This window comes from Dendropsophus ebraccatus, chromosome 14 (assembly GCF_027789765.1).
Source record: "Dendropsophus ebraccatus isolate aDenEbr1 chromosome 14, aDenEbr1.pat, whole genome shotgun sequence".
In the NCBI taxonomy this organism is placed as follows: domain Eukaryota; kingdom Metazoa; phylum Chordata; class Amphibia; order Anura; family Hylidae; genus Dendropsophus; species Dendropsophus ebraccatus.
In genome coordinates, this window is record NC_091467.1 from 30,102,550 (window position 1) to 30,167,949 (window position 65,400).

The window sequence follows — 65,400 nt, forward strand, 5'->3', positions numbered from 1 at the left end:
CGGCCATATATATAGCTCTACAAAGACAAAATTCTGTCATTAGTCTGATCCGGAACATATTAACAAGTCACAATTAGTAGATAGACTATCGTAACACCAACACAATACTTTGGATTGTTAACACTGGAGTAGGCCAGCTGGCTGCGCAATTTTCACTCATTGCTAAGCTTGGTCGGGGAAAATGTATATTATGGCGAAGGGGGGGGGGGTTGCTCTAATCCAACATTTCCCAACCTATGGCTGCTGTAAAACTACAATTCCCTACATGCTCTACATGGTTTCAGGAAGCCACCGATCGGCCACGACCACACAATGTCTCCCTTTGGCCGTTATTTAAATTATTTACCCACAAAATGACAGCCTACAAAAAAAACAGCCAAAGAAAGAGGTTGTGTGGTTGTGCCCATATACAGATGAGGGTTCTAGACGAGGGTATGCTCTAATCCTCATAGAGAAGAGGTGTTTGTTATAACTTCACTGACTTACACTGTTAGCTTTTCTTTCACGTTTTATTAGTAATGTTTGTAGGAAACGGCAGTAATAGTTCAACATGACAAATACACTTTTCTTGTGCTGTTCTCCTTGGGAAACTTCAAGGGATTGGCTTGTTGTAATACAAATCACTTCCCTGTGAAGGAACGTAACCACATGTGCCGGAATGCATCATGAGATAAATCTAAATACCCTTAAAAACATCTGGTTCCAAAGACCATAATGCATTGCAAAAAGGGAGGAACATGGTATTCCTATAATATATTAATACTATGTTGACCGGGATGCATTACACATTATTGGCGGATATTGAGATGTAGTGGGGGAAGGGCAGGGTCACAATGAGTACAATGCATTGCCAGGCATGTTATAGGACTGAGAGTTACAAGGATTTTAATGCATTATGGCAGGTAGCCTTGGTCTCCATGGTAAGGGGTGGATGGAGCCACAATGCAGTGAAGAGTGGAGCCATTTAGGTAGAAAAGAGAAAAAAAAAAAAAAAGTGGAGTTGCATGGCTCCCTACATGAGAACTTGAAGGACCAAAATGCATTGCAAGCTATGATGTTTCACACACCTTACACAAACAAAACACTAGGACCACAATGTTCAAGCTACTGAGAGATGTCATGTGTCTACTGGGCTTTGCATACCCTGCTGCACGGGTGCCAAGACCATCTCCGCAGCAATGATGATGATGACCGAGCCAACGTCGATTCAGAGCCGACCGAACCTGCACCTGTTGTCCTTGTATCACTAGGTTAACAGGAATGGAAAGAAGAATCAAGGGTACATATCCAATCCAAAAATCTTGTCTCGCCCAACAGGAGGAGACTGGTCCCACTGAGAGTCTCACTGTGCAGTGTCATAGACTCTCAGGTCACAGGGGGACCACTAAGCTCTGGTGTTTTGCTATGTAAATATTACATCTGAGTGTGTAGTGTATACATGTATGTATGTATGTGATGTGTAGGTGCATGTGTGTACATGGTGTCTGTAGATATCTATTATCACGGTGCCTCTGGCCTTACACGCAGGAATCTCTCCAATGCTGGGGCTGTGCCTCGAAGATAGGGGAGAGTTGGGGGCAGGGTGTTGTCACTCTCCAAGCCCCAGGCTTCGGATTCAAGGGATATCCCTGCGTTTTCTCCCCGAAGTCCTTTGAGGGGTATATCCTATACACAGAATGAGAATTGAGAAATCCCTCATTATTTTACATTAAACACCATCAGTGGTCTCTCCTCTCTCTTTTGCCAGGGGCTCTTCTTATCTTGGTCATCCCCACCTTCAGATTGGTCATTAAGGTCCTCATCCGGGCTGGTCATAGAATCCCTTCTTAGTTCACTGGTGCTGCTGCGGGAACTATCGCCTCTGCTGCGCCCTCTCCTGTTTGAGACTGGGCAGGTCTCAGAGGCCTCATCGAGAAGTGGGGTGAGCGAGCTGTCTTCTGGGGAGCAGCCACCAGCAGTCCGACTCTCACTCAGGCTCTGTTCACCTTCTTCAGCAAAGACCAATTTGGAGTAGGTCAAGCTAGAAGGCTGATGTTGTGACCTCCCACCTCTACCTTCCTCTAGCCCGGGTTTCACTTTAATCTCATTGACATCGACACCAGAGTCCAGACTGGCATCATTACTACGTGTCTTGTCTCCAGCCTGCAGGTCAATATAGGAATGACGCACCTGTGCATTAGAACGTCCATCTAGTGACACAAACCAGGCCCTTGGGTGAGGCTTGACTCCAAGTTCTAAAAGTTTCTTCTCAGTCAAAGCTTGAAGTTCTCCATTCAGTTGTGCCATTGTGGACTCATTGAAAACTACAGGAATGGTGACCGAACCACTCATTTGTGAAGAGTGATTGCTCCAGCCTTTCCCGTCTTGGTCCTGTGAGGAGCCAGTAGATGCCCCTTGTGGGTAGTTGTGACCTTGCTGAAGCAATTGCTGGCGTTGGACATGATCTTGAGGAGCAAAGTGATGCGCGTGTAATACTTGGCTGGATTCACTTTCTGACTGCTCGTCGCCTTGGCCGCCGGGATTTTCTTCTGATGATAATCTTACATAATGAGCTGGAATGACCAAGGTGGGCATTGCATGTCTGTACCCTCCTTCCTTCATATGATCAATGGATCCACAAAATATTAGTTGCCCAGGTTGCGTCAGAGATGTTGGGCGGGATAATGGGTCTGCCGACTGTGTCATCAAATAGTCAGGTGGCTTTGAGTCCCCAATCACATGCTTAAAGGGTGGAGGAAGTGGAGGAGGGGATGGAGGAGGATCTCTGCCTCCCCCCCTTCCTCGCCTTCTTTGTTGCCCTTTCCCACCAGTGCCATAACCTCTTTTCATATCTTCTGAATCCAGCAAGTCCCCAGAGCGAGCAGATTTTAATGGGTATTCGTCTCTAGAGCCTGGTCTTAGTGGGAGAGTATCTGTAGAATGTTGGATGGAGGAACGTCCACCAGACTTACAAAAGTCCTCTCGAGAAGAAAAGGCAGAGCGCAGAACTGGAGTTCGGAGGTCACTGTCTGCTGTGGAGGTGGAGTCCAAGTGGCTGGTACTGATAAGGTTAAGGTGGGAGGTCGAGGTGGCCTGGTCCCGTTTGGGTTCATTTAGGCCTGACAGCTGCAGCTTGTGATGCTGTTGTCTTGGTTTCAGGCATCGCCTCCTGTACAAAAAATAAAAATAGACAGTGAGAAAAGGGCTGATGTGTATGCCACAAGATAATGAAAGGAAGCATACAAGTGGAAAATGCTCAGGAGCAGAGAAACTGCAATACACTGGGAATCAGTAAATGGTGTAAAGCAGACGGGTGAGATTTTACCTGCAGTAATATATTAATAGGCAGAGGAGTATGAGGACCAGGAGTGCAAGAGCACCCAGAATGGAGAGCAGGAAGATAGTATGGTACCCAGCAATGTCCACGCTGCTCATAAGCGACAGCATACCTGAGAAAAGATCACAGGGTAAGAGACCTCATGAGACTGATATCCAACCACATCCAGGCCCAATAACTGATAAGAGCATAAGAATAAAGGAAGATTCGAAAATAACACTAATTCACCTAGAAGGAGAAAGAAGGACTTACCACGTCCAGTAGATGGGATTGCTGCTGCCCAGTAACCCAGTTTTGGGTAGGAAAATGACCAGTACAGCTGCTGTCCATCTCTTCGCACTACACCCATACCAGCACGCAGCCACAAACCTTAAAGGGACAGTAAATATGTAGCTTAAGCAGTAAGGACAACAATAAAATAGATATACTGTATATTGGATTTTCACCTACCGGTCTTTGGCTCAAATTTCCAGGCAGGGATACTGCTGGAAGGTGTGAGACCGCTGTCCGCGGGGATGGGAAGAGACAGCTGGGCGGGGCCAGTTAGATGAACTTCAGACCCATTCCCGGTAAAGAGATGGACGCTCACTGCAGCAACAGGAAGCAGCTCTACCCAGCTGGAGTTACCTGGTTATAAGCACAAAGAAAGAAGACAACAATAGTGAGGAAGGAACCTAAGAAATAGTTATCAAGTGAACTGTATTAATACTGTAATGCAAAGATGGCGGCTGACAAACAGGACTCACTTCCTCAAGTCCTTTCCAGCTGGATAGCAGGCTCAGTATACAGCATTCACAACTATACATTATAGTCCCCACTACTCTTGTTTGTCCCACTGTAGTGAATGAGATGAACTACAATACCAGGTAGAGCCACTACCCAGTGTATGGAGCTGTGCCTGGTAGGAGGTGATGGTAATCAGCAGCTGACCAGTAAGGGTGTCAGGAGTTAGACCCCCCAAAAATCATTTTTTATGACCTATCTTAAGGCTAGATTATAAAAAAAAAAAAAGAAAAATCCTCAAAGAACCACCTTTAAACAGCTGGTCAGAAGGATGCCAGGGGTTGGGACCCCACTGATTGGACATTAATGGCTCATATTTAAGATATGCCAGCAATAAGAAAAATCTTGAAGAGACCCTTTTAGGGTGCCTTCACACACACCGGATCCCCAGCGGATTTCACGAAATCCACTGCGGATCCAGTGCCGGTTCATCCCTATGAGAATACATACAGCGGGATTGACATCCTGCTTCGAGTATGTAAGTTAATCCCCCCCGCCGGCCAGAGCAAACATTACCTGCTCCGGCTTGCTCAGGGGGTCCTCGGCTGGGCTTCCCGCTCAGCCAATCAGTGGCTGCGGTGGGGGAAGCGCACTGATTGGCTGAGAGGGACGGGCAGACACCGGGAACCCCCGAAGCAAGCCGGAATGCGGAGCAGGCGATGTATGCTCCGGCAGGGGGTTAACTTACATACTTGCAGCGGGATGTCAATCCTGCTGTATGTATTCTCATAGGGATGAACTGGCACTGGATCCACAGAAATCCGGTGCCGATCCGGTGTGTGTGAAGGCACCATTAAGGAAACCTTGAGTATAGAGGATGGAAGTGTTTAAGAGGTTATCCAGAATTAGAAAAACATAGCCTCTTTCCTCCAGAAAGCGTATTATACCGTTCCCAAGTTATGTGTGGTATTACAACTCATGTCCATTCACTTTAATGGACCTGAGCTGTAATACCACACACAAACTGAGGACAAAAGTGGCGCTCTTGCTATTTAAATTTTTTTTTTTCAAAAAAGCAGCTATGTTTTTCTAATCCTGAATAACCCCTTTAAGTAAAAAGCCCAGTCAATAATATTTTATGTCAATGTAATAGAAATATCTATGTGGCTGAATATCTGTTTCCAACAACCACAAAATATGTTATGAGACAGCAGAGAGCGATCTTTTCTGCTGTGCGCTGCTTACAAGACTCCCCGCAGACTGGAAGGTTTCAGCATCTGGGCCCTGAATGAGATTATGCTGCAATTATTCCTTATAAACTGCAAAGTGCTGCAAATATGAAGACACTATAAATTATTAATTCTGTGAACATTAAACCATCTCCCTGGGCTCACAACAGGCTTCTCATGAGCAGCACTGTGAATGACATTCCCGGGCACTGCTACAGAGGAGAAGACTATATATATATATATATACATAGACTAAACTGGACAAGGACATTCAGACTGGGATATTGGTTCTTATATGGAATGTATAATCTAGGATTATGAGGGCGCCTCCATCATCACAGTGGGGGAGAAGAAAATGATATCTTATTAACCATAGGCGTCATGTAAAATTTAGCTCATATCTTTCATTTATAATTTAACACATATCCAAGGGAAGTATATATTATTAAGAACATAATATTCAACATTCTTGCAGTAAAGGGCAACCTAATAGGGTTTTAGTGACCTGTGTACTGTGAAAGGATATGTGCTGCAGCTCTCTACCACCACCTTTTGGAAGTAGCTTTCCCTGCACGTTACAAAAACATGGCCGCTTTTCCCCCTACTGTTGTCTCTAGTTCAGGTGTGGTTTGCAATTAAGCTCCATTTACTTCAATGGAACTGAGTTTCAAAACCACACCCAAACTGGAGACAACAGTAGGGGGAAAGTGGGCATGTTTTTGTAGTGCTGGATAACCCCTTTAAAGGAGTACTCTATTGATTTTTATTTTTTATTTTATTTTTTTTCAAATCAACAGTGTCAGAAAGTTATATAGATTTGAAATGTACTTCTATTTAAAAATCTCAAGTTTTCCTGCAGGACATACAGCACATGATAAGTACTAGAAGTGGTGTGTGTTCTTTTGAGTGCTCTTTGCTGCCACCTTTGTCCGTGACAGGAACTGTCCAGAGGAGGAGTGAATTCCCATAGAAAACCTCTCCTGCACTAGACAGTTCCTAACATGGACAGAGGTGGCAGTAGAGAGCACTGTGTCAGACTGGAAAGAATACACCACTTCCTGCAGGACATACAGCAGCTGATAAGTACTGGATTTGAGATTTTAAATCAGACACCAGGTGATTTAAAAAAGAAAAAAAACTTTGCCGGAGTTCCCCTTTAAAAGCCTTGGCCAAAAACTCCATCTTTAGGCAGCTTTTCCAGGGTTCTTGCCCCTCACCAGTACAGAGCAGGGGGCTATCTGGCTGCAGAGAGGCTTATCACTGTGGAACCAAAGGAGAGTGTCATAAAGGCACAGTTCTGGGAAGGATATGCAAAGCAGCTGTCCAAAGCCACCTTTCAAGGGTAGTTTAAAGGTGGCATCAGGGAGCTGCTTTGTACATCCTTCTACCCAGAATTTCTAGTAAAGCATAAACAGCCTATAAGTAACAGGTTTTAAATAAATAGGTAAAGTGATAGAAAAACTAACATTTTAGCATTGCAGCAGTCCTGTAACCTCCCCTCCCCCCCATTCCTACCCCCATTGCTGGCATCAGGATCAGCTCCAATAAAGGCTGGGAATCCTCTCATCTGGTGGAGGTTGTTAGCGGTAGTGAGGGAAGAGGATAGCTGGTTATAGGTGGAGGACCGGGGCAAGCGGGCAGACTTCCTCTGGAACTGGACCAAGGGCTGACTGCGGACGCCTGCAAAGACAGACAAGGGAATAGCTCGATCAATTAAAACAACATTTTTATTCTATCAGGTGAGGTGCCGGGTGCACAGCTTTCTATCTACTTAGCAGTGTCTCCATGTTCTCTAAATGCCGTCACACCAGCAGTAACATACAGTAATTTAGCGTGCACTTGGCGCATGGCTTTTCTGCATACCCTACACTGTATGTTCTACATATAAAACAATAATCACATGTGCTTTGAGAAATTGTACAATGTGAACAAAGTCTTGTAAAGAAGGGCAGAGGTTACTTGAGATCAGCTACTTCTGCCGCTCCCGTGTCTGCTCTCTGCTCTCTAACAGTTATATAAACAAGTGAAGGCATTACCAGCAGGGCAGCTGCCAATCCACTTAGCCTGAGCCGGCCACCAGTTCTATAGATAACAATACACAAAGCCGCCAAATTAAAGGGATAACATCCATTTATTACACTGTCTTTATAAACATGTGACCAGTCAGAGATTGTTCAGGTGGATCATTACTTTAATAGTGGAAAAGTCATTGTAGGTTTACAAGGGGGTATTCCCATCTCATAGAGTGATTGCAGGCCACTGGTATATACAACCACTTTATGACTGGTAGGGGTCTGATCTCTGTGACCCCCAAACAACCATGAGAATGTAGAGAGCACAGTGCTGGTGTAACGCCGCCTCCCCTTTATTCCCTGTACAGCAGCCCCCGGAGTCATCATTCGGCTGCTGCAGTTCCCTGTACAGTAATAGGGGCCAGGAACGCTGATGTGCAGGGAAGACATCTGCCACCACTTCCCCCTTTATTCTCACAACTGGTGGAAGTTCCAGAGGTCAGACCCTCACCAATAGGAGGGAATTTTTTTGTAATAGCTGTTTTGCTTTAAAAAACAGCGCCACCCTTGTTCAATTGTGGTATTGCAACTCAATTCCATTGAAGTGAATAATGGTGCGTTTACACAGGCAGATTTATCTGACAGATTTTTTAAGCCAAAGCCTGGAACAGACCATGAACAGGGAACGGGTCATAAAGGAAAGACTGAGATTTATCCTCTTTTCAAATCCATTCCTGGTTTTGGCTTCCAAAATCTGTCAGATTTAAAGATTCTATTACGACAGGGATTCTTCCACAGGACTGGCGCATAGCTAATGTGGTACCAATATTCAAGAAGGGGTCAAGGAGTGATCCTGGAAACTACAGGCCTGTAAGTCTAACATCTATAGTAGGTAAAGTATTTGAGGGGATTGTAAGAGATGCTATACTGGAGTATCTTAATGAAAATAATCTTATGACGCAGCACCAGCATGGATTTATGAGGGATCGATCCTGTCAGACTAATCTGATCGGCTTCTATGAAGAGGTAAGTTATAGACTGGACCTGGGGGAGGCTGTGGATGTTGTGTATCTGGACTTTTCAAAGGCATTTGATACTGTGCCGCATGAAAGGTTGGTCTACAAAATGAGGATACTGGGACTCGGGGAAAACATATGCAAATGGGTAAGTAACTGGTTGTGTGATAGAAAACAGAGGGTGGTCATTGATGGAACATATTCAGATTGGGTTTTAGTTACTAGTGGGGTACCACAGGGGTCAGTGTTGGGTCCACTTCTTTTTAATATTTTTATTAATGATCTTGTAGAGGGGCTACAGAGTAGAATCTCCATTTTTGCAGATGATACTAAACTGGGTAAAGTAATCAGTACAGAGGAGGATAATATCATATTACAGAGGGATTTGGAGAAGCTAGAGGCTTGGGTGGAGAAATGGCAAATGAAGTTTAATGTGGATAAATGTAAGGTTATGCATTTGGGCCATAGAAATAATAAGTACAGTTATGTGCTAAATAATAAAACACTGGGTAAAACTACTTCCGAAAAGGACCTGGGGGTATTGGTGGACAGTAAACTCAACTTTAGTGATCAGTGCCAGGCAGCAGCTGCCAAGGCTAATAAAATAATGGGGTGCATCAAAAGAGGTATAGATGCTAAAGATGAGAACATAGTTTTGCCTCTTTATAAATCACTGGTCAGACCACACATGGAATACTGTGTACAGTTTTGGGCACCGGTATATAAGAAGGACATAGGTGAACTAGAGCGGGTGCAGAGGAGGGCAACAAAGGCCATTAAGGGAATGGGTGGGTTACAGAACCAGGACAGGTTATCACGCTTGGGGTTATTTACGCTAGAAAAAAGACGTCTTAGGGGCGATCTGATCACAATGTACAAATATATGAATGGACAGTACAGAGATCTTTGTAGTGGTCTTTTTACTCCTAGGACTGTAACCATAACAAGGGGGCATCCTCTACGTCTAGAGGAAAGAAGATTTCATCATCAGCATAGACGCGGGTTCTTTACTGTACGAGCGGTAAGACTGTGGAACTCTCTGCCACATGATGTTGTCATGGCCGATTCATTAAATAAGTTCAAGGGAGGCCTGGATGATTTTCTTGAAAAATATAATATTACAAGTTATGGGCATTAGATTTCTGGTGATACGTTGATCCGGGGATTGTTCTGGTTGCCATTGCAGTCGGGGGAGGGGGGGGGGAGTTTCTCCCTGTGGTGGGGCGTTTGTCTTCTGCCCCATAGGGGTTTTTCGCCTTCCTGGATCAACACAGTAGGATTTTCCTAGGTTGAACCTGATGGACTCTTGTCTTCTTTCAACCTTATTTACTATGTTACTATGTTACTATGTAGATAAATCTGCCTGTGTAAACGCACCATTAGGTGAAGTTGTAACATCACACATAACGTAAAGGACAGGTGTGGTGCTGTTTTTAGAAGAAAGCAGCTGTTTTTTTTTTTTCTCTCTAATCCTGGATTACTTCTGTGACTAGCAGACACACATTTGACAGCAATTGGTCAAACAATGCAGCACTGCCTTGCTCTCTGGCGCTGAAAAATTTTCACTCCACCCCCTCTTCTGAGACATGGCGGGTGGGTCTCAGTTCTAATCATCACATGCAGGCGAAACTACACTTGCACAGTGTCTTTGCAACATCACATGCTTTCTTCCAACATGTGGAATGATCGCAACTAATTTTGCAGAGGAAGCGCCGATCTACCTGACTGTTGTGGCCGAGGACGGCAAAAGATCTCATTGTCTAAAAGGACCCTTAACAAATACAATAATAAGAAAGGTGTAAAGGGGTTATCTGGCAAAAGTCTTTTTCTTTCAAATCGACTGATTTCAGAAAGTTATACAGATTTGTAATTTACTTCTATTTAAAAATCACAAGTCTTCCCATGTTTATAAGTTGCTGTATGCCCTGCAGGAAATGGTGTATTCCAGGGATCCTCAACTGGAGGCCAGCTGTCTGGACCCCGGCTGCAGCTCAGTATACCTGTATACTGAGCTGCGCTGCTCTCCTTTACACAGTAACTATGAGCGCTCGTAACAAGGCTATCTCCTCCCTCCCTGTCTGTCACTCTTGTGGCTGCAGCGGTCACAAGAGGCCGCTCTCTGTCTCTAGTGTCAGCGCTCGAGTGACATCACTGCGTCGGCGCCAGGACAAGGGGAGAGCGGCCTCTTGTGACTTCTGCAGTGTGGCGACAAGAGTGAAGAGAAGAGGAGATGCCTGGACCCAGGTGAGTATAAGTGTTTGTTTTTTTATGTTATATGCTAAAAGGGAAAAGGAGCACAGGGGGGCTATATATTACTGGGGAGCAAACAGCAGGGGTCTTTATAAATGGGGGGAGCACACAGGGGGTCTCAATACAAACAGGGGGAGCACACAGGGGGTCTCTATACAAATGGGGAGAGCACATAGGGGGTCTCTATACAAACAGGGGGAAGCTCAAAGGGGGTCTTATATACTACTGGGGGAACGTACGGGGGGGGCTATATGGTAGGGGGGGCACACAGGGGGTCTATATACTACTGGGGAGCAGAAAATGGGCAGCTATATACTACTGTGGGAGGGCACATGGGAGTTATATACTACTGAGTGAGCGCACAGGGGGGCTATATACAACTGGGGGAGCGCACAGGGGGGCTATATACAGCTGGGGGTGTTCACAGGGGGACTATATAAGGGCTGGTGTTAGAGAAAACAATGCCAGTTTTCCCACTAATAAGCATCAATTCTGTATGTAAATAGTTTAACGACGTTTGTGAAACTACTTTCACTACTGATGTTCAGCTCGGACCTTCACCTAACAATAGACCCCGGTAAGTGGACCTTTACTAAAAGTTGTTGAGTATCCCTGGTGTATTCTTTTCAGTCTGACACAGCGCTCTCTGCTGCCACCTCTGTCCATGTCAGGAACTGTCCAGGAGCAGTAACTAATCCCCATAGAAAACCTCTCCTGCTCTGGACAGTTCCTAACATGGACAGAGGTGGCAGCAGAGAGCAGTGTGTCAGACTGGAAAGAATACACCACTTCATGCAGGACATACAGCAGCTAATAAGTATGGGAAGACTGGAAATTTTTAAATAGAAGCAAATTACAAATATATATAACTTTTTGAAAACATTTGATTTGAAAGAAAAATATTTTCGCTGGATAACCCCTTTAAAGAGAAGATACTTTAAGGCTGTTTGTAGTGTTGAGGCACCTCTTCCCATTCACCCTGCACTACATAGGTAGACAAGGCTGGTAAACCACAACTTAGGCTGTGTGTTCACATCACGTCTTTGCCATCCTAGGCATGTATATGTTGGCAATCTCTCAAAATGGAAAGCCAATGCATATGCGCATGAACAGGCGTTAGCCCCCCTGACCTGTATATAGTTAGCTATGTTCTGATCATTTTCTGAAGGTTTTAGACTCCAACTCAAAATACATATATAAATATAATGTGTGTGTGTATATATATATATATATATATATATATATTTTATTTTTTTCCCCGGGAAATTACTACAATATAGTCACTAGCTGACCACACTCGGGTCACTGAAGTCAATGGACATATGCATTGGCATCACAGTATACATGCCAGAATATAGTCACTAGCTGACCACACTTGGGTCACTGAAGTCAATGGACATACACATTGGCATCACAGTGTACGTGCCACAGAGGACACAATCGTAATGGCCATACAAAGTGACGTTAAAGTTGTGCTGCTGATTTGGGCTTTTCGTGTCTCATCTGAACAGACAGGTCACTTATGTATAGAAGTCTGAACTGGATCACGGTACATAAGCTGCTTCTGCTTTTTTAGTCATTACAGAAAAACAAAATAATGTTGTAGTACCTGGTGATCCCAGGAGAATCTGCACAACGTCTTCATAGAGGATGAGTGTGGCCGGCCGCTCAGGAACCAGGTACAGGCTAACAGAGGCGTACACTGCAAAAGAAATGCATCATGTGAGCAACAGACGGAAATAAATGGTGGACGGGTCTAGATGGCTCCTGGTAAGATCTAACAGGAAACCCTTCTCTTAATCTTATCGCTTCGGGATGCTCATTTTCTATGCTTTTTGGGGTTTATCTACATCAGTGGTCTCTCACTGTAGCCCTCAAGCTGGTGAGAAACTACCATCCTCAGCATGCGCTGACAGCTGCAGAATGATGGGAGTTGTAGTTTCCCACCCATTGGGTTGGAGAATTACAGGCTGGAGACCACTGATCTACATGGACATTTCTTACTGATCTCTGCTTCTGGTGATTCAGGAGGGTAAAAGCTTTAGCCAAGGCTGTCCAGGCATGATGGGAGTTGTAGTTTTGCAACAGCTGGAGGGCCAAGCTTCCCTACCCCTGCAATAGTGATATGGTTGATACCATGCCAGCTTATGCCCATGGTGAACCTGTGTGCGGTTTAGTTGACTATGCGAAACCCAATTTGTGTAGCTCCTAAAGGAATGTGTTGTACTTTTTGAACACAGTTTGGAACTTCATGGTCCCTTTACACGGAGCGATAATCGTTCAAATTTTCACGATAATCGTTCATCGTGATCTTTTAACATGTTCTAAAGTCATCGTTGGTCGTTCGCTGAAAATTAGCAGATTGCTTCATGTAAACAGTCTTTCACCGATTCACCCTATGTGTGAGATGGGCTTAAAAGATCTTAAAACGATCGCAATAGCAACTTTTTCAATCAATTTATCGTTAAGTCTAAATGCTGATCGTTACATCGTTACTTCAAAATCGTTAAATGTTCGATTGGGCAAATTATCGATCTGTGTAAAGGGACCATTAGAGGCAATTCTTGGGGGTTTGCTCTGTTTCAACAGCGCTGCAGTTCCAGACATGAACATTGGTGGCAGCAGAGGTGCCTGTGTCGCCCCTTACTGAAGACACTCAACAGGAACGTGGCATATAAAGCAAAAAGTATACATTTATTTGAATGAAGTTATACTATTATTAAGTGATATAAGCCACTCATACAGGCCATGCAGGGTATTCTATTTGTTGAGATGTTATGGAAGATGGGAAGCACAGGAAAAGTAATACAACTTGGAGGAGCGTCTGCTTTCAGGAAGAAAAGACCAGGAGATGGATAAAGGAAATTTTTGACAACATTTTTTTCCCCTTTTTGTGTTTTTGTGACCTTGGATAAGAGACAGGAAACAAGATACATCCTGCCAGAATGGGGGAAGGGAGATAAAACAGCTAAGTAACAATGGTAAAGAGACAGAGCTTAACATAAAAGACATTTAAAAAAGCTGTATTATATAGCAGCATGAATATAAATGGGGAACTAGGCAAGACTCCTATGGATTTAGCATCTACTCTCCTCTGATATCATGACCGTGAGAAAAATAGGATATGGACTATGCAGAGTGGATGCAGTCATGTGACTAAAAGTGTGTGAGGTATGAGACACAATATGCCTCAATGAACTGAGACGCTAAAGATGATTTCCGCCCACACCACTTGGCAGGTCACGGCGACCACTCCCCAGCACAGCTGTGACCAGGCCTGCCAGGAATTTCCCTATATGTGACCAGTGAGGACAGGTGGCAAAATAAGCTTTCCAATATTAAACTAACAGCAGATGCCGGCATGTAGCCCCCCAGTCCACCCAGGATGCTGGAGAAAGTATGTGAGAACTAGGAGGGTCACAGAGGTCAGCCTTATGAGCAGAGAGAAGACTCATATAGAGTCTGAGCACAGAGAGCTCTAAACTTATAGTATCAAGTATACTGTTGTTTTCCCAAAAATGGCTCCTCACTTTGGTTTTGATGTCCTTTCACACAGTCCGATATGGGGCCGTGGACACTAAGAAGTGCCGATCAGCGCTTACTTGCAGGACCTTTACAAGACAAGAGAAACTGCAAGGCCAGGCCGCACAAACGATCACTGTATGGTTTGTATAGCTATTAATTCTCATTGTTATAGGCCGCACATTCCCTGTTTGAAATATGCGGCTGGTAACAACTGGACTTTTTGACCGGCGATAAAATCCATCAGCTGACGAGCAGGCATTTTCCACTCAGCTGATCGCTGGCACGAACACGGCTTGATGATCGTGTAGCAAGGGCTGTATATATATCATTAGCGATGTCCGTGCAGCCCTTGCTTTCACGTAGAAAATAATAAAATTGATACTTACCCATGCTCCCCCAGTGTCCTGCAGCCTTTACCCCATGTTTCCTGCTCCCCTCGGCCACCTCTGGCACTTTTGGCCCCGTCTCTTCGGTGACAAGCTGCTCAACCAATCACTAGCTGAGACTGGACAGCCCCGCTGACACTGATTGGCTGAGCAGCCTGTTAGTACAGGGACGGGGCCAAAAGTGTCATGGGCAGCTGAGGGGAGCAGGAAACACAGGGTAAAGGCTGCAGGACACCAGGGAGCCTGGACATGTAAGTATAAACTTTATTAATCTCCTTCTAGTGTCATCAGCTGTCGCTGTGTACATTACATGTGCTGTTACATGTATTGATGCACGGTCAGCGGCTGACGATTTTTTGACTCTTCGGCTTATCATTGTCTTCATTACGCAGAGTGATAATCTGCCGAATCGGCCTGATTCTGCAGATTATCGCTCCGTGTAATAGAGCCCTAACACACAGACAACTGAAACGTTGATGTCTTTCATTGAGCACACCGAGTAAACATCCACAGTGCAGCGCAATCTCTGCGTTAATTATGTCTCCGAGAGATAATTGGCAAAAAGGTGTTTCAATTAAGGAGATGAGATTGGAAGTGTGGGTTTCACAGGTACTTTTCCCATTAAATATTGACATACAAAGCCTGGTTCCTGACAAATCTGTTATTTTCCATACAGACTGCTTCATGTGAACTGAAACACATGTGCAGGGAGCAAGGTCCAAAATTCATCCTCAATGTTTTATTCATTTTATTTTTGGCTACAGGAAACATTTGGTGGAGATGATTGCTGCAAAGGGGGGATCCACAGGTTACTATAGCCAAGGGTTCACCCTGCATTTCTTTTCTCCCTGCATGTTGGATGTTTACAAAATATGCTGTACAAAAGAGGCTGCATTCACATGTCCATTATATAAGGTTCAAGCACTATGCTACTGTACTGACAAAGCCATGTCGGTTCAGTTGCATAGTACTTTAGCTGTTTGGAGCTCATTGCATCATAATGAATTATGATGCAGGGAGTCCCGTAAGAGGTGACGAGTTCAGTCCGTGATATACATCCGGAACATGGACCATATATCACAAACATTTGAAGCAGCCTAAGTGTCTATATGTTATTATAGGGTTTATCTATTACATAACAATCGGACCGTGTGCTAGTAGATGTAGAATGCCAGGTTCACTTACTTTGTCGTGCTACTGTAGTTCTGGAACCATTATAGCACTAGAGAGCTCACTGTGCCGCATACAGATTTAGCAGCTATACAATGACTACAATGCCAGCAAATCTGAACAGAATCAGCATAATCCTGTGTACAGATGGGAATAATTCACCATGCTAGAACCCAGGCAGGTGTACCTGCTTATAGTAGTTTGCTTCTTCAGCACTATATACCCAGTGATATATTACCCAACGATTTCCACCAGAGCACATAACACTAAACTCGACATCACACACACATATACACATACATATGGTATGTCTCACAATCCTTACGTGGAAGTCTATCCACACGCCAGGGCACAGAGTTGGTCACGTAGCCTCTCTTGCTAGCAGTAACAAGAACCCAGGTCCCCAGTCTGTAGCTGATGCCCAGCACGGCCATTCCATCCTGATCGGTGACTCCAGAAGCCAGACCACTCTGATTCCCAAATATCTCCACCACAGCCGATGCCAGGGGCGACAGGTCTCCATTCTCGTACACCTGGACTTTTATGTTGACTTCTGCCAAGGATACAGATATAAGCTTAGATGGGTGCACCAAGGAAAACACAATGACATATAGTAGATCATTACAGTATACTGATAGATAGATATTTTAACCCCACTTTTATGTACAATACACATACTCATGACATGGAGAGCATAGTGCCCTGTACTATAATATTAACAAAACACATTCTTAAAGGGAAACTTCTAGTATAGTCAACACTAATTCATTCTGAAGAATCTTTACTTGTTTAAAGTTTTCCTATACAATAAGCAGATCTTAAAGGGAACCTGTCACAAAGACAATGCTATCTATGCTACCACTATCATGTTATAAAGCAGGAAGATTGATATATCTCTTTGTGGGAAAAGATTCAGTATAACTTGTAACATGTTAATTGAAATCCCTGATCATTTTGTGATAAGGAGTCCAGTGGGCGGTGTCACTCAATGAACTGGACTCGTCATCATGGAAACCTCAGAGATTTCAATCAATAAATTACAAGTTACATAGAATCTTTTCTCATAAAGATATAAATATCAGAGAGCTCCTTCTGCTCCATAATGATGTTAATAGCATGGGTAGGACTTTCAAGGTAATGGGTTCCTTTTAAAGTGTTCCCCCACTGGGAATCTTAGCAATCAGCATTAAAGGGGTATTCTGGGAAAAATGGACTTTCCCCTATCTACAGGATAGGGGAAAATAAGGAAAAATCGGGGGGGGGGGGGGGGGGGATGTGTCTACCCTCTGAACACCCCGGTGACCTCCGTATCGGACCCCGCTGGCTCTGTTATGAAGAGAGCCCTGGGTCGGCATGTGACTCACGGCTCTATTAATTTCTATGCAGTGTCGGAAAGAGCCGAGTATGCCAGAAGAGCGCTGTGCTTGGCACTTTCCATTGCTCTATAGGAATGAATAGAGCTGCAGGTCGCATGCCGACCCTGGGGTTCAATTCATAACAGAGCTGGTAAAGTCTGATACGGAGATCACCGGGGGTTTAGGGGTAGGACCCCCTCTGAAATCTCCTACTTTTGCCCTATCCTGTAGATAGGGGAACAAGTTCATTTTTCCCGGAATCCTCCTTTAACTACCGTCTTATATCCCTGTGCTATCAGGTGCCTGGTGGAAGGAATGATGGGGAACAATGGCTTTATGCCCAAGTACTACATATAAGCCAGGGGTGGACAAAGACAATAGAGGACCCATGTGCAAGAACAGTATATTCATCCCTTGCGCCATGTTACCTGAGCATAAAGCAACCTCTCAATTCCTCAGTAATATAGAGCCATATAATTCATTAGCTTAGTCCCTTTGACTCTTATACAGCCAATAAAGCATTGTAAACAGGGAAAGTGTGGCAATTAATGATGGATTTAAAGGGTCACATAATTGATCGATCATCAGGATCAATACTTGTTATCTGTAGCCCTAAAAAGGACCCTAACTCTCTCCCTACAGTCTTATAACACGGCCTATGTGTCTGCCGTTTCATTGCTGCCTTAACAACTTCTTATTGTTTTCCTTATAGACTGTAAGCTCCTATGATCAGTGTCTACTTGTCACCACATCTGAATTTCTCCTATACTTCCAATTTTACACTGGATTTATTATCTACCGGCTTGTTAGAAAAGTATTAGGTATGAGCAGAGTTATAGAAGATTATGGCATGGCAGAAACAAGATGGTAAAAGAGGTACTCAGGTGAAAAAGAAAAGTTTTCAAATCAACTGGTGTTGATTTGATTGAGCGTTATTCAAATTTGTAATTTACTTTTTAAAATCGAAAGTCTTCCAGTACTTATAAGCTGCTGTATGCCCTGCAGGAAGTGATGTATTCTTTCCAGTCTGACAAGGTGCTCCCTGCTGCCATCTCTGTCCATGTCAGGAACAGTCCAGAGCAGGAGCAAATCCTCATAGAAAACCTCTCTAGTGCACATTATTTTCTACTTATCTATTTTACCTTCCAAACTTGGAATTTTGTTACTGTTAATTGCTAAATTCCCATAACACTGTGTACAGTTACTCAGTGAATGACATTTCCTCTCAAGGAATGGCCTTAACCCCTTAAGGTCAAAGCCAATTTTCGTTTTTGCACTTTATGTTTAAAAGTCCATAGCACTTGCATTTTTTCACCTAGAGACCCACATGAGCCCATATTTTTTGCGACACCAATTGTACTTTGCAATGACAGGCTGAATTTTCCCATAAAATATGCTGCGAAACCGGAAAAAAATAATTTGCGCTGTCGAATTGAAAAAAAAAAAGGAATTTGTTTTTATTTCAGGGAGTTTCATGTTTACGCTATTCACCCTGGGGTAAAACTGACTTGTTATATATGTTCCTCAAGTCGTTACGATTACAACGATATGTAACATGTATAACTTTAATTTTATGTGATGGCTTGGAAAAAATTCAAACCATTGTTAACAAATATACGTTCCTTAAAATGGCTCCATTCCCAGGCTTATAGCGCTTTTATCCTTTGTCCTATGGGGCTGTGTGAGGTGTCATTTCTTGCGCCATGATGTGTTCTTTCTATCGGTACCTTGGTTGCGCATATAAGACTTTTTGATCGCTTTTTATTACATTTTTTTCTGGATTTGATGCAACCAAAAATGCGCAATTTTGCATTTTAGAATTTTTTTGCACTGACGCAATTTACCGTGCCAGATCAGGAATGGGATTAATTAATAGTTTGGGCGATTACGCGTAGGGTGATACTAAATATGTTTATTTATTTATATTTATAAAAAGGGGGAACTTGTATATACACAGCACTGATCTCTCCTAGAGATCAATGCTGTGTATATACACAGCAAAGATCCATTAGATCGGTCATACATTGCACTGGCCTGCTGCAGGCCAGTGAAATGTATTGCCGAGCCAGGTTCGGCATCATTGCGACGCTGAGTCCCGGCCAGATAAATGGATACCCACCCCCACCCCCCAATAGCATCGCGGGGGAAGATCCGTTCCACTAGACACCAGGGACGTGCTAGAAAAGCCTCTAAATGCAGCTGTCAGGTTTGATATCAGCCGGGAGCAGCGCCATTGAGAGCAGGGTCCCGGCGGCACCCCCTCTTTGAACTCCCCCCGCGGCACCATGACGTACCAGGTACATCATGGGTCGCTAAGGGGTTAAAGACTAAACCAAAGTCCTGCATTACTCCATTGCTGAAAGTTTTACTTTACTTGCCAATCTATGGGCAGAACTAAACATCTCTCTACATAGTGAGTGATACAGACAGCACATAAAAGTATGACCGCATAAAAATAAGTTGATTAACATCTCATTCTGACCGCAGCCGTTAAGAGAATATCACTCCCTATATAACGCAGCATTGGTCAGTGTGAGGCCAGCTAAAGAACTTTATTGGCAAACACAATTCCACAAGGGTGGCCTATAATCCCCATCTGAAGCTGAATGCGTGTGCTCTCCTTCAAAGGGCCTAAAGAATTACTCAGAGCAGTCACATGGAAAGCTGAGACACTACAGAAGCAGCAGCAAATATTAACCCTAGAAACGTTATTCTACAGTATTATTTGTCCATAATAACAAATACCCCCCTCATTGTAATAAATTTAATAATTTCATATAACCCACCATATCTCCTCCTATTACTCCATATACCCTCCCCTATATCTCCTCCTATTACTCCATATACCCTCCCCTATATCTCCTCCTATTACTCCATATACCCTCCCCTATATTTCCTCCTATTACTCCATATACCCTCCCCTATATCTCCTCCTATTACTCCATATAAACTCCCCTATATCTCCTCCTATTTCTCCATATAACCTCCCCTATATCTCCCTCTATTACTCCATATAACCTCCCCTATATCTCCTCCTATTACTCCATATACCCTCCCCTATATTTCCTCCTATTACTCCATATACCCTCCCCTATATCTCCTCCTATTACTCCATATAACCTCCCCTATATCTCCTCCTATTACTCCATATACCCTCCCCTATATCTCCTCCTATTACTCCATATAACCTCCCCTATATCTCCCTCTATTACTCCATATAACCTCCCCTATATCTCCTCCTATTACTCCATATAACCTCCCCTATATCTCCTCCTATTACTCCATATAACCCCCTATATATTCTCCTTTAACTCCATATAACTTACCTATATTTCCTCCTATTACTCCATATACCCTCCCCTATATCTCCTCCTATTACTCCATATAACCTCCCCTATATCTCCCTCTATTACTCCATATATCCTCCCCTATATCTCCTCCTATTACTCCATATAACCTCCCCTATATCTCCCTCTATTACTCCATATAACCCCCCCTATATCTCCTCCTATTACTCCATATAACCTCCCCTATATCTCCTTTTATTACTCCATATAACCTCCCCTATATCTCCCTCTATTACTCCATATAACCTCCCCTATATCTCCTCCTATTACTCCATATACCCTCCCCTATATTTCCTTCTATTACTCCATATATCCTCCCCTATATCTCCTATTACTCCATATATCCTCCCTATATCTCCTCCTATTACTCCATATACCCCCTATATCTCCTCCTATTACTCCATATACCCTCCCCTATATCTCCTCCTATTACTCCATATAACCTCCCCTATATCTCCTCCTATTACTCCATATAACCTCCCTATATCTCCTATTACTCCATGTAACCTCCCCTATATCTCCTCCTATTACTCCATATAACCTCGCCCTATATCTCCTTCTATTACTCCATATACCCTCCCCTATATCTCCTCCTATTACTCCATATACCCTCCACTATATCTCCTCCTATTACTCCATATACCCTCCACTATATCTCCTCCTATTACTCCATGTAACCTCCCCTATATCTCCTCCTATTACTCCATATAACCTCGCCCTATATCTCCTTCTATTACTCCATATACCCTCCCCTATATCTCCTCCTATTACTCCATATACCCTCCACTATATCTCCTCCTATTACTCCATATACCCTCCACTATATCTCCTCCTATTACTCCATATAACCTCCCCTATATCTCCTCCTATTACTCCATATACCCTCCCCTATATCTCCTCCTATTACTCCATATAACCTCCCTATATCTCCTATTACTCCATGTAACCTCCCCCATATCTCCTCCTATTAATCCATATAACCTCCCTATATCTCCTCCTATTACTCCATATAACCTCCCCCTATATCTCCTTCTATTACTCCATATAACCTCCCCTATATCTTCTCCTATTACTCCATATACTCTCCCCTATATCTCCTCCTATTACTCCATATACCCTCCTATATCTCCTCCTATTACTCCATATAACCTCCCTATATCTCCTCCTATTACTCCATATAACCTCCCCCTATATCTCCTCCTATTACTCCATATACCCTCCCCTATATCTCCTCCTATTACTCCATATACCCTCCCCTATATCTCCTCCTATTACTCCATATACCCTCCCCTATATCTCCTCCTATTATTCCATATAACCTCCCCTATATCTCCTCTTATTACTCCATATATTCTCCTATATCTCCTCCTATTTCTCCATATACCCTCCCCTATATCTCCTCCTATTACTCCATATAACCTCCCCTATATCACCTCCTATTACTCCATATACTCTCCCCTATATCTCCTCCTATTACTCCATATAACCTCCTATATCTCCTCCTATTACTCCATATAACCCCCCTATATCTTCTCCTTTAACTCCATATAACTTCCCTATATTTCCTCCTATTACTCCATATACCCTCCCTATATCTCCTCCTATTACTCCATATATCCTCCCCTATATCTCCTCCTATTACTCCATATAACCTCCCTATATCTCCTCCTATTACTCCATATAACCTCCCTATATCTCCTCCTATTACTCCATATATCCTCCCCTATATCTCCTCCTATTACTCCATATAACCTCCCCTATATCACCTCCTATTACTCCATATATACTCTCCTATATCTCCTCCTATTACTCCATATACCCTCCCCTATATCTCCTCCTATTACTCCATATAACCTCCCCTATATCTCCTCCTATTACTCCATATAACCCCCCTATATCTTCTCCTTTAACTCCATATAACTTCCCTATATTTCCTCCTATTACTCCATATAACCTCCCCTATATCTCCCTCTATTACTCCATATAACCTCCCCTATATCTCCTCCTATTACTCCATATACCCTCCCCTATATTTCCTCCTATTACTCCATATAACCTCCCTATATCTCCTCATATTACTCCATATAACCCCCCTATATCTTCTCCTTTAACTCCATATAACTTCCCTATATTTCCTCCTATTACTCCATATACCCTCCCTATATCTCCTCCTATTACTCCATATAACCCCCTATATCTCCTCCTATTACTCCATATAACGCCCCCTATATCTCCTCCTATTACTCCATATACCCTCTCATATATCTCCTCCTATTACTCCATATACCCTCCCCTATATCTCCTCCTATTACTCCATATAACCCCCTATATCTCCTCCTATTACTCCATATACCCTCCCCTATATCTCCTCCTATTACTCCATATACCTCCCCTATATCTCCTCCTATTACTCCATATAACCCCCTATATCTCCTCCTATTACTCCATATACCCTCCCCTATATCTCCTCCTATTACTCCATATAACCTCCCTATATCTCCTCCTATTACTCCATATATCCTCCCCTATATCTCCTCCTATTACTCCATATACCCTCCCCTATATCTCCTCCTATTACTCCATATACCCTCCCTATATCTCCTCCTATTACTCCATATACCCTCCCCTATATCTCCTTCTATTACTCCATATATCCTCCCCTATATCTCCTCCTATTACTCCATATACCCTCCCCTATATTTCCTCCTATTACTCCATATAACCTCCCTATATCTCCTCCTATTACTCCATATAACCTCCCCTATATCTCCTCCTATTACTCCATATACCCTCCCTATATCACCTCCTATTACTCCATATACCCTCCCTATATCTCCTCCTATTACTCCATATAACCCCCTATATCTCCTCCTATTACTCCATATACCCTCCCCTATATCTCCTCCTATTACTTTATATAACCTCCCCTATATCTCCTCCTATTACTCCATATAACCCCCTATATCTCCTCCTATTACTCCATATACCCTCCCCTATATCTCCTCCTATTACTCCATATACCTCCCCTATATCTCCTCCTATTACTCCATATAACCCCCTATATCTCCTCCTATTACTCCATATAACGCCCCCTATATCTTGCAGGACGTTCCTTTTATCCTGTATTTGGGTACACGCAGTGTGACAGATCTTGGGACAGTCTCCCGGTATTCAGCACTTGTGAATGGGATGTCGGACGGCTCCCGTTGTCCTGGTAACGACCTCATTCACATCCGCTAGACTCACAATTAGGTAAAGAAATGGCGGAGGGGGGCCGGGTAGACAAGGAGACACAACATTATAGAAGGAGGACCGAGGGAGCCATGCTGAAGGAGATCAGCTCTGACACTGCAGGGACAAGGCAGGTCTGGGCTAGGACTGGGGAACGGACAAGGATCTACCGGACTAATATCATTCACTATTAGGATTATATGTGATCACTCTCATTTCAGCAGAGGGTAAATCTTAGTATATTAATGAAAATAAGTTATGTTGCGTTTACAGCGACACAGGACAAACTCAGCTCTGCTGCATCCGTACATCATGCAGCAGCACTTAATGTACATAAATATTCAGAACCAAAAGATTAAGGGGGAGATTTATCAAACATGGTGTAAAGTGAAACTGGCTCAGTTGCCCCTAGCAACCAATCAGATTCCACTTTTCATTTTTCACAGACTCTTTGGAAAATGAAAGGTGGAATCTGATTGGTTGCTAGGGGCAACTGAGCCAGTTTCACTTTACACTTTCTATGGCAATATACACCAGTCAGACCACTGCTTATAAAGCAGAGTGACGGTCAGTAACCTAGACAATGAGCTGTGTAAATGAATGTATTTGCAAAAATATTTAAAGGGGTACTCCGGGGGGAAAGGCCTTTTTTCCACTATGGCCGGAGCGGGTAGATAAAAGCAACAACATCCACTTCCCCAGTTCCAGCGCAGGGGTCTGCATCACACTGCTTCAGTCTACGGTCGCTTCCTAGTCCTAGAGACTGAGCTTGAGACGTGATGTTTTAAGCCCACTCAGCCATTTATTGGCAGAGGTAGGACCCCACTACAGCCACTGAATGGCTGAGCAGGCAGTAGTGATGGGGGCCCCAGTGGACATTGTTGCTTTCATACACTTCCCCCCTTCCAGGCCATAGTGAAAACAAAAAGACTCCTGCCCAAAGTACCCCTTTAACTTGACGGGTCCTAACACTATAACTATATTAGCTGAGATGGGAATATCCCTTTAAGTAAGCCGCATTTCCCACTGTTGCAAAACCTCAAATCCCATCAAGTTTCGGTTGTCCGGGCAGCATGGGTGTTGAAGTTTTATGACAGTGGGAGAGCCACAGGTTGGAAAGCAATGCTTTAATTGTAGAAATATTTCCTATGGACAGCCATAGATATAACAGTAAAGCCTGTCGAGCCACAGATATAGTAACTGTGGATACATCCAAAAGGAAGACACAATAAAAAGGGAAAGAACATAAAAGGAGTAAGGAAATGAGATGGCCGGAGATAATTCTGATGAGTAACTTGTGGCCTGGGAGCCGGCCAGAGTCGCTGCACACAATATACTTTGTGTTAGAAGAGGAAATCTTACAGAAATAACGCAGAAGAGCCAAGGCGTCTCATACTCACAAAGCATCTCTGTTTATCAATGTAAGGAGATCCCCAGCTACCAAGTAACACAAAGCACATGCCCCGGGGGACTTCCTGCAATGTACATACACATAGGAAAAGCAATATGTCACTTCCTACCTGCGTTCACTTGAATGTGTCAGGACTGTCTACAGGCCAAAGATAGCCACATACAGCAGAAGCCTGGTCCCTACACCACCAACATATCCATACAAGACTGGCTGCAGTCCAACATAGCCACATACAGCAGAAGCCTGGTCCCTACACCACCAACATATCCATACAAGACTGGCTGCAGTCCAAACATAGCCACATACAGCAGAAGCCTGGTCCCTACACCACCAACATATCCATACAAGACTGGCTGCAGTCCAAACATAGCCACATACAGCAGAAGACTGTTCTCTACACCACCAACATATCCATACAAGACTGGCTGCAGTCCAAACATAGCCACATACAGCAGAAGCCTAGTCCCTACACCACTAACATATCCATACGAGACTGTCTACAGGCCAAACATAGCCACATACAGCAGAAGCCTGGTCCCTACACCACCAACATATCCATACAAGACTGGCTGCAGGCCAAACATAGCCACATACAGCAGAAGCCTAGTCCCTACACCACTAACATATCCATACGAGACTGTCTACAGGCCAAACATAGCCACATACAGCAGAAGCCTGGTCCCTACACCACCAACATATCCATACAAAACTGGCTGCAGGCCAAACATAGCCACATACAGCAGAAGCCTGGTCCCTACACCACCAACATATCCATACAAGACTGTCTGCAGGCCAAACATAGCCACATACAGCAGAAGCCTGGTCCCTACACCACCAACATATCCATACAAGACTGGCTGCAGGCCAAAGGTAGCCACATAAAGCAGGACCCTGGTCCCTACACCACCAACATATCCATACAAGACTGTCTGCAGGCCAAACATAGCCACATACAGCAGAAGTCTAGTCCCTACACCACCAACATATCCATACAAGACTGGCTGCAACCATCTACTGAGCCTACCCGGGATATAGAGACCGCACCAAGGCCGTACGGGAACCGGAGCAGCCTAGAAGAACCGAGCCGCCATGCCTCAGAACGACTACATCAAATTGCACCGTAAGCGGTATGGATATCGCTTGGATTACCATGAGAAGAAGAGGAAGAAGGAGAGCCGTGAGGCTCATGAGCGGTCACAGAAAGCTAAGAAACTTATCGGTCTGAAGGCCAAACTGTACCACAAGCAGCGCCATGCCGAGAAGGTACAGATGAAGAAAACAATTAAAATGCATGAAAAGAGGAACAGCAAGCAGAAGAATGATGAGAAGACACCAGAAGGAGCTGTTCCAGCTTATCTGCTGGACAGAGAAGGACAAAGTCGTGCCAAAGTTCTCTCCAATATGATCAAACAAAAACGAAAAGAGAAAGCAGGTAAATGGGAAGTTCCTCTCCCTAAAGTCCGGCCTCAAGGTGAAACAGAGGTGCTTAAAGTTATCCGCACAGGAAAGAGGAAGAAGAAGGCTTGGAAGAGAATGGTCACCAAAGTTTGCTTTGTTGGAGATGGATTCACACGAAAACCTCCTAAATATGAAAGATTTATTAGACCAATGGGCTTACGTTTTAAAAAGGCTCACGTGACTCATCCAGAACTCAAAGCCACATTCTGCTTACCTATCCTGGGTGTAAAGAAGAACCCATCATCACCACTTTACACAACTTTAGGCGTCATCACAAAGGGAACAGTCATCGAGGTGAATGTCAGCGAGCTTGGTCTCGTCACGCAAGGAAGCAAAGTTATATGGGGAAAATATGCCCAAATTACAAATAATCCTGAGAATGACGGCTGCATCAATGCAGTTTTACTCGTATAATGTTCTCTTTGGTATAACATGGACTGGATTCTGCTCTTAACAAGGCCCATATTGGGAGATCACCTTCTGCTGAATTTGCTAATAAAGTTTGTGTTGATAAAAAAAAAAAAAGACTGGCTGCAGGCCAAACATAGCCACATACAGCAGAAGCCTACTCCCTACACCACCAACATATCCATACAAGACTGTCTGCAGGCCAAACATAGCCACATACAGCAGGACCCTGGTCCTTACACCACCAACATATCCATACAAGACTGGCTGCAGGCCAAACGTAGCCACAAAAAGCAAGACCCTGGTCCCTACACCACCAACATATCCATATGAGACTGTCTACAGGCCAAACAGAGCCACATACAGCTGAAGCCTGGTCCATACACCACCAACATATCCATACAAGACTGTTTACAGACCAAACATAGCCACATACAGCTGAAGCCTGGTCCCTACACCACCAACATATCCATTCAAGACTGTCTACAGACCAAACATAGCCACATACAGCTGAAGCCTGGTCCCTACACCACCAACATATCCATACAAGACTGGCTGCAGGCCAAATATAGCCACATACAGCAGGATCTTGGTCCATACACCACCAACATATCCATACGAGACTGGCTGCAGGCGAAAGATAGCCACATACAGCAGGACCCTGGTCCATACACCACCAACATATCCATATGAGACTGTGTACAGGCTTAATATAGCCACATACAGCAGGATCCTGGTCCATAGACCACAAACATATCTATACAAGATTTACTACAGATTAAACATAGCCACATACAGCAGGACCCTGGTCCCTACACCACCAACATATCCATACAAGACTGTCTACAGGCCAAACATAGCCACACACAGCAAAACACTGGTCAGTAGGCCAGGAACATATTCATATCAGACAGCTACCAGGCAATCGATGAGAGTTTGAAAGCCTCCTCGGCCTATATTTATTTCAAACAGAAACTATTATAATACAAGTGTAATAGGGGACAATTTTTGAGTCTATATAATGGCCACAAGTCTTTCTCCAACTTGAACATACATTTTTATGATGCCTTCAGTTGAGGGCATTAGACTCATGGTCAGACAGGGACATGCTGCCCTAATGTGGATCCAAAACTGCAGCTACAATACCCTAGTCTGAAACCAGTCATAGATTGATCAGCCCAAAAAATAGATGTCAAGGAATTTCCCAAAAAACTACAGCATTTTCCAGACATAATAGGAGGGTATATATGCCCATAGAAGCAGACTGTGAGGCTACTACAGGACCCATGGAAAGAGGGGCCCAGCACTGGCTGATCCCATCCCCATTGGTATTTAAGGAACTGTATTGTCAGAAAACATGGAAAAGAATAGTCCCCAGGGTCATGGAAAGGGCCTAGAGGGGGGAAAGAAATAACAGGCCCTTATGTTGTAGATGTAGATAGTAAAACCCAGCACATTAGGGTAAATCCACATGTGGCATAAATCTGCTCTACAAAGATTTCCACTGCAGATTTACATCATATAACAGGGGCAAAAGAAAGATCGGAAACTCAAGTTTCCATGTGTAATTTTCTCTTTCCGCTGAATAGTATATGCACTTTGTATTCTGGCTGCAGTATTTCCTTATAGACTCAATACAATTTGAAATTTCAGTAGGACTGTGTACTGCAGGCGATAAAACTACACGCAAATGTACCGCATTGTATTGGCCTTTGATGTATTAGACTGTTTAGGACACTGGGCGGGTTTTGTTATTTAACTGTTGTGGAAAAACAATATGATCCGTATCTGTTAGATCATATTACGGAAAAACCGACGTGTATTTTTAGAAAAAATAAAACTTTGAAGAACCTTCTAGCCCCGTCAGTACCCAGATCTGAGAATGTAAAGAAAAATATGAGCCAACCAGTAATAGGTGGGGTATACAAATGTAGTAAACCACGATGTAAATGCTGCAGCCACATTACACATAAAACTAAATATATAAATATTAAAGATGAAGAAAAACCGTTTCTTATACAACAGTATCTAACATGTGAAACAAAATATTTAATATATATGTTGGAATGCCCGTGTGGCCTACGATATGTGGGTCGAACAATCAACCCACTTAGACAGAGGCTAAATAATCATCGATTTAATATTAAACATGGCCATATGAAGCACAGTGTCTCTAGACACTTTGCACAGGTTCATAATAGAGACTGCACTTCACTAAAAGTTACCCCTTTAGAAAAAGTTAACCAAGAAACATACGGGAGTTTGTGCAATAAAGAGATGTTCTGGATATTTCGTTTAGACAGTCTACATCCCAATGGCTTAAACGAATCCCTAGAACAGATTTATTAGACACTTAGTTAGTATACTAAATGAATTTACTCAGCATTAGAAATGATTTTATACTATGTCCCCCTTTCCCCCCCCCTATATATATTTATGATCATTTTTATTCTATATCACTGTACATTTATCTAACTATATAGATATAGTTTTTAGATATTTATAGCAAGAGTTTTTAAAGTTATATAGTGTCCATCTATTTATATAAATAAGAATCTTATGTTATGAACGTTCTTTGGGGGATAATATGTTCAATATTACACTTAATTTATATGCGCTCCAAGTTGAAACGCATGTATTACAGTGACGTCATCTGGATGCTGCGGGCGCGGGATCTGACGTGGTCTTCCTTCTCTGCGTTCCGGAGTGGAACGCACGCGGCGTGCGAGCGTGCCCGGCGTTGCGTCGGCCGCGTCGATTGTCCATTGATACAATGTGGCGAGTGGCGCGGCGGATATGACGTTGTGCGGTTCAGCGTGACACGCACGCGGCGTACACTCTCGGAAGCTGCAGGGAGGGGGCGTCGGTCCCGTACCCGGAGGCATCTGCAAGTCATTATTCAGGTATAAAATGTTTACTTAGGCCCCATTCACACGTCCGTGTCAGTTTTTACTGTCAGGAAATCCTGATCAGGAGACCTCAAATGTCATCAGGATAGTATCAGGATTTCCTGACAGTAATCCGTTTTTACCATCAGGAAATCATCAGGAAAAACCTTCAGGATTTCCTGATGAGTAAAAAAAAAGTGTTTCCAACAGGGACATGATGAGAGTTGTACTTCTGCAACCTAGATGGCTACAGGCTGCAGAAGTACAACTCCCATCATGACCTGTTAGCAGGACATGTTGGGAGTTTTAGTATTGGGGGGGAGAGGGCTGTGTATCTCACCTGTCGGCGGCGGAAGAACAGCGGCGGCAGCTGGTGGGAGTCCCGGGCGGGCGGGTGCAAGCTGCTGCGGACTCGGAGAGGGAGGGGAACAGAGGTCGGGGTGGCGGCGGGGTGATGCGATGCGGCGCGGTCATCGGGCGGCGGCGGCGGGATGATGCGATGCGGCGGGGTCATCGGCGGGGTGATGTCATGCGGCGGCGGGGTCATCGGGCGGCAGCGGCGGGGTGATGCGATACGGCGGCGGGGCGATGCGGCGCGACGGGGTAATGCGATGCGGGGTTAGCGGGCGGCGGCAGCTGATGTCCGGGTGCAGGGATCCCTTGGGTGGTGGCGGCGCGGCGTTCGGGCAGCGGGGGTGCCGGCAGGCTGTCAACCATCCGGAATCACGGGCACTTTCCTGATGTACATCAGGAAAGTGCCCGTGATTCCGGCGCCCCCATAGCCTTCTATGGGGGCGTCCGGAACGGAATTCTGGACAAAAATAGGACATGTCCTATTTTTTCCGGATATATTTTCCGGAACGGACACCCTTCCGGAAAAATCCGGAAGGGTGTCCGTGACCAATTAAAGTCTATGGGTCCGGAAATCCGTCCGGATTTCCTGATAGGAAATCCGGATGGTTTTTCCGGACGTGTGAAGGGGGCCTTATGGTTGTGTTTGGTTGGCTTGAGAAAGGTGGCCGCTATGCCACTGAAACGCGTTGTCCAATAAACTTTATCTTATTTACTCGGTGACCGCTCATGTGATGTGGGACTGCATGGACTGGGATATCCCTTGTTATTGGCTTTCTTGGAGGGGGATTAGATACTGGCTGTCTGTCCCCCAAGTGAAGTAAGTGTGGTTCGCAAATTTCCCTTGACACTTTGGTTCATCTTGAGCGCAGTCCTTCACATTTTGTTCCTTGTTTCGTGGAAAAACAATAAGTAGTGATGAGCGAATAGTGAGATATTCGAATATTCGATATTCGTACGAATATCCCTCGAATATTCAATCGAATATTCGATCCCATTAAAGTCCATGGGAACAAGTATTCGATTAGTGAAAAACATCTATTTGACCATTTGGAGGGTAAAACAGGAAGCTGGGGGATTTGAACGCTTATCGAATATTCGCGGGATATTCGTACAAATATTCGAATATCTCACTATTCGATTGAATATCTATTCGATCGAACAGTATTCGTTCATCACTAAAAATAAGGATTACTTGAAAAAAATGAAAATAAATAAAAGGTAGAACTGGTGCTGTAGGGCCAACAGGATTTACATAAATGCACCAAACTTTAGCGCTGAAGTACATATAGAATAGACAGCGGCTATACTGGATCCATGGTGAATACCCATGTGTGCCAACCCACAAGGGCTTTTGACTTTTCAGTAAGAATCTGAGCAGCAGTCTCCTCCCCTAAGGAGCAGCACTGAGAGCAAAGATAGGGGTAGGGAACTGAGCTACATGTTGTACAAGGATCTGGTAGGGGGAACGAACACCAGGGCCCTGAGAAGATGGACGTTCCCTTTCCTTCGCTACTGAGTAGTGTGAACTTTTACAGAGGCAACACCACAAAGAACACCAGGCTTCTTACACAGTGCTGGAAAACTTCCAGCATTCTGGAGAAATCATAGTTATAAAACAGGTCACAATCTGGCCTCATCTGAAGGTCCCAGGTGGTCTCGCCAGCCTTGATTGGGAGATTTCCCCGTATACACAACTAGAAAGAGCTTCAACAAAGACCCCAGCGACCACCCCGATGACTCAAAGCACCATTCCCAATCAGTATTAAAACCATGACACTCTTGACAGCTTCTCTTTAAAATATCACCGATGAATACTTACAGTGACAATCTTCATATTTTTCCGGAGTTCCCTTTTAAGTAAAAGAAAAACACAATAGAAACACGCTTTTAGACTGAACAATAAATGCTGACATGTTGGAAGCCTTCCCAAGAGCAAAATGGAGAACTTTTAGAGATACAAGGTGACAACAAGCCAAAAAATAATGCAATTTTTTGGAGGTGCATTGACTCCTAAAGATCATACCGTACAGCATTACCGTATGCTCATGATGCGTCTAGGCCAAGTACATGACAATAGGCTGTACCGTACCCCTGTATTACTGTGGCATTGTAAGAGACTCATCAGCATGCATACTATTAAAGCACACACTTGTGAGAGTGAATCCAGTGCATAGCAACCACTCAGCTCCCCGCGTTCATGAATGCTGACTGGCACCGGAGTGATAGAAGCTGCATCCTTATTGGTTGCTATGATGCCTAGCAGATTTGTACCATTGCACCATGGCACCCTATATTTAAAAGGGAAGGTCTTCCGTGTGTTCTTTTATCTATTTTTTTCCATATACAATTATTTTCATTACTGTACTAATCCCCACGAATAACTCAAAGGGTGACCTGCCCAAATTTCACCAGGCACAGAATTGCAAGCAGACAGCGGTCTGCCAGGAAGACAGCTGGGAGCCGAGACAGCTGATATTGGGAGTCACTACAAATAGAGAGAGAGCGAGACTGCTAATATACACTTTCCCTGGAGAATCACATTCACCAACATTCCCCAAACATGTGAGTGTGCCAGGGGGGGTCTCGCCACCTCCTCCTTAATACAATGGCCCCTACAGGATAGGGCGTCATGTGATATTAAGGCAATTAACCCCTTGGCTTCTTTCAGAATGAATTACCTCATCGTGTGAGTCACGATGCCAAATCTTGCCTTTTCTATATGCCCACCTTCCCGTCATATACAGAGATCATGTGTATCACAATGTAACCATTCTCTCCCCACAGGATGCACACAATGTAACATCAGTCACTGTAAGAGAATCCTCCTTCATCCACAGATAGATTAGCCGTTTCTACACCCCAAATCCATCCCCACCCATTACATCACACATTACAATTACCCTAGAGACTGTAACCCCCTCCCCTAACTGTGTTACTCCAGTAATCCACCTAACCCACAGCTACTCCAGCCTCATCCACATGACCCATCCGACAGAGGCTGCACCCCAACAAAATGAATGAAGTCTTTTCCTAAAATCAGCAGAATAGGGTCACCCTAATTTATCGGTGGGAGCCAATCACAAATCAGGAGCCCTTCTCTCCTATCAGAGATCAGAACCACCCTCTCCAATGAAAGATCAGGCTCCCTGAATTCTCAAATGTCCTCACCCCAGAAATGCTAACAATAGAGCCTGCCAGCACCCCCCATCCAGCAGGCATGCATGCCGGCATCACAAAATACATGCAAGATCTTCCTGGCAGAGCTCCATGCACATCCCCTGACCCTGCTACCACCCATTTCATTGTCTTCCCATCCTGCAGACTTACCCTGAGGCATTGGGGGCTCCACCAGTGATTTGGCATGGCAGCCTATGCAGAACATCACCATCAGGCCCAGCCAAGGATTCCTGAGCCCCCCAGAAGGCATCCCTAAATCCAGTGCTCGCCCCATGCCTCCCACTCATCACCCCTCCATTCTTCCTTCTCCTCTACATACACAGACAGCTTCTGATTCCCTGCTTCTCCCTCCCTCCTCTCTGTCTTCTGTCTCTCCTGTGCCACACCTCCCCCCCCTTTTCTCCACTGGAAAACCAGCACCACCTGCAGGCCAGATGTGGAGTTACATGGATAAAACTCAGTGAGGTGAGGTGAGAATAATGCTTCTCTGGCAAAACCTCATAGATACAAGGGGTTTACTCACTGCCAATGATGACTGTGCCCCCTCCCATGCCACATTGGCTCTTGTCCTATTATCAGCCAAACCTGCAGTCCTTCCTGGACAGGCACCATGCATTTATAGCCAGATCATTCTTCTACCTCCCAGACCTAAAATCAGCAGTGAAAAAAAATGTAAAAAGCATCAGCAAGTACAAAGTTATATAGATTTCGTAATTTACTTCTATTTAAAAATCTCCAGTCTTCCAGTACTTATCAGCTGTTGTATGTTCTGCATGTGTTTTCTTTTTAGTCTGACACAGTGCTCTCAGCTGACATCTCTGTCTGAGACAGGAACTGTCCAGAGCAGGAGAGGTTTTCTATGGGGACTTGATACTGCTCTGGACAGTTCTTGTCTGGGATAGAGCACTGTGTCAGAATGAAAAGAAAACATCACTTCCTGCAGGACATACAGCTGCTGATAAGTATGGGAAGACTCAAGATTTTTACATAGAAGTGAATGACAAATCTATATAACTTTCTGAAACCCTTTGATTTGTAAGAAAAATATTTTCACCGGAGTACCCCTTTAAGCATCCTGCCACATAGGAATGCCAAAATATATCATGGCATATGGCAGTAGACCCAAATGTACTAAACTAGTGACTGTGTTTAATCTAATTTGCACACGTTTTAATTTAGTGGGACGAGGCAAGATCTGCATGAAGCAGACAAGAGCAGCAGCGAGCGAGAGCATCTCAGGAAAGGCGAGTATGGCAAGTCTGTTAATATTTTTTTTTTACCATCCCCTACTCCTGTCTGGAGTAACTATTAACATTTATTTGTACACATATCCTATTTATATTCTTAATAAACATGGTTGTCTCACCCCCACAGTCTCTAGTCTGCAGACCATACCAGCATTGCACACATGGATGGCACTGATGTCTTGGTGAATCATGTGACCAAACCACTCCAAGGCCCAGTAAGCAGATGCACTTAACAGGTTTCCTCAACCAGAACTTTATTTGCAATTGATGACTCCCAGGAAGTCTATAGCATCCATCAATGCTCAGATTCCGCCATGTCAACTCTTTGGACTGACGGCGGAATCTGCCCGAGCATAGAATGGAGTCTATGGCATGGGCGGAAAGTCAAACGGAAGCGCGCAGGGGCGAGCTGCCTAACATAGCACCCTTGACTGCCCATTTAAATGGATATTGGGAGCCGGCCTATGTACTAGTCCTCTGCCACCACACACACCGCCAATCACAGTCTAGCATAGGGCTTCCACACTAGCTCTTGCGTTCTTACTTCATAGCAACACGGTGCCCAGGATGGTCTGCCCCATCTGCATGTTGACAAACTATAGCAAATGCAATAACGCTGGCACAATAATAAATGGACTGTAAGACATTCTGCAGCAGCTCCTCAAAAGAAAGAATCTCCTTAAAAAGTAAAGTATAAAACACCAGCTTTGCAGAATTTTAAATAAAGTGACAGTAGAAAAAAATGGAGGCTCTTGTACAGTTGCCATTACCCTCCTTATGTGCAAGCCACCTTAGATAAATGGTACTTCCAGTTATGACACTGAGCCTGTCTCCTGCAGTAGTGGTACACAAGGGATGTCTGCTGGCCCCGGCAACTACGATACCTAAAGCTTTCCTGTGTTATTAAAGGGGTACCCTGGCAAAGATAAATTGCTGGAGTACTCCTTTAAAGGGGTTGGCCTCTTTATAGTAAAATTGCTCAGTGTATAGTATTAGTAAGTGTACTCACTGTATATACTGACATCAGCTCCCTGTGTACTTCATAGAGCTAATATCACACTCCCCTCCTCCAGGCTGTGCTGTCCTGCTCTGTGGTGATTCTGTCCATAAGATGGCCACAATGGAGGAGCATGTGACCATGCCCCTCCCTTTATGGCCTCCATAGACATATACAGGCTAATTGGTGAATGCTGGGGTGGGGCATGGTCACATGCTCCTCCATGTCGGCCATCTTATGGACAGACGCACCACAGAGCAGGGCAGCACAGCCTGGAGGAGGGGTGTCTGATTTTAGCTCTATGAGGCACACAGGGAGCTGCTGTCAGTAAGTATTATAAATACACTAATTTATACTACACACTGAACAATTTAACTATAAAGTGGCAAACCCCTTTAAGTTTTCTAATAAACTGGCCAGACTCTTTGGCCACCACTTTTCGGGCTAAATCACATAGAGATGATCCTTTGGGTGATCACTAGGAGGTCTCCGCTCTCATTACCCACAAGTCATAAATTCTGAAATGTGACTATGATAAAAAAAAAAAAAAAAAAAAAAAAAATTCTGACAACAGTTCCATATTACCCTTCTGTCATTGGATTTAAACAAGGAATACAGACACTGGGCAGACTATAGGCACTACTTCAGAGTTTCTATTACAGTATACAGTAGATGGAGATAATAAATGCAGATTCACAAGTGATGAAGCTGATCAGTACAGGGACGTTTAACCAGTCAGAATCCTTTCTTCTATGACAAACGGTCTCTCCTGACCATTAGTTCAGAAAATAAGATGTCACCTCTTGCGTGGTAAAGATTTACGCTGCACTGAAATGATACTGTATCTATTACTGTTACTGGAGATTATATTAGATTACATGGACTTTAGAAAAATGTAAAAGTTACTTGCCTTTCACGGGTCACGCTAACCTTTCAGAGAGAGGACAAAGTTTTCATAGTCACTTATGGGGGAAAAGAATGGTGTCAGTGCTGTGATCTGTACTCTGTGGTTCTCCACCTGTTGCACTACTACAACATCCAGCATGCTGACAGCTAAAGACTTTAATTTTGCCTTGCAAATTCAGTTCGCCTCCAACAGGATCTACAACATTGTGGACCATCAACTTGCAGCTGTCACTCTATACTATACTCTGACACCGCCATGCAAAGGCTACACTATAAGTCAATGGTGTATACCAGGGATGGGGAACCTTTGGCCCTCCAGCTGTTGCAAAACTACAATTCCTATCATGCCTGGACAGCTGAAGCCTTCAGCTTTGGCATGATGGGAATTGTAGTTTTGCAACAGCTGGAGGGCCAAAGGTTCCCCATCCTTGGTGTATACAACCCAAACCACTGTTGCCTATAGAATACAAGCATAATTATTGATAATGTGCTATAGGGTCCTTGTATAATGAGAACTGACTGGAGTTGTAGTTTACTATAGGCTAAAGAGCCACATGATAGCACACTCTGACTTGGATTTTGGTATAGCCATGTATAAGGCGTATAGGTTTCCAGCTGTTCTGTTCTACACATCGTTATGTCCATTAACATTAATGCATTTAAAAAGTATATCTGAAAGCAATTTCCATTTTCTGGGAATCCCTTTTAGCACTTCAGTGTTATCTACAGAACAAATATCAAGTGTGGAGGTGGTTTTTTCTTTAGCTGACAAGCCTGACATTGTACAGGAGATTGAGTATAGTGATGAATTCTGTCACAGATTACTTGTGCTAATGTTTTTGTTATCTAACATATGACTTATGTAGGAGGCATTGGATTCTCAGATAGCTTACCTTTTACCGGTTTTCAGGATAGGCTGCTGTTTGGGTACACGAGGATTAGCATTGTATCTGGTTAGTATCTCTCATATATGGGTGCTTGCTAACAGGAGCAGGAAGCATTTTTGTCTGTTAAGATATGTTAAAAAGTTCTTTTACTAGAATCTGAGTTTCAGAGTTGTTGTAACAACCTATTAAAGTTAACACATCTTCTTTGTTTTTGGCCTACCTTACCAATACTGATGAAGATTACTGCTTTTTAGAAATGGTCTAAGGGCCAGTGTTCAGCTATTGGACCCTCGGTACACCTTTGCTGTATGGAAGGATTCCCAAGTGCAAGGACAACAATCTGTGGAAAAGTAATATCTAAGCCCAGGATGCAATGGGGTGTGGCAGAGATCACCTGAAGATCTATGGCACCAAGTGAAGTCTCAGCTATGTTTAGCAGGCTTGACCACCAGCTCCATTTACTTGTAGTCTAAGCATTTAGATCCCAGTTGAGTTTATTGGTGGACACTGAAGTATAGTTCAGTATTGCAAAGAGTCTTAGTTTGGCATCACCATGCCGATTTAAAACAATGGGTCTGCTTGGAACAAACATTCACTACCCTGCCACTTCTCTCCCTTGGATACACCTTTCACTCTTGGGGAATCTGTCTACGCACCCCTCCATAGGTCCGACTTTAGTGACTTGCCAAAAAGTGTTCCTCAAGATGGATATTATTCCTACACCCTCTGCTTTTTCCGATATTAGGCAACGCGCAATTTGGCCCGAGGATGTCGGGACCTTTTAGGTCATGGCTGACAGCAGAGAAATACAGGGCATAGGATTTCCTCCAGAATGACAGATGGTACACAGCACAGGAACTACTAGACCTTAGGGATCCGACTGGAGGGTAAGACAGTTGACACATTTTTAGGTCCTTTTGGGAACCGTCCGGTTTCTCTTTCACCCTTACTTCTTTCGAAACGATATAAATTATTAACAAGATGGTATTATGTGCCCGCCAGATTGCATAAGATCTTCCCTGAGGTGTCCCCTTAATGCTGGCGCTTTTTTGGTCCTGCCCTTTCTTGGAGGGAGTCCATGATGTCATTAGTGATAAATTGCAATACTAAATTCCAAATACCCTCGTCTTTTTTTTTTTCTTTTTAATAAACCTCTCTGATATTCCTACTAAGCGGTATAAAAAATCCTTACTGAAATTTTTAGTTAACACAGCATCACCTGTATCTAGTAAATTGGAAGTCTAGTGGGTCATTGGATCCGCAAGGTGGAGGACATGGATGGATGGACAGAGGATGGAGTTGCAGACAGCATCATTACAGAAAAGGTATGAGAAGTTTGCTTCTTCATGGATGGTATGGACCGTCTTTGAGGGTCCACAGAGTACAAATAGCTGATTACTACGTAGGGGTTGACTCGGAGGAAGGTGTATGTGGTCAGGGAGCTCCTTCCTTACTCCCTAACCCCTCCCCCCTTTTTTCCCTTCTCTTCTTCCATCTTCTCTTCCTCTTTCCTTCTCCCACCATGGTTTATAAGCCGGTAAAAATTTCATGGCTCCTATCAGTGACTGAGACGGGACACATCTGCAGTCACTGACTGACAGAGGGTAGTTTCTGTGGTGTTGGCACCAGGATGGGCATCACTTCTTTATCATGTTCTCACCACCCTCTGTTCCTTTTTTTGTTTTTTGTTTTTTACACCTTTTGCCAGAGTACCTCTTTAATGGAACATCAGCCAAATGGTCCCCACAGCTCTGGAGGAATGAACTGGACAGCTGTAAATACCCTGGCTAGGAACATTACTTGTGTGGGTAGGGAGAGGAAGGAGCAAAAATGAGACTTAATTGAAGGCTATTCATCATCTGTTGGGAAGGAGTTGGAAGAAATCCATATTACATTAGATGGTTGGCTGGTGCAATTGAGATTGGCAGGTTTAGCACAGTTCTCTGAAATACATAGAGGGGCCTTTAAACTAAGCTACAGGAAAAAGTGAAGATAAGAGCTGTGCGAGAGTACTTGGAAGCAGGATCAGGTGAAATCTGAAAGGATACAAACACTGGACTAGAGGAGTGAAGGGGCTTCAATTTAGAATTTCTTATAGCCTGCAGTGATAACGGACCACAATGACAATCACTTTGGAGCTCTGCTCAACATTTAAAGTAACATTGTCACTTCCATTATTCTATGTGCAGTTTTGTTTGGTGGACTGTGTCACCTAGGTGGGGATTCACAGCAGTTGGGCCCCCTCTCCCCAGGTGATACTGCCGACTGATGAACTAAAACGATTTTAGAGCAGAAAGAAGACACAGATAAGTGTTATACAGGTATATATAGAATATGCAGAATCTAAGCTTGTGGATGGTGCAGAGAACCAGAGAATATACAGTAAATGGGGTGACAATATCCCTTTAAGTCTCATTCAGGATTGATGGAACTACCAATATATATATATATATATATATATATATATATATATATATATATATATATTGAATGACTTCTGTGGCAGATCAACAACAACCCTGAATAGAAAAAGGTCATTGGGGAACAATAAAGAAATAAAATATAAAAAATAAAAAAAACAGCAAAATGTGTTATACAGGTGGAGTCTGCCTCCTATGGACACTATACTGATTAGCTCATTGTTTCAGGGAGAAGTATAATTTTCACCCCATAAATATATATATATATTTTTTTTTAACATGTTTTTATTGAATTTTCATAAACAACATTGAATAGGGTAGGGAAGGGGAGGAGCTGAGGGGGACGGGCAAGGGGCAGAGGAGAGGGAATAGGTGGGGGACGTGGCAGAGGTTGCCAAAAGGAGTAGATACATCAACCAATTACATAGTCATACAGTGCACAGTCATGAGACAGTAACAGTACAATGCAAAATACATAAAACAGGTTTCTTACATTGACGAACTGTCAACCAAACAAAAAACAAAACTAGGGAAATGCAGGCAAAGCAGTGCGGAACCAACAGCAAGGGCGCAAGCTGCCCTCCAAGAGGGTGAGAACAAAAGAAGGGAGTAATGGGCAAAAGCAGTCGAGCACCAACCAGCTCATATCAAACAGGGCGATTGGACGAGAGTGACTGCTCCAAGTGGTTTGTTGGAACGTGGTCCGTAATTTCTGTTGTATTCTAGTGGGCATAATTTGGATAAAGGAATCCCAGAGTAGGAAAAAGGCCTTGACTTTAGACTCTTTGTGTAGGGCGGCCTCCACCCAATCCATTCTAACAGGGCCGGACTGGGACTGAAAATCAGCCCTGGCACTCACACCCCTCCAGCCCACATAGCATATCACACTGTGCCCTTAGGTCGTGTTGTGTTGTATTGCACCTCAGTTCCATTGATGGGAATGGTGCAAAGTCTATCTATCTCTCTAATCTCTCTCTCTATCTCTCTCTCCTATCTATCTCTCTCCTATCTATCTCTCTCCTATCTATCTATCTAAACAGCAGAATGGAGTGCACTCACAGAAAAAGTGATTGGAGTCCCAGCAATGGAGACTGGAACCACGTCCCCTATTCAAACAAATCCAAGAATTCTCAGCGCTTCCATATGTTGAAAAACTTGTGGTATTTTATTCCAAAAAATCATCAGCCAGTGCAACATTTCTGTTTCATCATGAGACCTTTCTCAAGAATGCTTGAGAAAGGTCTCATGATGAGATAGAAACGTTGCACTGGCTGATGATTTTTTGATATCTATCTATCTATCTATCTATCTATCTATCTATCTATCTATAAAAAATAGAAAACCGCAGCACTCCAGATAAATTCAAAAAACTGTGGTATTTATTTTCACCCAAAAACTTGCGACGTTTCGCTCTCACTGAGAGCTTTATCAAGCAGTGTGTCACATGTGCTCAAAGCATGGTATAAATGTGTTCACATACAAATAGGATGATTGAAAAGCAATCAATAAATTAAGTGTAATACATATAAAATTCATACACACCTCCATTACCCGGCACTCCAATTAGCATGGGAAGCGAGTCCAGCCCGCCGGCACATAACTAACCTCGGGTCAGCCATTCACCGAGGTGTGTCAATTATTTAAAGTATCAAGCAATTTTCTTGTGGGACACATGGGGTTAACAAGATCCAGGATGACGGCATAACATCAGAAATTTTGACTGCATGAAACATGTTGCTGTGCACACTGTAGCGTTTTTTCCACACCTTGGATTATTTATTTGTTACACTCCCCACTCGGTGGTGTGTTTGTTTTTCTCCTAAGCCTAGCCCCCATGGGGTGAATGTTAAGTGGATCGCATGGCGTTCCGGTGCCGGTATTCCTGCGGTTTTCACTTATGCGTTCTCTTGTTTAGTCGTCTTGTTTAGTCGTACCGGTGAATGGCTGACCCGAGGTTAGTTATGTGCCGGCGGGCTGGACTCGCTTCCCATGCTAATTGGAGTGCCGGTTAATGGAGGTGTGAGTGTTTATGACCGAGTTTTTGTCCATTTACAATTTGTGTTTATTTAATGAGCTACAGTCTTCACGGCAACACATGTAGTTATGTTTACTAAACATGTGGGCTGCACCAATGAACTTGTTGAACCGCCCAGTGACGTACACGGGGCCTCTGATTGGCTAGCCACATGGACATGCGCAGTGGTACTACTGAGACGCCGCTTGTACCGCTGCACGATACTATCGCCATTATCCTCTATGTTATGCATTATGAACTTGCCTGATTGTTACACCTGTTAACGTCTCCTGGTGAGTGACCCCCCCACTGTGTACCCAATTGTTCTATTATGTATATCTTTCTGTAAAGTAGGTTATTATTTGGCACTTGTAATGTTTTTTCACGATTATCACTTTTACACATTGTGATTTTTTTCAATATGTTTTATTTTTAACACTCTATATTGTATGAATTTTATATGTATTACACTTAATTTATTGATTGCTTTTCAATCATCCTATTTGTATGTGAACACATTTATACCATGCTTTGAGCACATGTGACACACTGCTTGATAAAGCTCTCAGTGAGAGCGAAACGTCGCAAGTTTTTGGGTGAAAATAAATACCACAGTTTTTTGAATTTATCTGGAGTGCTGCGGTTTTCTATTTTTTATACATTTTGCACGATTGGTCCCTTGTGCTAACCGCTTGGCACCATCTGTTTTTCATTCGAGGAGTGCTGCAGGACTTTGTCTTTTCTATCTATCTATCTATCTATCTATCTATCTATCTCCTATCTATCTCCTATCTATCTATCTATCTATCTCCTATCTATCTATCTATCTATCTCTTTATCTATCTATCTCCTATCTATCTATCTATCTATCATCTATCTATCTCTTTATCTATCTATCTATCTCTTTATCTATCTATTTATCTAGTATCTATTTATTTATCCATCTATCTATATATTTAGTAAGACAATGATATTGTTACAAGTTGAAACCCCCAAAAATTGAACAAAATAGATTTTTATACATTTTTTTTTGCTTCTGGTCCCTTTTTCCCTCTGGTTTTTGGTCCCATACACCAGCCATTATAGAGTTTAAAATGGCCCCATATACTGTGTGTGAACAGAGCCTATTTGTTTGCTCATAATCCGCTTTCCTTGTAGGACTGGATTATGTAAGAGTTAACAAGTAACAGATAATACCTCAACACTGTGACCACTACCATCATCACAACAACATGACTAATACCACTATGCTGTCACTGAATAAATCCACTAGGTGAACACAAGTATTACCAATAAAATAAGTATACACAGGACAAATAATATGGCACACCATGACCACCGCCGTCATCACCATACCGTGACTGGATAATACTGCTGTACTGTAAATTAATATTCCCTTTATACTACCGGTGTATAAAATGTAATATTCTACCTCAGCATTGACTAGAGATGAAGTTCAGAGCATTTGGGTTCATGTGAACCTAAACTTACTGTAAGGTCTCTCATCTCTAGCAGTGACCAAATGGAGGTAGAGATCCAGCTATACAATGGATCTACAGACCTTAAGAGTACGTTCACACATACAGGATCTGCAGCTGATTTGATGCTGCAGATATCATTGTTACTCAATGACGGAACCCAGCATCAAATCTGCTGCAGATCCTGTACGTGTAAATGCACCCAAAAAGTGACTATAGTGCAGTTACATCCAGTGACTTACAGGAGGCGTCTTCCTACATTAATCATAAGTGACCTTTTTGGTAGTCAAAGCTGTCTGTTTTTTTTTCCTTTTCTTTCCATCTGTCTCAGCCCATCATGAAGATTTCTCCAGCCATGACTCGTCTCCCCAGAATCTGCGAGACAAACACTTTAGGCTCCACGCTTTAGCACCATCCTAACCTTATACCTCATCATAACCTTATATTCCCCATTGCTTTACACAGTAACAGTGCCCCCTCTGTGCTCCCACATAAGCAGTCAGGCCCAATATGTGCCTCCAAATAGTAGTCAGGCAGCTCCGTGTGCCTATATAGTATTAGACCCTCTGTGCTATGTCATTATATAGGCAACTCCAATGCTCCCCTATAGTAGGCTTCCCTGAGCAGCAGTCCCCATATACCATAGGTCCCACTGAGCAGCCGAACTTATATAGCACAGGTCCATGTGCAGCCCATAAATAATATAGTCCCCCACACATAATATAGATGCCCTCTGCAGTCCCACATAATATAGCCCTTTCCCATGTGTAGCCCGCAAAGTATATCCTACCTTTGTAGCCCTGCACATAGTATAGGTCCCTGTGTAGCCAGCCCCCACATAGTATAGCCCCAACATATTACCCCCTCCCCATGTAGCCCGCACATAGTATAGGTCCCTGTGTAGCCAGCCCCCACATAGTATAGCCCCAACATATTACCCCCTCCCCATGTAGCCCGCACAAAGTATAGGTCCCTGTGTAGCCAGCCCCCACATAGTATAGCCCCAACATATTACCCCCTCCCCATGTAGCACGCACATAGTATAGGTCCCTGTGTAGCCAGCCCCCATATAGTATAGCCCCAACATATTACCCCCTCCCCATGTAGCCCCGCACATAGTATAGGTCCCTGTCTAGCCAGCCCCCACATAGCATAGCCCCAAAATATTACCCCCCCATGTAGCCCCCCACATAGTATAGGTCCCTGTGTAGCCAGCCCCCACATAGCATAGCCCCAATATATTACCCCCCATGTAGCCCCCCACATAGTATTGGTCCCTGTGTAGCCAGCCCCCACATAGCATAGCCCCCAACATATTACCCCCCCTGTAGCCCCCCACATAGTATAGGTCCCTGTGTAGTCAGCCCCCACATAGTATAGCCCCAAACATATTATTACCCCCCCCTGTAGCCCCCCACATAGTATAGGTCCCTGTGTAGTCAGCCCCCACATAGTATAGCCCCCAACATATTATCCCCGCCCATGCAGCCCCCCACATAGTAAATGTGGCCCTCTGTAGCCCCCACATGGCATTTCCCCCTGTACAGCCCCCACATTGTAAAAAAAAAACAACAAAAGTATACTCACCTCGGATCCAGCAGACTCTTTCCGGTCCTCTCTGGTCCGCTGCTGTTATCTGCTTACATTTTCCGTCATCAGCAGCCCGATGCAGACAAGCCCCGGAGTCTCACAGCTCCAGCCCCGCGGCGCCTGCACCTCTCTCATCAACTGCACGTCGGACGTGTGACGTCATCCGTTACTGCCGGCCACAGAGCAGTAGATGAGAGAGGTGCAGGCGCCGCGGGGCTGGAGCTGTGAGACTCCGGGGCCGGTCTGCATCGGGCTGCTGATGACGGAAAATGTAAGCAGATAACAGCAGCAGCAGATGCAGAGCGGCGGCGGCGGCCGGTAGGGCTAGCGGAGGGGGGTTGGTCGGCGGCCCTCGGACTGATAATCTGAGCAGCCCAGCAGGCATTTGCCCGGCCTGCCAGATTATCAGTCCGGGCCTGCATTCTAAAAAGAAAGGTTAGTTTCTGTAGAAAAAGCCGTAGGGATGGGGGAATCGGGGAGAGCCACTCCTGCAATATTGATTTCCTGGCAGCTGCGGATACCATGAAGAGAAGTTTTTTAGCTTCCCTTGAGCAGGGGTGGGCGGTGTAATCCATGTGGCCGAAGATGGCCCATTCAGGGGTTAAAGGCACATAGTTCAGCAGATTAGCGCGTGCAAAGTCTTTAATTTGTTTCCAGAAGACCTGGATCTCCGAGCAATTCCAAAAGCAATGATAAAGGTCGGCATTGGGGGCCTGACATCTGGGGCAAGCGGATGATGGAATACGTCCCATTATGTAGTTTCGGTGGGGAGATATATACGCCCTATGTGTAATTTTAACCGCCATATCCCAATAGGATGCAGCGGGGAGAAATTCTTGTACAATGTGTTCACCAAATCCGATGAGGTGAGGTGGGGCATATGTTGCAGCCATTTGGAGAGGCCGTGAGGGGAGGTAGAGTAGTCAAGGTTTGAACGTAAAAAAGTATAATAGCGAGAGATAAGATGTGAAGCGTTTTTGGTTTTCATCAGAAGATTGACTGTGAGGTCTTCCTTGTCTTGTGGCTTTGCTGTGTGTAATATTTTCCTTGCATAACTAGTAGCCTGCAAGAACGGAAAGAAAGCAGAAGAAGGAAGGGCAAATTTAGATTGCGCCTCAGTGAAGGACAGAGTAAAGGTTAGCACAGGAGAGAGTATGTCCAGGACTTTAGATATGTTATGATGAGATTGCCTGGCGGAAAAGATGTGTGCAGGTTTTTCATCCTGTAAATTGGGATTTCCCAGGAAGGGAAGCAGCAAGGACGTGTGTATTGGTAAGTCAAAGAGTCTGCGGACGGCCTGCCAGGCCTTTATGGGTGGGGAAAGCAATGGATTGCGCCTGATGCTTTCGGGAAGTTGGTTAGGGGGAGCATGTAAGGCGTAGAGTAGAGAATGTGGGCCCACAAAGCTACCGTCTATGTCATGGGATGTATAACAGGAGAGGCCGTGGATCCAGTCTCTAACTATGTGTAAGAGGGCGGCCAGGTTGTAATTTCTAAGATTAGGGAAATTAAGGCCACCATTATATTTTGTTTGTTCTAGGTATCACATGGCTATTCTAGGAGGAGCATTATTCCATATGAAGCGTCTGTACGTCGCTGTAATTAGTTTAATGTCAGACTGTTTGAGGTACAAAGAAAGGGACTGCATGATATAAAGGAGCTTGGGGAAGGCGATCATTTTGATTAAATTGGCTCTTCCTGAGAAGGATAAGGTAAAAGATTCCCAGGGTTGTAATAAAGTTTTAAGATGAGTGTGATAGTGTTTGAGGTTGGTGGAATATAGATTGTAAGGATTTCTAGTGATAAGGATTCCTAGATATTTTATGTGAGAACGTGCCCATTTTATGCCATGTCCTGCAGCCCAGGTTGGGGTCGAGGGGCCCTTTAGAATCAGAGCCTCGGATTTATCTAGGTTTAAAGTAAAGCCTGAAATTGTCCCATACTGGGTTATGAGCCGCAGGACGTGACTTAGCGTGTGCCTAGGGTTGCGGATAAATAACAATAAGTCATCCGCAAAGGCCGATACTCTTATTTCCCTAGAGACCACTTGAATACCCTGGTAAGAAGGAATTGTGCGTAATAAACGAAGAAGGGGGTCTATAGAAAGGTTGAACAAAAGAGGGGATAGAGGGCAGCCCTGACGGGTACCACAGTATAGTGAGATCTGTGTGGAGTTGAGTCCATTTATTGTAAAGCATGTTTGGGCATCCGTCTGGAGACAGCGCAAGAAGGAGAGAAAAACAGCTCCGCAATTGCGATATCCAAGTGATATCTCCAAGAACTTCCAGGAGACCATATCGAACGCCTTTTCGGCGTCAAGACTCAGAAGAAGAGTTTGTGGTGAGTGCCGGGACAGTTGCCGCTATCGCCAGACGGATGCCCTTTGTAGAGTGCCTATTGTGCATGAATCCTTTTTGGGAGTCAGTTAAAAGGGAGGGGAGAATTAGTTGTAAACAGTTAGCTATGATTTTGGTAAGGATTTTATAGTCCTGATTGAGCAACGAGATGGGTCGGTAAGATTGTACTAGCAGAGGATCTCTGTTTGGTTTAGGGATGAGGACCATATGGGATTCGTGGAAGTGAGGGACATGAAGGTTTTCTATATATATTGCGTTGTATAGGGAAAGGAGGGTGGGTTTAATATGTGGCAATAAAATTTTATAATACTCTCCTGGCAGACCATCCAGGCCGGGGGATTTCTGGGAAGAAAGGCTACTTATTACGGATGACAGTTCTGATTCAGTGATGGGAGCGGATAGGGCCTCACGTTGATCTGAGGTCAGTTTGGGGGGGATCAACTTTGTGTAAAAAGGACCATGCTGCTTTGGAGTCATGGGCTGACGCCGTGTATAGTGTGGAATAGTAGTCAGTGACAGGCCCGCTTCTGCCATGAGGCGGAATGAGTATTCCGCCTCAGGCGGCAGATTTTGCGGTCCTGCAGGGGGCGGCATGCCCGGCTGATAATCTGGCGGACCGGGCAAATGCCCACTGGGCCGCCCAGATTATCAGTTGTAGGGCCGCCTGCCGGGCCCCTCCAGAACATACACTACCGCCCCCACCTCCCTGGAACACCCAGGGGATGTGGCCGCCGGAGCTCTTCAAGGCGGATCTGCCCCTTTAAAAGCAGGGGGCTCCGCTACCGCTAGCTGTTCTATCCAGTCCATTGAGCTTCCGGGACAGGTCACCTGATGCACGCCGGCCCCGTAAGCTCACAGCTCCAGCCGCGTGCGCCGCACCTCTCCCGCGGTCCTGTGCGGTCAGCTGTTACATGTATGCCACTGAGCAGGAGACTAGAGAGGTGCGGCGCGCGGGGCTGGAGCTGTGAGCTTACGGGGCCGGCGTGCATCAGGTGACCTGTCCCGGAAGCTCAATGGACTGGTTAGAACAGGTAGTGGTATCGGAGCCCCCTACTTTAAAAGGGGCAGATCCGCCTTGAAGAGGTCCAGCGGCCGCGGCCCCTGGCTGTTCCAGTGAGGTGGGGGCGGTAGTGTATGTAGGTGGTGGGCTTGCCGCGGGGGGGAGGAGGGGAGGGGGGGTTGGGGGCGGGGTTGGTTCGAGTGCCAGTGAGGGGGGCGGCGGCCTGAGGTTTGCCTCAGGCGGCACAGACCCCAGAATCGGCCCTGGTCAGTGAATGTCTTGTGAATATCTCCAGGACTTGTGGCACATGTACCTGAAGCTGAGGACCTTAGTTTAAGAATAGTATGTTTCAGCCTCTGGGGTCTAGTGAGGTTGGCCAGGAGTCTCCCTGCTTTATTCCCAAAACTGTGAAATTTGTTTTTGTAGGAGTCTATGGACCATTGAGCCTGACCCAAAAGGTAGGCAGCAAGGAGACGCCTGGTCTCTAGGTATCGTTCCTTTGATTCTGGGGTGTTAGTGAGAAGATGGGTGGTATGGGCAGCGACCAACTCCGCGTTCAAAGTGTTAAATTTTTCCAATTGTTTCTTTTTCCTATGAGAGACATATGCTATGATCTGCCCTCACAGGACAGGCTTGGAGGCCCTCCACAGGAGACTAAGGTTGTCTGCATGCTCCAGATTGTCGTCCACATAGTTCGCCCACCCCTGCGTTAAGAAGGCTCTTAAGTCATCAGAGTCTGAAAGATAGGAGGGTGACTATGCCAAACTGTAAGGTTATAGTTATTAGCGCATGATCTGAAATTATGATAGGATGTATCTTGGCATCCAGTATGAGAGGGAATAGAGGGGTAGAAACCAGAAAGTTGTCTATTCTGGAGAAAGAATTATGGATGTGTGAAAAGAAGGTATATTCTTTGGAGGAGCCATTTTTCAGGCGCCATGGGTCAAATAGAGAAGATTGGGCCAAGACGGAGAGTAGTGTTTGGTTGGCCTGCAGTGATTGCGTCATATGTGACGATCTGTCTAGCTGGGGGTCTAAGATGACATTAAAGTCTCCCCCCCACAATAGAGGATGATGCTGTTTCATGGTCAGTAGCTGTAGTATGTTGGAGTAAAAGGCTGCGTTCTGATCATTTGGGGCATATGTGTTCAGGACAAAGTATCTAGTGTCATGGATAGTAATGTCCAAAAATATGTACCTAGCCTCTGGATCTATGATTTGTTCATGAATCGTGTGGGGAAGATGTATGAGAATGGCCACACCTTGAAATTTAGTGGAGTGGGGGGCCGAGATACAAGAGCCTATCCATGGGGCTTTAAGAATGGATTTGTCCCCAGACTGCCAGTGGGTTTCTTGGAGTAGCATTAGTTGTGGTTTAAAGCGATGGAGATGTGTCAGCATTTTCTTACGTTTGACCGGGGAGTTAAGTCCCGCTACATTCCATGAGAGTAATTTCAGGGTGGGGGTGTGGGTGAGTGTTGTTGCATTGGGTGTTAGTGCTGTCATCCTATACCTGATCTGAAGAGACTATGAAATAAAAGACATAAACCAGTGGCTCCCCGCCACCCGTCCCAGCGAGCAGGAACCGCAGGAGCAAAAAGGAAGGAGGGCGACTCGAGCAGCCCACCGCACACTCTCAGCCGCGTGCAGCGCTGCCCTGGTCAGTGGTGGAGAAGGAGAGCTGTGGTCCCTGTGAGTCGGCAGGAGTCCGATCTTGGTTGCCGGTCCCAGCGCCACTTGTCTTCAATCAGGGGCCCCTTATGGCTCAACTGCTGCCCCTTTTCATCCCGAGTCCTGGGTGGGTGTTTTCGGGTGAGGAATAAGGTAAAAAACCCTCTTTCTGGGTGCCTTTCAGGACTGAGCTCCAGCTCGTGCGTCCGCTCTGGTTCGCTGCTAGCCACACCCCCACCCCATAAATATTAATAAATAAAACAGTAAGTGTATATCACAAGATGAAAAGTGAACAACCCAAAACTTGGCAAAGAAGAAGAGACAGTGATTAAGACCAGACCCATAAGGAAACACTGAAAGAGTGAAATGTGCCAACTCTTACTGGAAATGGAGAAGATGACATGGATGCAAAGCAGCTGCATTACTAAGATTGCAAATATGTCAAACATTATACACAGGAGTATTAAAGACATAGAGATGCTAGACAATACCGGAATTTACAAGTCTTCCCCCATTTAGAATTTCAGGTGCATGATGAATACAGTATCTTAGGACACTTTTTTTTGGAAGCAACTTAGTAACCCCTTAAGATGCTTTTACACATATTATTGGGGAGGAGTGTTGTTAGAAATGCTCCTACGCTAAAAATCAGCCGTGTAAAATTGACAGTAGTCAGCCGAAGACTGGGCAAACGCCCAATTATAGGCTGATCGCATCTTATGTGCCTGAAAAATGTATCTTTATTGGCTGTACGGCCAGGAAAGATAAAGGGAAACTGAAAGCACATATATGTATATATACATATCCATTAGTATTCCAATCACAAGCAGCAGTGTATACTTACCATCCACACTGCTTATAATCCAGCCTCTGGTTCTCCAGCAGCTGCTATACTTTAGACCCTGTCTCCTCCAGAATGATTGACAGTCGGAGGAGGTGGGGCCTGACAATACAGCCAGCACGAGGACCGGTGAGCCAGATAACAGATCACAAGCAGTGTGGCTGGTAAGTATAGACTGCTGCTTGTGATCTGGAAAATGACAGCACAGATATATACATATTTGTGCTGTCAGTTTCCAAGGCTGCATGAGCCATACAAAGAACATTCATGTAGCCTATCTGCGCGATTTCTCGTGCCATGTAAAGACACAGCAAATGGCCTATTTTGGGCCGTGGTGAACAAGCAATTTTCTTCTGCAACCTCTTTCATTGCCTCTAAAAGTCACACTTGTGTGAAATAAAAGGCATTTAAAAAACAAAAAAAAACGCTAGTCAAGGTACGGTAAAAATATTCTCAGGGTCACTACAATTACAGTGATTTAAAGGGAAACTATCAGCAGGCTAGGACGGATCAGTAGTCCCACCCCCAGTGTGCCAAACCGCCTCATTAGCATAAGGCACAGAGGATAAAGGTAAGGAACTATGGGCTATAGGGAAAGATCAGCAGGTTAGATGCTTCCCTTTAAGTATTAAGACATTGGTACAAAGTTACTGTGTTGACTGTGCTGTATATAAATTGTGTAATTTTACATCTTGAGTTGTTATAGACATGGTGATACCAAAAGTATAGTTTGGAGGGGGAGGTGGGGTATATTTTATGTAACAATTCCTTTTGTATGGGGAATAAAATGTCATTTTATCATTTGGGGGGATGTTTTTATTTCACACTTTTTCCCACACTAGTGTATATGAACCAGTGATCTTCTTATCGCTGATATAATACACTGACAGCATTATGCTGACAGGCAATCTACACATCCATGCCAATGGAATGGCTACGTAAGGGCAGATACAAGGCAGGCTGTTGGCAGACAGTGATTTTGTCGCTGGACTGCCAATAGGGTAAGTGATGGCGGCTGATCTATTACATGCTGCGGACATGAGCTGACAGCGGCATGTAATGGATTAAGCTTTCTGGGGAGATACAGCGGGAGCTCAGTATTGGGAGCACAGTATTAACTTATTCCAACCCCACCATTAAAAGGTATATTGGTCAGAATAAGGCCCATTAGTGACCGCTGTAAAAAGACACATTGATGGTCACTAAAGGGTTATAGGAATACTAGTACTCAGAGGAGAAAGCAGCAGCTATAAAACCTGAAGAGGATTGCCAGCTAAGATAACACAGCAGTGGAAACATTGCCAGAAAGAAATGGTGACATCACGGACAAGCAACAAAAATAGGAAAGTAATGGACAGCATTGGTAAGGAAGCCAACAGCAATGGGAAAATAGGTAGAAAGTGGAAGGACTCTTATGCAAGAGCAAAGTCCTGTGTCAAGATTGTTTGTGGCATTGCCCACAGGCTGGGCCTACATTACAAGATATTATGACACTCAACTTAAAGGGGAGTTTCAGAACAAATGGATTTTTGGTAGTTTCAAAACTGGCATAGATATGTAAGTAATGCGCTATGCTTCTGCAGAAGTTTCATTTTTTCTAACCTCTACCTGGAGTTCCCCTTTAAAGGAAGCAGAAGGGGTGCAACCTCAGTCCAAGGAGGAAGATCCTGATGAGCCTAGTAGACCAACAAAGAAGCAGGAGCCGTAAGACTAGTACTCTGCTTCCCCAATTGGGTCATAGGCATGGAGCTAAAACAGAGCACCCCAACCAGTGTATGGCCCATACCTGCTGAGCTCCTTTCCTCTAAGCCAGTTACTAGTAAATTAACTGTTAGAAATCAGTTTGGGCGCAGTTTTGGGCTCAGTGAAAGAGGTTATTTGTAGTAATGTGTCTCCTCTTCAGTTCCATTTGCAACAACAAATAAAAGAAAACATTTGGCAGAGGACGTTGTGGATCTGTTTACCCTTTTGCCATCTGCCAAAGAATTTCTGGTTAGAGAGAAGATGACAAGGACAAAAAGACTTATGTTCCCAAGAGGTTTAATAGTTAGTTATCTGCTCTTTGTATTTACTCGGCTTTGTCAGGAGAAAAGCACTGACTTTTTTGTAGTGGTATGTTACAGCATGTAGATATCATTTTTGAAGCATACGTGAATTTTGGCAGTATGGCCTGGCTTCATTATACTATGTTCAGACTAAAATTGGCAATTTACCCTTCTTTCAAATTTGGAACAAAGTATGGGAGTCATTGGCCGAATTTAATCATTCCTCGAAGGAATCTGAGAGAGTCAAGCCAGACACAGACAACAATGGGCAAAGGTGTTGGCTTTCCTTATAATGAAGCGCAAAGTGAGTAGCACAAAATGTTTCCGCCATAAACATGTGTTTTACCCAATGTGCTGAGGTTATATGAAAGGAAATCAAACAAGTCAGCAATCTGGTGCCAAAAAGCAGCTGTCTGAACGTATCAACTCCAGTGATGCTATCAAGAGGGCTTCCATTTCTAGAGCAATTGTCATGGCCGTGGCGGCGTCCCGTGCTCTGGGCCGCCGCCGCGACCTCCCTCTGTCCCACGCAGCTGCCGGGGTCCCTGTGCAGGGACCCGGCGCTGCGGTCTGTTCGGCCCCGGGGGGCGCCTCACCTCGTCCCGCTCCAGTCTCTGTCTGTGCCGGCCGGCGCGCGCGTCCCCGCCTCCTAGGGCGCGCGCGCGCCGGCTGTTTCAGATTTAGAGGGCCAGTCCGTCCCTAATTGGTAGTTGCACCCAATCACTCCCTATAAATCCCAGCATGCCCTGTCCCTCGTGTTGGAGCCTCTATATGCTTCCCATAGCGTTTGGCCCAGCTCCCTGTTGTTCCTGACCTTAGTCCTTGTCCCTTGTTCCTGTCTTCAGTCCTAGTCCCTAGCCCTTGCCCGCTGCCTTCCCATTGTTCCTGAGTCCTGTCCGCCACCTGCAAGCACGTATACTATCCTCCGCCTGCACTATCTCCTGCCTACTGCTCCTGCCACGCCTCGCCTGCCGTCACTAGCAACCAAGCCAGGAGTAGCGACCTGGGGGTCGCCTGCCGCAGCAAGTCCATCCCGCCTTGCGGCAGGCTCTGGTGAAGACCAGCGGCCCCTTAGACTCCGCTCCCTGGTGAGGTTAGTGCCATCGCTGGTGACGGTCCGGTGGATCCACTACTCCAGGTGTTACAGCAATTTCCAGACAGGGAGATAGCAGAGTTTTTAATTTCAGGTTTCAAGGGGTAGTCCGACCCATTTTTCAGAATGCCCAAGAGGGGTGGGTAAAAAAGTTTTAGCTGAAGCTAATTCTTGCCATTACAAACTTACAAATACAGGAGGATTTAAGAACTTGACTTGAGTTTGTCATTTAATTCAATGGACAAAGTCTGTGGTAGCAAAGATCTGCAGATTATATAGATTTACTGATGCTGCAGGTCCCATTGGCTATGGAGCTTTTTTTTTTCAAAGATAACGGATCTAGGGGGTAGATTTTATGGGAAGTGGTCAGGTTACTCAGACATTTGGTTCTCTGTATGAACAAGAACAGTTGGCTTAAAGCAAAGTACACTCACTGGCCACTTTATTAGGTACACCATGCTAGTAACCAGGGCCGGCGTCAGCACCCGGCTAACTAGGGCAAATGCCGGGGCCCACAGCTCCTCTAGGGGCCCACTCCCGTTTGTTACTACATTTTTTTGTTAGTAAAAAAGAAAAAAAAAAGTAGTAACAAAGGGGACTGGGCCCCTAGAGGCCGCATGTGACAGTTAGGGGCCACGCCGATACATACTGGGGCCCTCATGCACCTGTCTTCCTTCACAAATCTTCCCTACAGCCGAGTAGGAAAGGACCTTTGAGTGTGTAGGACCTTTGATGATGTCACGGGTCATGTGATCGGACACCTGACCTGATAGAGGGCAGCACGGTAGGCTCTGCAAACTAAGTGTTCTGTATGTGCTGGTTTCTAGTTGTTTTGTGTATAGAGGTCCTGCTGTAATATATATATATATATCTATTACAGCAGGATATATATATGTTACAGCAGGACCTCTATACACAAAACAACTAGATATCTGTATCTATCTATCTATCTCCTATCTATCTATCTCCTATCTATCTATCTATCTCCTATCTATCTATATCTATCTATCTATCTATCTATCTATCTATCTATCTCCTATCTATCTATTATCTATCTATCTATCTCCTATCTATCTCCTGTCTATCTATCTATCTATCATCTCCTATCTATCTATCTATCTGTCTGTCTGTCTGTCTGTCTGTCTATCTATCTATCTCCTATCTATCTATCTATCTATCTATCTATCTATCTATCTATCTATCTATCTTCTATCTCTCTCTGTCTCTCTGTCTCTATCATATAAACATGGTGAGACCCCTAGTTTTCCTATATACAGGTCCTGCAGTGATGTTCAGTGTGTATGTATATATATATATATATATATATATATATATATATATATATATTATATATACACTGTATATCACTGCAGGACCTGTATATAGGAGAACTAGGGGTCTCACCATGTTTTTTATATATATATATATATATATATATATATAATCATGCTGGTGCTGCTAGTTCTCCTGTATACAGCTCCTGCTCTGTGTGTGTGCGCTTGTATATATACACATACACACACACACACACACACACACACACACACACAGCAGGAGCTGCATGCAGGAGAGATCAGGAGATACAGGAGGAGAAAGATATGCAGCAGCCGCATGTTTCTTTTGCTGCAAATCTTTCCTCACCTGTCTCTCCATGATTTGCTCCTCAAAGGGGCCCTCCGAGGCTCTGTCGCCCGAGGGCCCACAAAAAGCTGGAGCCGGCCCTGCTAGTAACAGGTTGGACCCCCTTTTGCCTTCAGAACTGCCTCAATTCTTCGTGGCATAGATACAACAAGGTGCTGGAAGCTTCCTCAGAGATTTTGGTCCATATTGACGTGATGGCATCACACAGTTGCCGCAGATTTCTCGGCTGCACATCCATGATGCGAATCTCCCGTTCCACCACATCCCAAAGATGCTCTATTGCAGTGATTTTCAACCTTTTTTGAGCCGCGGCACACTTTTTATACTTAAAAAATCCCGGGGCACACCACCAACCAAAATGGCACTAAAACAGTACATATTTTACATATAGTTAATAATATAGATTCTAAATGTATTTATACTCACTCAGTGTGAAACCTGGGCCTGTTTTCTTCTCCCCCCTGTGCTTCTCTCCACCATACTTCTCCCCCCTACTTCTCTCCTGTGCTTCTCTCCACTATAATTCTCCCCCCTGCTTCTCTCCTGTGCTTCTCTCCACCATACTTCTCCCCCCTGCTTCTCCTGTGCTTCTCTCCCCCATGCTTCTCTCCTGTGATTCTCTCCCCCGTGCTTCTCTCCTGTGCTTCTCTCCACCATACTTCTCCCCCCCCCCTGCTTCTCTCCACCAAACTTCTCTCCCCCCTGCTTCTCTCTGCTGTTTCTCTCCCTCATGCCCATGTTTCTCTCCCCCCCTGCTTCTCTCCCCTGTTTCTCCCCATCCCCAGGTTTCTCTCCCCCATTGTTTTCTCCTGTTTCACAGGGGCACCATAGTTTGGGGAACTTTCCCCGCGGCACACCCGACCATGTGTCGCGGCACACTAGTGTGCCACGGCACACTGGTTGAAAATCACTGCTCTATTGGATTGAGATCTGGTGACTGTGGAGGCCATTGGAGTACAGTGAACTCATTGTCATGTTCAAGAAACCAGTCTGAGATGATTCTAGCTTTATGACATGGCGCATTATCCTGCTGAAAGTAGCCATCAGATGTTGGGTACATTGTGGTCATAAAGGGATGGACATGGTCAGCAACAATACTCAGGTAGGCTGTGGCGTTGCAACAATGCTCAATTGGTACCAAGGGCCCCAAAGAGTGCCAAGAAAATATTCCCCACACCATGACGACACCACCACCAGCCTGAACCGTTGATACAAGGCAGGATGGATCCATGCTTTCATGTTGTTGACGCCAAATTCTGACCCTACCATCCGAATGTCACAGCAGAAATCGAGACTCATCAGACCAGGCAACGTTTTTCCAATCTTCTACTGTCCAATTTCGATGAGCTTGTGCAAATTGTAGCCTCAGTTTCCTGTTCTTAGCTGAAAGGAGTGGCACCCGGTGTGGTCTTCTGCTGCTGTAGCCCATCTGCCTCAAAGTTGGACGTACTGTGAGTTCAGAGATGCTCTTCTGCCTACCTTGGTTGTAACGGTTGGCTATTTGAGTCACTGTTGCCTTTCTATCAGCTCGAACCAGTCTGCCCATTCTCCTCTGACCTCTGGCATCAACAAGGCATTTCCGCCCACAGAACTGCCGCTCACTGGATGTTTTTTTCTTTTTCGGACCATTCTCTGTAAACCCTAGAGATGGTTGTGCGTGAAAATCCCAGTAGATCAGCAGTTTCTGAAATACTCAGACCAGCCCTTCTGGCACCAACAACCATGCCACGTTCAAAGGCACTCAAATCACCTTTCTTCCCCATACTGATGCTCGGTTTGAACTGCAGGAGATTGTCTTGACCATGTCTACATGCCTAAATGCACTGAGTTGCCGCCATGTGAATGGCTGATTAGAAATTAAGTGGTAACGTGCAGTTGGACAGGTGTACCTAATAAAGTGGCCGGTGAGTGTATATTGAAGGCTGTAAGAATAACGTTCTATTTATTATCTTAACAACAGGGGGGACAGACTTCTGGAATTGGAGCCAGGTACAGAGTCCAACATCACTGATGCAGGACGATTACCAAAAGGGAGCTGTCAAGTATCTCTTATGGAATCCTCTATCAAAGTGTTAAACAGGGTCCACTATGCCCCTAGCCTCATCCATATATTTTACCCCCATGTACCCCCAACCTGCTTCCGTGGTTGCTCAAATATCGGCAATACATTTCATACATGGTGGACCTGTCCTGTGATCTCAAACTTCTGGGACTCCATTCTGACTATACTTTTCTCCGTGCTTCAAAAAACTCTTCCCATATGCCCTTCAACACTCCTGTTGGGGGATAAGTTTCCCTCCACCCGGCCCAAACCCAACAGTAACCTGCCCATAATGTCACTAAAAAGATCTGGATAGTTTCCAAATCCACTACGCAGAAGTGGAAATCGCTTATAGCTAGCCTGGATGAGGAGGATGGAGAGTGCCTTCTGGAGTTGCACAGATTCCAGCCATTAGTTGTTCCACATAGCCCGGTAGATGGAAAAATAAAAGCGCTATGGCTAAACAGGACAAAAACGCAAACGCAAAAATAAAAATTGGCCCTGTCTTCATGGCTATTTTAGGCTCTGTCCTTAAGTAGTTAAAGACAAAATAAAAACCTTAGAATCTGAAGGAAACATTCTCTACTATTGTCAGTTTTCACAGATAAGGACACCTTAGGAAGTGGAGAACCCAAAATGCTGTTCCCTCATCCAGATGACAGCCCTGCAGTGGTACCTGGAAGGGATTCCCCATCACCCCTGAAGCTTTGGCAATCTACCTACAGATAAACCTCTCAGTTACTAGTAAATCTTTAGCACATAGATCAAGCGTAATCAGATTATACACAGATGACATGATACTTTCACTACATGATCTGGATAAGTCACTAACCCTATGACAGCCATAGACTGACATCTCACACACAGTCTTTTTAAGTGAAAAAGTGCAGTTTTTCGATAATGGTGGACATTAAAAATTATAGTGATTTACCGCCATCATTTCACCTAAAAAGACGTTGTGGGAACATAGCCTTAGGGCGTCGGCCGGAAGTAACAGCTGTGCCCGGAGTACTGAAGAGATGGATGCCGGATCACAAGCAGCATGGATGGTAAGTATGCAATGCTGCTTGTGATCTGAAAACGGATAGGCCATATAGACAAAATAAATTGACATTTTCATTGTCCTTAGAATAAAAACTGACGTGCACATTGTGCCCTTGTATATAATACAGCCACACACTGTGTCCCTGAATATAAATCACTTCTGTTTGACTGTTTACTGTTACCCTCAATACTGTCAAAATGTGCCCCTAATACTACTATCACACACTGTGCCCCTAATACTACTATCACACACTGTGCCCCAAATACTACTATCACACACTGTGCCCCAAATAATACTATCACACACTGTGCCCCTAATATTACTTTTATCATACACTGTGCCCCTAATATTACTATCACACACTGTGCCCCTAATATTACTATCATACACTGTGCCCCTAATACTGCTATCACACACTGTGCCCCTAATATTACTATCATACACTGTGCCCCTGATACTGCTATCACACACTGTGCCCCTAATACTACTATCACACATTGTGCCCCTAACACTGCTATCATACACTGTGCCTCTGATACTGCTATCATACACTGTGCCCCTAATACGATCATACACTGTGCCCCTAATATTACTATCATACACTGTGCCTCTGATACTGCTATCATACACTGTGCCCCTAATATTACTATCATACACTGTGCCCCTAATACTACTATTATACACTGTGCCCCTAATACTACTATCATACACTGTGCCTCTGATACTGCTATCATACACTGTGCCCCTAATACGATCATACACTGTGCCCCTAATATTACTATCATACACTGTGCCCCTGATTCTGCTATCATACACTGTGCCCCTAATATTACTATCATACACTGTGCCCCTAATATTACTATCATACACTGTGCCCCTAATACTACTATCATACACTGTGCCTCTGAATACTGCTGCTGATCACTATGACCCTGAAAATATTACTGCCACATACTGTGCCCTTCAATATGATACTGTTAAATTACTGCTATCATACACTGTGCCCCTAATATTACTATCATACACTGTGCCCCTAATATTACTATCATACACTGTGCCCCTAATACTACTATCATACACTGTGCCTCTGATACTGCTATCATACACTGTGCCCCTAATATTACTATCATACACTGTGCCTCTGATACTGCTATCATACACTGTGCCTCTGATACTGCTATCATACACTGTGCCCCTAATATTACTATCATACACTGTGCCCCTAATACTACTATTATACACTGTGCCCCTAATACTACTATCATACACTGTGCCTCTGAATACTGCTGCTGATCACTATGACCCTGAAAATATTACTGCCACATACTGTGCCCTTCAATATGATACTGTTAAATTACTGCTATCATACACTGTGCCCCTAATATTACTATCATACACTGTGCCCCTAATATTACTATCATACACTGTGCCCCTAATACTACTATTATACACTGTGCCTCTGATACTGCTATCATACACTGTGCCCCTAATATTACTATCATACACTGTGCCTCTGATACTGCTATCATACACTGTGCCTCTGATACTGCTATCATACAATGTGCCCCTAATATTACTATCATACACTGTGCCCCTAATACTACTATCATACACTGTGCCCCTAATACTACTATCATACACTGTGCCCCTAATACTGCTATCATACACTGTGCCTCTGATACTGCTATCATACACTGTGCCCCTAATATTACTATCATACACTGTGCCTCTGATACTGCTATCATACACTGTGCCTCTGATACTGCTATCATACAATGTGCCCCTAATATTACTATCATACACTGTGCCCCTAATACTACTATCATACACTGTGCCCCTAATACGATCACACACTGTGCCCCTAATACTACTATCACACACTGTGCCCCTAATACTACTATCACACACTGTGCCCCTAATACTGCTATCATACACTGTGCCCCTAATACTACTATCACACACTGTGCCCCTAATACTGCTATCATACACTGTGCCCCTAATACTACTATCATACACTGTGCCTCTGATACTGCTATCATACACTGTGCCCCTAATATTACTATCATACACTGTGCCCCTAATACTGCTATCATACACTGTGCCCCTAATACGATCATACACTGTGCCCCTGATACTGCTATCATACACTGTGCCCCTAATACTACTATCACACACTGTGCCCCTAATACTGCGATCATACACTGTGCCCCTAATACTACTATCACACACTGTGCCCCTAATACTGCTATCATACACTGTGCCCCTAATACGATCATACACTGTGCCCCTAATATTACTATTATACACTGTGCCTCTGATACTGCTATCATACACTGTGCCCCTAATACTACTATCACACACTGTGCCCCTAATACTGCTATCATACACTGTGCCCCTAATACGATCATACACTGTGCCCCTAATATTACTATTATACACTGTGCCTCTGATACTGCTATCATACACTGTGCCCCTGATTCTGCTATCATACACTGTGCCCCTAATACTACTATCATACACTGTGCCCCTAATACTACTATCATACACTGTGCCCCTAATACTACTATCATACACTGTGCCCCTAATACTACTATCATACACTGTGCCCCTAATATTACTATCATACACTGTGCCCCTAATACTACTATCATACACTGTGCCCCTAATACTACTATCATACACTGTGCCTCTGATACTGCTATCATACACTGTGCCCCTAATATTACTATCATACACTGTGCCCCTAATACTACTATCATACACTGTGCCCCTAATACTGCTATCATACACTGTGCCTCTGATACTGCTATCATACACTGTGCCCCTGATACTGCTATCATACACTGTGCCCCTAATATTACTATCATACACTGTGCCTCTGATACTGCTATCATACACTGTGCCTCTGATACTGCTATCATACACTGTGCCCCTAATATTACTATCATACACTGTGCCCCTAATACTACTATCATACACTGTGCCTCTGATACTGCTATCATACACTGTGCCCTTAATATTACTATCATACACTGTGCCCCTAATACTACTATTATACACTGTGCCCCTAATACTACTATCATACACTGTGCCTCTGAATACTGCTGCTGATCACTATGACCCTGAAAATATTACTGCCACATACTGTGCCCTTCAATATGATACTGTTAAATTACTGCTATCATACACTGTGCCCCTAATATTACTATCATACACTGTGCCCCTAATATTACTATCATACACTGTGCCCCTAATACTACTATCATACACTGTGCCTCTGATACTGCTATCATACACTGTGCCCCTAATATTACTATCATACACTGTGCCTCTGATACTGCTATCATACACTGTGCCTCTGATACTGCTATCATACACTGTGCCTCTGATACTGCTATCATACAATGTGCCCCTAATATTACTATCATACACTGTGCCCCTAATACTACTATCATACACTGTGCCCCTAATACTGCTATCATACACTGTGCCTCTGATACTGCTATCATACACTGTGCCCCTGATACTGCTATCATACACTGTGCCCCTAATATTACTATCATACACTGTGCCCCTAATATTACTATCATACACTGTGCCCCTAATACTGCTATCATACACTGTGCCCCTAATACTACTATCACACACTGTGCCCCTAATACTGCTATCATACACTGTGCCCCTAATACTACTATCACACACTGTGCCCCTAATACTGCTATCATACACTGTGCCCCTAATACTACTATCATACACTGTGCCTCTGATACTGCTATCATACACTGTGCCCCTAATATTACTATCATACACTGTGCCCCTAATACTGCTATCATACACTGTGCCCCTAATACGATCATACACTGTGCCCCTAATATTACTATTATACACTGTGCCCCTAATATTACTATCATACACTGTGCCCCTGATTCTGCTATCATACACTGTGCCCCTAATACTACTATCATACACTGTGCCCCTAATACTACTATCATACACTGTGCCCCTAATACTACTATCATACACTGTGCCCCTAATACTACTATCATACACTGTGCCCCTAATATTACTATCATACACTGTGCCCCTAATACTACTATCATACACTGTGCCCCTAATACTACTATCATACACTGTGCCTCTGATACTGCTATCATACACTGTGCCCCTAATATTACTATCATACACTGTGCCCCTAATACTACTATCATACACTGTGCCCCTAATACTGCTATCATACACTGTGCCTCTGATACTGCTATCATACACTGTGCCCCTGATACTGCTATCATACACTGTGCCCCTAATATTACTATCATACACTGTGCCTCTGATACTGCTATCATACACTGTGCCCCTAATATTACTATCATACACTGTGCCCCTAATACTACTATCATACACTGTGCCCCTAATATTACTATCATACACTGTGCCCCTAATACTACTATTATACACTGTGCCCCTAATACTACTATCATACACTGTGCCTCTGAATACTGCTGCTGATCACTATGACCCTGAAAATATTACTGCCACATAATGTGCCCTTCAATATGATACTGTTAAATTACTGCTATCATACACTGTGCCCCTAATATTACTATCATACACTGTGCCCCTAATATTACTATCATACACTGTGCCCCTAATACTACTATCATACACTGTGCCCCTAATACTACTATCATACACTGTGCCTCTGAAACTGCTATCATACACTGTGCCCCTAATATTACTATCATACACTGTGCCTCTGATACTGCTATCATACACTGTGCCTCTGATACTGCTATCATACACTGTGCCTCTGATACTGCTATCATACAATGTGCCCCTAATATTACTATCATACACTGTGCCCCTAATACTACTATCATACACTGTGCCCCTGATACTGCTATCATACACTGTGCCTCTGATACTGCTATCATACACTGTGCCCCTGATACTGCTATCATACACTGTGCCCCTAATATTACTATCATACACTGTGCCCCTAATATTACTATCATACACTGTGCCCCTAATACTGCTATCATACACTGTGCCCCTAATACTACTATCACACACTGTGCCCCTAATACTGCTATCATACACTGTGCCCCTAATACTACTATCACACACTGTGCCCCTAATACTGCTATCATACACTGTGCCCCTAATACTGCTATCATACACTGTGCCCCTAATACTACTATCATACACTGTGCCCCTAATACTGCTATCATACACTGTGCCTCTGATACTGCTATCATACACTGTGCCCCTAATACTGCTATCATACACTGTGCCTCTGATACTGCTATCATACACTGTGCCCCTAATATTACTATCATACACTGTGCCCCTAATACTGCTATCATACACTGTGCCCCTAATACGATCATACACTGTGCCCCTAATACTATCACACACTGTGCCCCTAATACTACTATCACACACTGTGCCCCTAATACTGCTATCATACACTGTGCCCCTAATACTACTATCACACACTGTGCCCCTAATACTGCTATCATACACTGTGCCCCTAATACTACTATCATACACTGTGCCTCTGATACTGCTATCATACACTGTGCCCCTAATATTACTATCATACACTGTGCCCCTAATACTGCTATCATACACTGTGCCCCTAATACGATCATACACTGTGCCCCTGATACTGCTATCATACACTGTGCCCCTAATACTACTATCACACACTGTGCCCCTAATACTGCTATCATACACTGTGCCCCTAATACTACTATCACACACTGTGCCCCTAATACTGCTATCATACACTGTGCCCCTAATACGATCATACACTGTGCCCCTAATATTACTATTATACACTGTGCCTCTGATACTGCTATCATACACTGTGCCCCTAATACTACTATCATACACTGTGCCCCTAATATTACTATCATACACTGTGCCTCTGATACTGCTATCATACACTGTGCCCCTGATTCTGCTATCATACACTGTGCCCCTAATACTACTATCATACACTGTGCCCCTAATACTACTATCATACACTGTGCCCCTAATACTACTATCATACACTGTGCCTCTGAATACTGCTGCTGATCACTGTGACCCTGAAAATATTACTGCCACATACTGTGCCCTTCAATATGATACTGTTAAATGCACCTGAACATATCCCACAATGTGCCCCCTAAATATTATACCGCTATACACTGGGCCCCTGAATATAATACAGCCACACACTGTCTTTTAAAAAGAATTCAGTTCTATGCACTGTGCCTCCTTTATATAATGCCACAAGCTAACATCCACCCTGTCCCCAGATAATTATAATACACACTGAGCCCCCAGAAATGATTGATACCGTCCCCTCTCCTAAACTGATCTAGCTGTATCAGTCTGCCCTCTTCTGGCCAGACTAGTATTTTGGAGAAGATGCAAGTGTTTCCTTTGCAATGTATATTATATAAAAAAAAATAAAGAAAAAGCAGAATGATAAACCAGGAAGCTGAGGAACCATTGTACCTGCCAGCACATATTAATTTTTATCATATTCACAACCTGAGGACATTACAATTGAATTAGTGGGATCTCTCTTCTCTCCAGGCTATTTTAACTACCAGTAGGAGACGTCTAGAGAAAACCAGCTGGATTCCACCTGTGAAATACAGTAAACCAAGCTCTGTAAAAACTAAAGCCATTGAGGTGTTAGGGCAACTTGTGAACAAAAACTACCCATGAACCCGAAGAGAGAGAAAAGTAAAAATACACAGGATGAGGAGGAGAAAAAGATAGTATAAAAGGTTAGGAAGCTAAAAAAAAGCGTGAGAAGATGATAGAGAGACACAAGGCCCTTTACACAAGCCGATCATGTGACCAGCTGTCAAAC

General features: G+C 44.2%; 1 protein-coding gene and 1 pseudogene across 3 annotated transcripts; one reads left to right on the forward strand and one right to left on the reverse strand.

Annotated features, from left to right (window-relative positions):
- Window positions 1–213: 213 nt before the first annotated feature.
- Window positions 214–33,591, reverse strand: FAM171A2 (family with sequence similarity 171 member A2). 3 transcript variants are annotated; one of them, XM_069951634.1, is made up of 9 exons: window positions 33,407–33,591; window positions 15,944–16,180; window positions 12,156–12,248; window positions 6,784–6,948; window positions 3,767–3,943; window positions 3,569–3,685; window positions 3,305–3,428; window positions 1,776–3,148; window positions 214–1,665 (listed from the first exon to the last, which is right to left on the reverse strand). In XM_069951634.1, the coding sequence occupies exons 1-9, from the start codon at window positions 33,528–33,530 to the stop codon at window positions 1,616–1,618; spliced, it is 2,460 nt and encodes an 819-aa protein (XP_069807735.1). In that variant the 5' UTR covers window positions 33,531–33,591; the 3' UTR covers window positions 214–1,615. The 3 variants fall into 3 exon arrangements, with proteins under 3 accessions (XP_069807735.1, XP_069807734.1, XP_069807733.1); XM_069951633.1 differs by having other exon boundaries at window positions 214–3,148; window positions 15,953–16,180; XM_069951632.1 differs by having other exon boundaries at window positions 214–3,148.
- Window positions 25,983–26,954, forward strand: LOC138772116 (ribosome biogenesis protein NSA2 homolog pseudogene; annotated as a pseudogene).
- Window positions 33,592–65,400: the final 31,809 nt, after the last annotated feature.

What these genes read in the sequence shown, in the direction of transcription:
- FAM171A2 (XM_069951632.1), bottom strand. Translation starts at nt 33,530, where the DNA reads ATGGGGCGAGCACTGGATTTAGGGATGCCTTCTGGGGGGCTCAGGAAT. An exon ending in TAGACTTCCACGTAAGGATT is followed by an intron (nt 12,249 to 15,943) that starts GTGAGACATACC and finishes TTTCTTTTGCAG; the next exon opens with TGTACGCCTCTGTTAGCCTG. An exon ending in CTATTAATATATTACTGCAG is followed by an intron (nt 3,149 to 3,304) that starts GTAAAATCTCAC and finishes TTTTTTGTACAG; the next exon opens with GAGGCGATGCCTGAAACCAA.